Source organism: Pseudorca crassidens, chromosome 14, assembly GCF_039906515.1.
Source record: "Pseudorca crassidens isolate mPseCra1 chromosome 14, mPseCra1.hap1, whole genome shotgun sequence".
Lineage (NCBI taxonomy): Eukaryota > Metazoa > Chordata > Mammalia > Artiodactyla > Delphinidae > Pseudorca > Pseudorca crassidens.
Genome location: NC_090309.1, coordinates 91,770,693 through 91,842,781, shown reverse-complemented (window position 1 = coordinate 91,842,781; position 72,089 = coordinate 91,770,693). Strand labels below are relative to the sequence as shown.

Sequence of the window (72,089 nt, the reverse complement as noted above, 5' to 3'; positions counted from 1 at the left end):
CATCCCCGTCCCCTAACCCTAACCCTAGCCCGAACCCTAACACTTCCCCGAAGCCTGACCCTCACCCGTCCCCTAATCCTAACCCGTACGCTGACACTAACCCGCGCCCTCACACATACGCTCCCCCTAAAGCGTTGTCGTACCCTCACCTGGACCCTAAACCGTCCTCGTCCCCTAACCCTAACTCTGCCTGAACCCTAACCCTAACCCTTCCCCGAAGCCTGACCCTCACCCGTCCCCTAATCCTAACCTGTACGCTGACACTAACCGATGCCCTGACACGTACGCTCCCCCAAAGAGTTGTCGCAACCTCACCTGGACCCTAAACCGTCCCCGTCCCCTAACCCTAACCCTAGCCCGAACCCTAACGCTAACCCTTCCCCGAAGCCTGACCCTCACCCGTCCCCTAATCCTAAGCCGTACGCTGACACTAACCCGCGCCCTCACACGTACGCTACCCCTAAAGCATTGTCGTACCCTCACCTGGACCCTAAACCGTCCCCGTCCCCTAACCCTAACCCTAGCGCGAACCCTAACCCTAACCCTTCCCCGAAGCCTACCTCACCCGTCCCCTAATCCTAACCCGTACGCTGACACTAACCCGCGCCCTCACACGTACGCTCCCCCTAAAGCGTTGTCGTACCCTCACCTGGACTCTAAACCGTCCCCGTCCCCTAACCCTAACCCTAGCCCGAACCCTAACCCTAACCCTTCCCCGAAGCCTGACCCTCACCCGTCCCCTAATCCTAACCCGTACGCTGACACTAACCCGCGCCCTCACACGTACGCTCCCACTAAAGCGTTGTCGTACCCTCACCTGGACCCTAAACCGTCCCCGTCCCCTAACGCTAACCCTAGCCCGAACCCTAACCCTAACCCTTCCCCGAAGCCTGACCCTCACCCGTCCCCTAATCCTAACCCGTCCGCTAACACTAACCCGCGCCCTCACACGTACGCTCCCCCTAAAGCGTTGTCGTACCCTCACCTGGACCCTAAACCGTCCCCGTCCCCTAACCCTAACCCTAGCCCGAACCCTAACGCTAACCCTTCCCCGAAGCCTGACCCTCACCCGTCCCCTAATCCTAACCCGTACGCTGACACTAACCCGCGCCCTCACACGTACGCTCCCCCTAAAGCGTTGTCGTACCCTCACCTGGACCCTAAACCGTCCCCGTCCCCTAACCCTAACCCTAGCCCGAACCCTAACCCTAAGCCTTCCCCGAAGCCTTACCCTCACCCGTCCCCTAAGCCTAAGCCGTACGCTAACACTAACCCGCGCCTTCACACGTACGCTCACCCTAAACTGTTGTCGTACCCTCACCCGGACCCTAAACCGTCCGCGTCCCCTAACCCTAACGTTAACCCGAACCCTAACCTTAACCCTTCCCCGAAGCCTTTCCTTCACCTGTCCCCTTATCCTAAACCATACGGTAACACTAACCCGTGCCCTCACACGTACGCTCACCCTAAACCGTTGTCGTCCCCTCACCCGGACCCTAAACCGTCCCCGTCCCCTAACCCTAACCCTAGCCCCAACCCTAACCCTAACCCTTCCCCGAAGCCTGACCCTCACCCGTCCCCTAATCCTAAGCCATACGCTAACACTAACCCACGCCTTCACACGTACGCTCACCCTAAACCGTTGTCGTACCCTCACCCGGACCCTCAACCGTCCCTGTCCCCTAACCCTAACCCTAGCCCGAACCCTAACTCTAACCCTTCCCCGAAGCCTTACCCTAACCTTCCCCTAATCCTAACCCATATGCTAACACTAACCTGTACCCTATCACGTACACTCACCCTAAACCATTGCCGTACCCTAACCAGTACCCTAAACCATCCCCTATCCCTAACTCTAACCCTAAGCCTTACCCGAAGCCTTACCCTAGCCCATCCTCTAATCCTAACACATACGCTAACACTAACCCGTACCCTAAGACGTACGCTCAGCCTAAATCTTTGTTGTACCCTAACCTGTACCCTAAACTGTACCCAACCCCGTCCCCTAACCCTAACCCTAACCCTTACCCGAAGCCTTACCCTAACCTGTCCCCTAATTCTACCCGTACACCAATACTAACCCGTACCCTAACACGTATGCTCACCCTAAATCATTGTCGTACACTAAACTGTATCGTAAACCATCCCCATCCCCTAATCCTAACCCTCACCCTAACCCTAACACTTACCCGAAGCCTTACCCTAACCCGTCCCCTAATCCTAACCCGTACGCTAACACTAACCCATACCCTAACACCTACGCTCACTGTTAACCGTTGTCGTACCCTCACCTGTACTCTAAAACGTCCCCGTCCCGTAACCCTAACCCTAAACGTAACTCTAACCCTAAGCCTTATCTGAAACCTTACCCTAACACGTCCCGTAATCCTAACCCGTACGCTAACGCTAACCCATACCCTAACACGTACACTCACCTTAAAACTTTGTTGTTCCCTAACTTGTACCCTAAACTATCCCATCCCCTAACCCTGACCCTAACCCTAATACTTACCCGAAGCCTTTCCCTCACCCGTCCCCTAATCCTAAGCCGTACACTAACACTAATCCATACCCTAGCACGTACGCTAACCATAAACCCTTGTTGTAGCCTAAACTGTACCTTAATCCGTCCCTATTCCCTAACCCTAAAAATAACCTGAAACCTAACCCTAGCCTTTACATGAAGCCTTAACCTCATCCATCCCCTAATCCTAATCTGTACACTAATACTAACCCATACCCTAACACGTACGCTAACCCTAAACTGTTGTCGTACCCTAACCTGTACCCTAAACAGGCTCCGTTCCCTAACCCTAACCCGAATCCTAACTCTAACCCTTACCTGAAGCCTTACCCTCACACGTCCCCTAATCTTATTCCGTAAACGAACACTAACTCGCACCCTAACACGTACGCTAACTCAAAGCCGTTGTTGTACAATAACTTGAACCCTAAACCATCCCCGTCCCCTCACACTAACCCTAGCCCGAACCTTAACCCTAACCCTGCCCCGAAGCCTTACCCTCACCCGTCCCCTAATCCTAAACCGTACGCTAACACTAACCCATGCCCTTGCACGTACGCTCACCCTAAACAGTTGTCGTCCCCTCACCCGGACCCTAAACCATCCCCGTCCCCTAACCCTAACCCTAACCCGAACCCTAACCCTAAACCTTCCCCGAAGCCTTATCCTCACCCGTCCCCTAATCGTAACCCGTACGCTAACACTAACACGTGCTCTCACACTTACACTCACCCTAAACCGTTGTTGTACCCTCACCTGGACCCTAAACCTTCCCTTCCCCTTACCCAAACCCTAACCCTTACCGGAAGCCTTACCCTAACCCGTCCCCTAATCCTAACCTGTACGCTAACACTAACCCGTGCCGTCACACGTACACTCACCCTAAACCGTTGTCGTACCCTCACCTGGACCCTAAACCGTCCCCGTCCCCTAACCCTAACCCTTACCCGAAGCCTTACCCGAACCCGTCCCCTAGTCCTAACCCGTACGCTAACACTAACCCGTGCCGTCACACGTACACTCACCCTAAACCGTTGTCGTACCCTCACCCGGACCCTAAACCGTCCCCGTCCCCCAACACTAACCCTAGCCCAAACCCTAACCCTAATCCTTCCCCGAAACTTACACTCACGCGTCCCCTAATCCTAACCCGTACGCTAACACTAACCCTTACCCTAACACTTTTGCTCAACCTAAACCATTGTTGTACCCTAACCTGTACCCTATACCGTCCCCGTCCCCGTCCACTAAACCTAACCGTAACCCTAACCCTAACCCTTACCCGAAGCCTTACCTTAACCTTCCCCTAATCCTAACCCATATGCTAACACTAACCTGTACCTTATCATGTACACTCACCCTAAACCGTTGCCGTACCCTAACCTGTACCCTAAACCATCCCCTATCCCTAACTCTAACCCTAAGCCTTACCCGAAGCCTTACCCTAGCCCATCCTCTAATCCTAACACATACGCTAACACTAACCCGTACCCTAACACGTACGCTCAGCCTAAACCTTTGTCGTACCCTAACCTGTACCCTAAACTGTACCCATCCCCGTCCCCTAACCCTAACCCTAACGCTTACCCGAAGCCTTACCCTAACCCGTCCCCTAATTCTTCCCGTACACCAATACTAACCCATACCCTAACACGTATGCTCACCCTAAATCATTGTCGTACACTAAACTGTACCGTAAACCATCCCCATCCCCTAATCCTAACCCTCACCTTAACCCTAACACTTACCCGAAGCCTTACCCTAACCCGTCCCCTAATCCTAACCCGTACGCTAACACTAACCCATACCCTAACACCTACGCTCACTGTTAACCGTTGTCGTACCCTCACCTGTACTCTAAACCGTCCCCGTCCCGTAACCCTAACCCTAAACGTAACTCTAACCCTAAGCCTTATCTGAAACCTTACCCTAACACGTCCCGTAATCCTAACCCGTACGCTAATGCTAACCCATACCCTAACACGTACGCTCACCTTAAATCTTTGTTGTTCCCTAACCTGTACCCTAAACTATCCCGTCCCCTAACCCTGACCCTAACCCTAATACTTACCCTAAGCCTTACCCTAAGCCGTCCCCTAATCCTAACCCGTACACTAACACTAATCCATACCCTAGCACGTACGCTAACAATAACCCTTGTTGTACCCTGAACTGTACCTTAATCCGTCCCCATTTCCTAACCCTAAAAATAACCTGAAACCTAACCCTAACCTTTACATGAAGCCTTAACCTCATTCATCCCCTAATCCTAATCTGTACACTAATACTAACCCATACCCTAACACGTACGCTAACCCTAAACTGTTGTCGTACCCTAACCTGTACCCTAAACAGGCTCTGTTCCCTAACCCTAACCCTAACCCGAATCCTAACCCTAACCCTTACCTGAAGCCTTACCCTCACACGTCCCCTAATCCTATTCCGTAAACTAACACTAACTCGCACCCTAACACGTACGCTAACTCAAAGCCGTTGTTGTACAATAACCTGAACCCTAAACCATCCCCGTTCCCTAACCCTAACCCGTACCCAAACGCTAACCCAAACCCTAAACCTAACCCTTACCCGAAGCCCCTACCCGTACCCTAATCGTAACCCGTACACTAACACTAAACCGTACCAAAACACGTACGCTAACCCTAAACCGTTGTCGTACCCTAACCTGTACCCTAAACCATACCCATTCCCTAACACTAACCCTAACCCTAAACCTAAACCTGACTCTTACCCAAAGCCTTACCCTAGCCCGTACCTAATCCTAACCCGTACACTAAAATAACCCGAACACTAACACCTACGCTAACCCTAAACCGTTGTCATACACTAACCTGTACCCTAAACCGTGCCCATTCTATAACCCTAACCCTAACCCTGACTCTTACCTGAAGCCTTACGCTTACCTGTACCCTAATCCTAACCTATACACTGACACTAACCCGTACCCTAACACGTACGCTCACCCGAAACCGTTGTCGTACCCTAACCTTTACCCTAAACCGTATGTGTTCCCCAACCCTAACCCTAACCCTGACCCTTTCCCAAAGCCTACCCTAACCCGTACCTAATCCTAACCCGTACACTGACACTAACCCGTACTCTAACACGTTTGCTAAACCTAAATCTTTTCTGTACCCTAACCTGTACCCTAAACCGTACCCATTCCCTAACCTGAACACTTACCCAAACCCTGACCCTTACCCGAAACCTCACCCTAACCCGTACACTAATTCTAACCCGTACACTAACACTAACTCATACCCTAACACGTACGCTAACCCTAAATCTTTGTCGTACACTAACCTCTACCCTACACCGTACCTGTTCCCTAATCCTAACCCTAAACCTAACCCTGACCCTTACCCAATGACTTACCCTAACCCATACCCTAATCCTAACCCATACACTAACACTAACCCGTACCCTAACACATATGCTAACCCTAAACCGTTATCGTATCCTACCCTGTACCCGAAACCGTACCTGTTACCTAACCGTAACACTATCCCTGACCGTTACCCGAAGCCTTACCCTAAACCGTACCTTAATCCTAACCCATACCGTAACTCGGACGCTAACCCTAGATCGTTCACGTATCCTAACCTGTAGTCTATACCGAACCTCTTCCCTAACCCTAACCCTCACCATAACCATAAAGCTTACCCGAAGCCTTTCTAACCCGTACCTTAATCCTATCCCGTACAATAACACTAACTCGTACCCTAACACCTACGCTACATCTAGAGCATTGTCGTACTGTAACCTGTACCCAAAACCGTACCCATTCCCTAAACCTACCCTAACCATAACCGTAAATGTAACACTTACAATGAGACTTACCCTAACCCGTACCTAGTTCCTAACCTGTACACTAACTCTAAGCCGTAACCTACCATGTTCGCTCACCCTAGAGTTTTGTCGTACAATAAACTGTACACTAAACCATACCCGTTCCCTAACCCTATCCCTAAACCTAACAGTAACCCTTGCCCGAAGGCTTACCCTAACCCGAAACTTAATCCTATCCGGTATACTAACACTATCCCATACCCTAACACTTACGCTAACACTGGAGCATTCCCGTACCCTAACCTGTACCCTAAACCGTACTGATTCACTAACCCTATACCTTACCTTTAACTGAAGACTTACCCTAATCCGTAACTTAATCCTAACCCGTACACTAACACTTACCCATACCCTAACACATATGGTAAACCTAGAACCTTGTCGTACCCTAACCTTTAACCTAAGCCGTACCTTTTCCCTAACCCTAACCCTATCTGTAACTCTTACCCAAAGCCTTATCCTAAGCCATACCTTAAACCTAACCCATACACTAACACTAACCCATACCTTAACACATACACTAACCCTAGAGAGTTTTTGTACCCTAACCTGTACCCTGTACCGTACCTGTTCCCTCACCCTAACCCTAACCATAACTGAAAACCTTTCCTGAAGCCTTACCCTAACCCATAACTTAATCCTAACCCGTACACTAACACTAACCCATACCCTAACACATACGCTAACCCTAGAACATTGTCGTACTCTAACCTGTACCCTACAGTGTACCCATTCCGTAACCCTAACCCTATCCTAACCGTAACAGTAACACTTATCCAAAGCCTTTCCCTAACCTGTACCCTACTCCTAACCCATACACTAACACTAACCCATACCCTAACACGTACGCTACACCTAAGCTGTTGTCGTACCCTAACCTGTACCCTAAGCCGTACCCGTTCCCTAACCCTTACACTAACCCTAACCGTAAATGAAACCCTTACCTAAAGCCGTACCCTAACCTGTACCTTAATCCTACCCCGTACACTAACACTAACCCATACCCTAAAACGTACGCAAACAATAGAGCGCATGAAGAAGCGGTCCATGTACAGAATGGAAAATTATTCCACTAAAAATTAGAAATTAAATTTAAAAAAACAAATACAAGTAAGGAGACGTAATCTTTCGGGGGTATATCAGGGCACATTGCCCTCTAATTTACAAATGAGGAACACCACTGGCAGGACGGTCTGTTTCCCTAGGTACCAGAGTGGAGAACGTAGAAATGCTGCCATACTCTGACTGACACCTGAAACAGCAGCTTTGAAATCTGTGCTAATGGGCACTTCATATACACAAGTACTGCAGGACTGCAAATGAAACCTGCCCTTAAAATGTCTTGATGCATGTAAGGCCAAAAAAATTCAAAATGTGGCACATATTTGAAGAAAACCATTTGAAGAAGTAAGCTGTAATAACAGTTTGAAAAATAAAAAGACATGCCTGAAAGCTAAATTTCAATGGATTATGAGACACATGTAAATCCAGCCACACAGAGGTATCAGCTCACACCATTCGGAATAACCATCAGGAAAGAAACTACAAATGATCAATGCTGAAGGGGTTGTGGAGAAATGCATACCCTTAATTTGAAGTCAGACATAATCTGGTAAGAGCCTTTAATGGGAACAGAATGGAGGTGCCTTTAAAAGGTCAACATTGAGCTACTATATGATCTAGCAGGCCCACTCCTGGGCCTATAACCTAAGAAGAGAGAATTGGAAAGACACAGGCAGGCAAATCTGCACTGTAGCAGTATTACAATAGCCAAGACATGGAAGAAACCAAAACTCCATCAACAGATGGGTGGACAAAGAAGAACTGCTACATGTAGAGATGGAATATTAGCTCGGGAAAAAATGAAACAATGCCATTTGCAACACCATAGATGAGTCTAGAGGTAATCATGCAACTTGTAGTAAGTGAGAAAGCGAAAGACACCTAACGCATATCACTTATAGGTGTTACCTAAAAATTGATAACAATGAAGATATTTCCACAGACAAAGGCAATCACAGATTCATTAAACAAACGTATGGTTCCCCAAATCGAAAGGTGTGAGGATTGGATACATTACGATATTGGGGTTAACAGAGATATACAAACACATGTGAAATATATAATCACCAAAGACCTACGGAATACCGAGAAGACTACTCAAAATTGTGTCATAACCTACCTGCAAAAAGGATCCGAAGAAGAAAAGATATATGTATATGTGTGAAAGAACCACATCTTGCACACCTAGAACAAACAAAACATTGTTGTCAAATTTGCTGCGATAAAAAATAAAAATTAAGTTAAAATATGAACAAGAAATAATGAGACATAAACATAAATGATTTTTTCCTGGCATATTCCATTCTAAATTTCAACCTTAAACAGGACTTCCATTAAGGCTCTGTTGCCCCGGTAACCAGATTTGGTAAAGGAGAAAGGCTGCCGCCTTGTGGCTGTTTCACACAACAGCAGCTTTAAACCAAGCGCTAATGGTCACTTAATATTCAAAATATGTGCAGGACTGTAAAGGACACCGGGCCTCAAAAAATTCCTGGGGTCGTAAATCGACCAGAAAATTCAAAAGACGTCAACATTTCAAAAAGACAGCGTCAAGAGGCATATTTTGCTCACATTTTGTCTTTTCTTTCTATTTCTTTTTGTTTAAAAAACTTGCATGGAATAATGCTCAATACCAGGAACTAATAAAGCCATGCAAATCCAATCTACAAAAACGTTCACCTTATCACCGCCAGAATGATCATCAGCAAAATAGTCTACAAAACATGAATGCTAAAAGGGTTTTAGAGAACTGTGTACCCTCTAGCTGCTGCTGGGACGTAAACTGGTAACAGCCAGTAGTGAGAAGAGAATGGTGGTGCGTTTAAGGTTAAAAATTGAGCTCATCATTCTGTAATAACCTACACGGGAAAGGAACCAAAAATGAATAGATATAATGAACCAGATTCTGTACACCTAGAGCAAGCACATTTTTATCAAATTTGCTCTGATAATAAATAAAAATTAAATTTAAAAAAACAAAAAAGAGGTAAGGAGATATAAGCTCTTGGGGGTGTGCCCTGGCACATTCCACTCTAATTTGCAGCCTACTAACAGGATTTCCAGGAAGGCTCTGTTGCCCAAAAACCCAGAGGTGGAAATGTTGAAATGCTGCCGCCTTGTGGCCGTTTCCCGCAAGAGCGGCCTTAAACCCACAGCTAATGGTCACTTAACATTCACAAGGACTCAGGGCGGTAAAGGACACCTGCCCTCAAAAACTGTCCTGAGGTAGGGAATGGCCAACAAAATTCAAAACAGGCAAATTTTTCAAGAAGATAGTATGAAGATGTAAGTTTTACTCACTGTCTTTAAAAAAAAAGGAAAATGGATAAAAGCTCAACCTCAGGAATTATTACACTCATGCAAATCTAACCTGCAAAAAGGTTTCAACTCACACAGGTCGACTGACCATCAACAAAATGTCTGCAAATAATAAATGCTGAAGAGATTTTTGAGAACTGTGTACCCTCTAGCTGCTGGTGAGATATAAATTGGTAACAGCCAATAATGAGAACAGAAAGGAGCTGCCTTTAAAAGTAAATATTGAGCTACCATTTGATGCAGCAGGCCCACTGCTGGGCCTCTCACCTGGGAAGACCAGAATCCAGAAGACAGAGGCTGCAAAAGCTGCACTGCAGCCTTACTCACAATAGCCAAAGACGTGCAAGCAACCTAAATGTCCATCAACAGATGAAAGGATAAAGAAGCGGTCCATGTACACAATGGAACTTTAGCCATGGAAAACAATGAAACACTGCTCTTTGAGGTACCATAGATGAGCCTAGAGATAATCACAGAACATGAGGTAAGTTGGAAAGAAAAAGACATATATCCTATGATATCACTTATAGGTGTTACCTAACAACTGACAAAAATGGACATATTTCCACAGAGAAAGACACACACAGACTTAAAAAACAAACTGCGTATCTAAAAGGAAAGGTGGTGGCAATGTATAAATTAAGATTAGGTTTACCATACCTATACAAATACAGATTAAGTGCACATATCAAAAAGCCCGAGCACATAGCAAGGGAGGTGTACAGAACACTCTGTAATCCTTTACATGGGAAAAGGATCTGTACATGAATAGATATATATGATGTATGAATGGACCAGATTGTGTACACCTTGGACAAACTGTATTCTACTCATTACCCCGATTAAAACAATTAAAACAACGAACAAGAAGTAATGAGACATAAACTTTCAGGGGCTTTTTCCTGGCACATTCCATTCTAATTTACAACCTAGTAACAGGACTTCCAGAAAGGCTCTGCTGCCCTGGAAACCAGATTTGGGAATGGAGAAATGCTGCCGCCTTGTGGCCGTTTCTCACCACAGCAGCGTTAAACCCAGCGCTAATGGTCACTAAATATTCACACTCGTTGCAGGCCTGTAAATGACACCTGCCCTCAAAAAAATCCTGGAGTCGAAAATCGACCACAAAATTCAAAAGAGGGCAACCTTCCAACAAGACAATTTCAAGAGGTATATTGTACTCACACTTTTTATTTCTAAATAAAAGAGAAAGTTGTGGGAAAATGCTGAATATTAGGAATTATTAAAGACATGCAAATCCAAATTACAAAAACCTATCAGCTCACACCAGTCAGAATGGCCATGAGCAAACATTCTTCAAACAATAAGTGCTGAAGGGGTTGTGGAAAAATGCATACCCTCGGTGTTAATTGGGACGTGGTAAGAGCCACTAATGAAAACACAATGCACACGCTTTGAAAAGATAAACATTGAGCTACGAGTCAATGAATCATACCCACTGTTGGGCCTATCACCTGAGAAAATGAGAATCCAAAGTCACAACAGGCTGGGGCTTCCCTGGTGGTGCAGTGGTTGAGAGTCTACCTGCCGATGCAGGGGACATGGGCTCGTGCCCCGGTCCGGGATGATCCCATGTGGCGCGGAGTGGCTGGGCCGGTGAGCCATGGCCGCTGAGCCTGCGTGTCCGGAGCCTGTGCTCCGCAATTGGAGAGGCCACAACAGTGAGAGGCCCGTGTACTGCTAAAAAAAAAAAAAAAAAAAAAAAAAAAAAAGTCACAGGCTGGCAATACTGCACTCCAGCAATATTTACCATAGACAGCACTTGGAAGCAATGAACATGTCCATCAACAGACGAATGCACAAAGAAGAAGTGGTCCATGTACAGACTGGAATATTACTCCACTAGAAAAACAGAAATTAAATTTAAAAAACAAACATAAGTAAGGAAACGTAAGCTTTTGGGGGTATATCAGCGCACATTCCACTCTAATTTATAACTGAGGAACACCACTGGTAGGAAGGTATGTTTCCCTCGGTACAAGAGTGGGGAACGTAGAAATGCTGCCGTCCTCTGGCCGATACCTGCAATGGCAGCTTTGAAATATGTGCTAATGGGCACTTCATATGCACAAGTACTGCAGGGCTGCAAATGCAACCTGCCCTTAAAATGTCTTGATGCATGTAAAGGCCAAAACATTTCAAAATGTGGCACACACTTCAAGAAAACAATTTCAAGAAGTCATCTGTTGAAGAAGTCATTCTTCAACAATTTGAAGAAGTCATCATGTAAAATATTATTACATTTTATGTAATAATAAAATTATTACAGATTTTATTACAGATTTTTCATGTGTAATATAAATACATCTGTTTTTTATTACAGATGAAAAACAGTTTGAAAAATAAAAGGACATGCCTGAAAGCTCAATTTCAAGGGAGTTTGAGACACATGCAAATCCAACCACAAAGTGTTATCTGCTCACAACACTCAGAATAACCATCAGCAAAACAACTACAAACGATCAATGCTGAAGAGGTTTTGGAGAAATGCATACCCTCAATTTGAAGTGTGACGTAACCTGCTAAAAGCCACTAATGGGAGCAGAATGGAAGTGCCTTTAAAAGGTAAACCTTGAGCTACTATATGATCCAGGAGGCCCACTTCTTGGGCTATATCCTAAGAAGACAGAATTGGAAAGACACAGGCAGGTAAATCTGCACTGTAGAAGTATTACAATAGCCAAGACATGGAAGCAACCAAAACGTCCATCAAGAGATGAGTGGACAAAGAAGAACTGGTACATGTAGAGATGGAATATTAGCCAAGGAAAAAAATGAAACAATGATATTTGCAGGATCATAGAGGAATCTAGAGGTAATCATGCAACTGGTAGTAAGTAAGAAAGTGGAAGACACATATCCTATCGTATCACTTATGGGTGTTACCTAAAAATTGATACCAATGAAGATACTTCCAGAGAGAAAGGCAATCACAGATTCATTAAACCAACTTCAGGTTCACCAAATGGAAAGGTGTGAGGATTGGATACATTACAATATTGGGGTTAACAGTTCAAGCACATGTGAAATATATAATATTGGGGTTAACAATTGGGGTTAAAATATTGGGGTGAATATTGGGGTTATAATATTGGGGTTAACAATTGGGGGTAAAAATTACAATATTGGGGTTAACAATTCAAACACATGTGAAATATATAATCACCAAAAACCTATGGCATACCAAGAGAAGACTACTCAACATTGTGTAATAACCTACATGGGAAAAGGATCTGAAGAAGAATAGATATATGTATATGTGTAAAAGAACCACATCTTGCACACCTAGAACAAACAAAACATTGCAATCTAATTTGCTGTGATAAAGAATAAAAATTAAATTAAAAAAACGAACAAGAAGTAATGAGACATAATCTTAAGGGGCTTTTCCTGGCACATTCCGTTCTAATTTACAACCTGCAACACAACTTCCATTATGGCTCTGTTGCCCTAGTAAGCAGATTCGGTAAGGAGAAGTGCTGCCGCCTTCTGGTCGTTTCACACAACAGCGGTATTTGTCACTTAATATTCAAAATAATTGCAGGCCTGTAAACGACACCTGCCATCAAAAAAAATCCTGGGGTCATAAATCGACAAGAAAATTCAAAAGACGTCAACATTTCAAGAAGACAATTTCAAGAGGCATATTTTATGCACATTTTGTCTTTTCCTTTTTTTCTTTAAAATAAAAGGGAATTGAAAAATGTGCAACATCAGCAACTAATAAAGCCATGCAAATCCAATTACAGAAATGTTCACCTCACAGCCGTCAGAATGTTCTTCAGCAAAAAGTCTACAAAGAATAAATGCTGAAGGGGTTTCAGAGAACTGTGTACCCTCTGGCTGCTGGGGGGATGTAAACTGGTAACAGCCAGTAGTGAGAACATAATGGAGGTGCGTTTAAGTGTTAAAAATTGGGCTACCATGTGATCTGGTAGGTCCTTTGATGTGCCTATCACCTGAGCAGAGCAGAATGGAAAAGACACAGGCTGGCAATCCTGCACTGCAGGAACATTTAACATAGCCAAAATTTGGAAGAAACCAAAATGTCCATCAACAGAAAAATGCACAAAGAGGAAGTGGTCCATGTAAGCAATGGAATATTAGCCATGGAAAACAATGAAACAGTGCCGTTTGCACCACCATATAAAGACCTAGAGATAATCACTCAAATTAAAGAAAGAAAGTGAAAGACAGATATCCTATGACATCATTTATAGGTGTTACCTAAAAATTGATAACCATGAACTTATTTACAAGAGAAGGAAGAGCATGGATTAAGAAAAGAAAAGTTATGTTTAACCAAATGGAAAAGTGTAAGGAATGTATGAATTACGATATGGGGGTTAACAGACATGTACTAATACATATGAAATATATAATCACAAAATACGTATGGAATACCAAAAGAGGTCTACTCAACACTCTGTAATAACCTACACTGTAAAGGATCCAAAGATAAATAGACAGATACATAGATATAATGAACCAGATTCTGTACATCTAGGAGAAACAAAATATTTTTATCAAATTTGCTCTGATAATTAATAAAACTTAAATTTAAAAAACAAACAAGAAGTAAGGAGATATAAGCTCTTGGGGATGTGCCCTGGCACATTCCAATCTAATTTGCAGCCTACTAACACGATTTCCAGGAAGGCTCTGCTGCCCAAAATCCCAGAGTTGGAAATGTAGAAATTCTGCCGCCTTATGGCCGTTTACTGCAAGAGCGGCTTTAAGCCCACATCTAATGGTCTCTTAACATTCACAAGGACTCAGAGCTGTAAAGGACACCTGCCCTAAACAATTGTGCTGAGGCAGGAGATGGACAATAAAATTCAAAACTGGCAAATTTTTCAAGAAGATAGTATGAAGAGGTAAGTTTGACTCACTCTCTTTAAAAAAAAAAAAAGGAAAATGGGTAAAAGCTCAACTTCAGGAATTATTAGACTCATGCAAATCTAATCTACAGAAAGGTTTCAACTCACACCAGTCGACTGACCATCAGCAAAAAGTCTACAAACAATAATTTCTGAAGGGATTTTAGAGAACTGTGTACCCTCTAGCTGCTGGTGACATGTAAAGTGGTAACAGCCAATAATGCGAACAGAAAGGAGCTGCAACTAAAAGCGAAAATTGAGGTACCATTCAATCCAGCAGTCACACCGCTGGACCTCTCCCCTGGGAAGACCAGCATCCAGAAGACAGAGGCTGCAAAAGCTGCACTGCAGCCTTATTCACAATAGCCAAGACAGTGAAGCAACCAAAATGTCCATCAACAGATGAATGGATGAAGAAGAAGTGGTCCACGCTCACAATAGCATACTAGCCATAGAAAACAATGAAACACTGCTATTTGAGGCGCCATAGATGAGCTTGGAGATAATCACAGAATATGAGGTAAGTCAGAAAGCAAAAGACCTATATCCTATGATATCACTTATAGGCGTTATCTAATAATTAACACAAATGAACATATTTCCACAGAGAAAGACACTCACAGACTCAGAAAACAAACTATTATCTAAAAGGAAATGTGGGGGGAATGGAAAATTAAGATTAGGGTTACCATACGTGTACAAATACCTATTAAATACATATATCATAAAGACCGACCATATAGCAAGGGAGGTCTACGGAACACTCTGTAATATTTTACATGGGAAGAGGATCTGAACATGAATAGACATATATATTGTACAAATGAACCAGACTGTGTACACGTGGCCAAACAATATCTAATCATTACCCCGATTAAATAAATTTTAAAAACCAAGAAGTAATGAGACATAAACTTATGGGTGTTCCTCCTGGCACATTCCATTCTATCTTACAAACTAGGAACACAACTTCCAGAAAGGCTCTCCTGCCCCAGTACCCAGATTTGGGAATGGAGAAATGCTGCCTCATTGTCGCCGTTTCCCACAACAGCAGCTTTAAACCCAGTGCTAAAGGTCACTAAATATTCACCAAACTTGCAGTTCTGTAATGACACTTGCCCTCCAAAAAATCCTGGGGTCGAATATCGACCAAAAATTCAAAAGAGGGAAACATTCCAAGAAGACAATTTCAAGTGATATATTGCACTCACACTTTTTTTTTAACAGAAAAGAAAAAGGCGTGGAACAATGATGAATTTTAGGAATTTTTAAAGACATGCAAACGCAAATTACAAAACCCTATCAGGTCACAGCAGTCAGAATGGCCATTAGCAAAAATGCTGCAAACTATAAATGGTGAAGGGATTGTGGAGAAATCCGTACCCTCGGTTCTAAGGGGGACGTGGTAAGAGCCACTAATAAAACACAATGGAGGTGCTTTGAAAAGGTAAACATTGAGCTACTAGTCAATCAGTCACACCCACTTCTGGGCCTATCACCTGAGAAAATGAGAATCAAAAAGTCACAGGCTGGCAATCTTGCACTCCAGCAATATTTAATATAGCCAATACTTGGAAGCAACGAAAATGTCCATCAACAGAGGAATGCACCAAGAAGTGGTCCATATACACAATGGAATATTACTCCAATAAAAATATAAATTAAATTAAAAAAACAAACAAAAGTAAGGAGACATCAGCTTTGGGGGGTTTATCCGGGCACATTCCACTCTAATTTATAATCGAGGAAGACCACTGGCTGGAAGGTCTGTTTTCCTAGTACCAGCATGGGGAACGAAGAAAGGCTGCTTCACTCTGGCCGTTACCTGCAAAAGCAGCTTTAAAGCCTGTGCTAATGGTCACTTCATGTGAACAAGTACTGCAGGGCTGTAAATGAAACCTGCCCTCAAAATGTCTTGAGGGAGGTAATGGCCAATAAATTTCAAAATGTGACACATACTTTAAGAAAACACTTTGAAGAACTAAGCTGTAATCACAGTTTGAAAAATAAAAAGGACATGCATTAAAGCTCAATTTCAATGGATTATGAGTCACATGCAAATTCAACCACAAAGAGGTATCAGCTCACACCAGTCAGAATATCCATCAGCAAGAAAATTACAAGCAATAAATGCTGAAGCTGTTGTGGGGAAATGCATACCCTCAAGTTTAAGTGAGATGCAACCTGGAAACAGCCACTAATGAGAACAGAATCGTGGTGCATTTAAAAGGTAAACCCTAAGATACCATATGATACAGGAGGCCCACTCCTGGGCCTATAACATAAGAAGACAGAATTGGAAAGACACAGGCAGGCAAATGTGCATTGCAGCAGTATTACAATAGCCAAGACATGGAGGCAACCAAAAAGTCCATGAAGAGGTGAGTGGACAAAGAAGAACTGGTACATGTACAGATGGAATATTAGCTAAGGAAAAAATGAAACAATACCACTTGCAGCACCATAGATGATTCCAGAGGTAATCAGGCAAATTGTACTAAGTCAGACAGCAAAAGACACATATCCTATAATATCACTTGTAGGTGTTAGCTAAAAATTGATACCAATGAAGATGTTTCCACAGAGAAAGGCAATCACAAATTCATTAAACAAAGTTATGGTTCACCAAATGGAAAGGTGTGAGGATTGGATACATTAGGATATTGGGGTTAACATAGATATAGAAACACATGTGAAATATATAATCACCAAAGACCTACGGAATACCAAGAGAAGACTACTCAACATTGTGTCATAACCTACATGAGAAAACGATCTGAAGAAGTATAGATACATGTATATGTGTAAAAGAACCACATCTTGCACACCTAGAACAAACAAAACATTGTAATCAAATTTGCTGCGATAAAAAATAAAAATTAAATTAAAAAAAGAACAAGAAGTAATGAGATATAAACTTAAGGGGCTTTTTGCTGGCACATTGCATTCTAATTTACAACCAGAACACGACTTCCATTAAAGCTCTGTCATCACTAATAAAGCAGCTTTATAAGCAATGTTGAAAGTAGCTTAAAAGAAGTCTCACTAATTATTGATAGTAACAAGCAAACAAACAAAAGTAAAAATCTCACTGCAAAAAGTATACATAGAGTAAGGGTAGTAGATCAAACACTTATTAAACTTCTGTAAAGAATAAAAGACAACAGTAGTACTTTTTTTAAAAAAAGAGAGGGCCCAAATAAATCAGAAATGAAAGAGATGATGTTACAACAGCCACCACAGAAATACAAAGTATCCTAAGATACACACAGGGTAACTCAGGGCTCAGACTGGACAGAGCTCACTCTCCATTCCCCTGCAGATGACCTACAGGAGCCTCAGGAACTGAGGAGGGGGTCCCTGAGGAGAGGCACAAGATAGAAGATGTTAGGCATTAACATGACTGCATTCATCTTAAACGTGCCTGAACTACATTCACACGAGATAATTTTGTCCTGTATATACATCGGCACCTCTAGTCAGAACTGCAGATCTTTGGCTTCACCACCTCTACCGACAGCATTAGCTTCACCTGCTGTGGACCGTCTCCTATAGGATTTCTAGAACCACAAAGCATCGAAGCTTCACAGGACCCAGAGTCTGTGCGACTCCACTCCGAGTCTCAGAGTCTCAACTGCACTCAGAGACTCAGAGTCTCAACAGAGACTCCACTCTGGGGGTGGGGGGGCACACACAAAGTAGTTTGCACATCAGGACCCAGAGGAAGGAGCAGTCACCCCATAGGTGAATGACCATACATACCTGCTAGTTTTAGAGGGTCTCCTGCAAAGGCCGGGAGTGGCTGTGGCTCACCATGGGGACAACGACACTGGCAGCAAAAGTTCTGGGAAATACTCCTTGGCGTGAGCCCTCCCAGAGTCCACCATTAGCCCCACCAAGAGCAAGGTAGGTTCCAGTGCTGGGTCGCCTCAGGCCAAACAACCAACAGGGAGGGAACCCAGCCCCATGCATCAGCAGACAAGCGGATTAAACTTTTTATTAAATTTTATTTAATCCACAGACAAGCAGATTAAAGCTCTGCCCACCAGACCAACACATGGCTCAACCTACCACCAGTCCCTCCCATGAGGAAGCTTGCACAAGCCTCTAAGATAGACTCAATCACTGGAGAGCAGACAGCAGAAGCAAGAAGAACTACAGCAGCCTGTGGAAGGAAAACCACATTCACAGAAAGATAGAGAAAATGAAAAGGCAGAGGACTTTATACCAGATCAAGGAACAAGATAAATCCCTAGAAAAACAATGAAATGAGGTGGGGATAGGCAACCTTCCAGTAAAAGAATTCAGAATAATGATAGTGAAGATGATCCAAGACCTTGGAAAAAGAATGGAGGCAAAGATCGAGAAGAGGCAAGAAATGCTTAACAAAGACCTAGAAGAATTAAGGAACAAACACCTAGAAGAATTAAAGAACAAACAAATAGAGATGAACAATACAATAACTGAAATGAAAAATACACTAGAAGGAATCAGTAACAGAATAACTGTGGCAGAAGAACGGATAAGTGACCTGGAAGACAGAAAGGTGGAAATCACTGCCGTGGAACAGAATAAAGAAAAGGAATGAAAATAAATGAAGACACCCTAAGAGACCTCTGGGACAACATTAAATGCAACAACATTCGCATTATAGGGGTCCCAGATGGAGAAAAGAGAGAGAAAGGACCCGAGAAAATATTTGAAGAGATTATAGTCGAAAACTTCTCTAGCATGGGAAAAGAAATAGCCACCGAAGTCCACAAAGCACAGAGAGTCCCAGGCAGGATAATCCAAAGGAGAAAAAATGCCAAGACACGCAGTAATCAAATTGACAAAAATTAAAGACAAAGAAAAATTATTGAAAGCAACAAGGGAAAAATGACAAATAACATACAACGGAACTCTCATAAGGTTAACAACTGATTTCTCAGCAGAAAATCTACAAGCCAGAAGGGAGTGACATGATAAATTTAAAGTGATGAAAGGGAAGAACCTACCACCAAGAGTACTCCAACCAGCAAGGATCTCATTCAGATTTGATGGAGAAATCAAAAGCTTTACAGACAAGCAAAAGCTAAGAGAATTCAACACCACGAAACCAGCTCTAAAACAAATGCTAAAGGAACTTCTCTAAGTGGGAAACACAAGAGAAGAAAAGGACCCACCAAGACAAACCCATAACAATTAAGAAAATAGTAATCGGAACACACATATCGATAATTACCTTAAACGTGAATGGATTAAATGCTCCAACCAAAAGACACAGGCTCCTTGAATGGATACAAAAACAAGACCCATATATATGCTGTCTACAAGAGACCCATTTCAGACCTAGGGACACATACAGACTGAAAGTGAGGGGATGGAAAAATATATTCCATGCACATGAAAATCAAAAGAAAGCTGGAGTAGCAATACTCATATCAGATAAAATAGACTTTAAGATAAAGGATGTTACAAGAGACAAAGAAGGACACTACATAATGATCAAGGGATCAATCCAAGAAGATATAACAATTATAAATATATTTGTACCTAACATAGGAGCACCTCAATATATAAGGCAATTGCTAACAGCTATAAAAGAGGAACTCGACAGCAACACAATAATAGCAGGGGACTTTAACACCTCACTTACACCAATGGAGATCATCCAGATAGAAAATTAATAAGGAAACACAAGCTTTAAATGACACAATAGACCAGATAGATTTAATGGATATTTATAGGACATTCCATCCAAAAACAGCAGATTACACGTTCTTCTCAATGGCACATGGAACACTCTCTGGGATAGATCACATCTTGGGTCACAAATAAAGCCTCAGTAAATTTAAGAAAACTGAAATCATATCAAGCAGCTGTTCCGACCACAATGCTATGAGATTAGAAATCAATTACAGGGAAAAAACCGTAAAAAACACAAACACGTGGAGGCTAAACAATACGTTACTAAATAACCAAGAGCTCACTGAAGAAATAAAAGAGGAAATCATAAAACTACCTAGAGACAAATGACAACAAAAACACGATGATTCAAAACATATGGGATGCAGTAAAAGCAGTTCTAACAGGGAAGTTTATAGCAATACAAGCCTACCTCAAGAAACCAGAAAAATCTCAAATAAACAATCTAACCTTACAACTAAAGGAACTAGAGAAAGAAGAACAAAACCCAAAGTTAGTAGAAGGAAAGAAATCATAAAGATCAGAGCATAAATAAATGAAATAAAAACAATAGCAAAGATCAATAAAACTAAATGCTGGTTCTTTAAGAAGATAAATAAAAATGATAAACCTTTAGCCAGACTCAAGAAAAAGAGGGAGAGGACTCAAATCAATAAAATTAGAAATGAAAAAGGTGAAGTTGTAACAGACACCACAGAAATACAAAGCATCCTAAGAGACTACTACAAGCAACTCTATGCCAAAAAAAATGAACAACCTGGAAGAAATGGGCAAATTCTTAGAAAGGTATAACCTTCCAAGAATGAACCAGGAAGAAACAGAAAATACGAACAGACCAATCACAAGTAATGAAATTGAAACTGTGATTAAAAATCTTCCAACAAACAAAAGTTCAGAACCAAATGGCATCAGATGTGAATTCTATCAGACATTTAGACAAGAGCTAACATCCAACCTTCTCAAACTCTTCAGAAATTTTCAGGGGAAGGAACACTCCCAAACTCATTCTATGAGGCCACCATCACCCTGATACCAAAAGCAGAAAAAGATACTACAGAAAAAGAAAATTAGAGACCAATATCACTGATTAATATAGATGTAAAAATCCTCAACAAAATACTAGGAAACAGAATTGAACAACACATTAAAAGGATCATACACCATGACAGGTGGGGTTTATCCCAGGGATGCAAGGATTCTTCAATATATGCAAATCAATCAATGTGATACACCATATTAACAAATTGTAGAATAAAAATATGATCATCCCAATAGATGCAGGAAAAGATTTTGACAAAATTCAACACCGATTTATGATAAAAAGTCTCCAAAAAGTGGGCATAGAGGGAATCTACCTCAACATAGTAAAGGTTGTATATGACAAACCCACAGCAAACATCATTCTCAATGGTGAAAAACTAAAAGGATTTCCTCTAAGATCAGGAAAAAGACAAGGATTTCCACTCTCACCACTATTATTCAACATAGTTTTGGAAGTCCTAGACACAGCAATAAGAGAAGAAAAAGAAATAATAGGAATACAAATTGGAAAAGAAGAAGTAAAATTGTCACTGTTTGCAAATGACACGATATTACACATGGTGAATCCTAAAGATGCCACCAGAAAACTTCTAGAGCTAATCAATGAATTTGGTAAAGTTGCAGGATACAAAATTAATGCACAGAAATCTCTTGCATTCCTATACACTAACAATGAAAGATGAGAAAGAGAAATTAAAGAAACAATCCCATTCACCATTGCAAAAAGAAGAATAAAATATGTAGGAATGAACCTACCTAAGGAGGTAAAAGACCTGTACTCAGAAAACTATAAGACACTGCTGAAAGAAATCAAAGATGATATAAACAGATAGAGGTATAAACCATGTTCTTGGATTAGAAGAATCAATATTGTGAAAATGACTATACTACCCAAAGCAATCTACAGATTCAGTGCAATCCCTATCAAATTACCAGTGGCATTTTCTACAGAACTAGAACAAAAAAATCTTAAAATTTATATGGTGACACAAAAGACCCCGAATAGCCAAAGCAGTCTTGAGGGAAATTAAAAGAGCTGGAGGAATCAGACGTCCTGACTTCAGACTATACTACAAAGCTACAGTAATCAAGACTATATGGTACCGGCACAAAAACAGAAATATAGATCAATGGAACAGGATAGAAAGCCCAGAGATAAACCTACGTACCTATGGCTAACTCATCTATGACAAAGGAGGCAAGAATATACAATGGAGAAAAGACAGTCTCTTTAGTAAGTGGTGCTGGGAAAACTGGACAGCTACATGTAAAAGAATGAAATTAGAACACTCCGTAACACCATACACAAAAATAAACTCAAGATGGATTAGAGAGGTAAATGTAAGACCAGACACTATAAAACTCTTAGAGGAAAACATAGGCAGAACACTCTATGACATAAATCACAGCAAGATCCTTTTTGACCCACCTCCTACAGAAATGGAAATAAAAACAAAAATAAACAAATGGGACCTAATGAAACTTAAAAGCTTTTGCACAGAAAAGGAAAACATAAACAAGATGAAAAGACAACCCTCAGAATGGGAGAAAATATTTGCAAATGAAGCAAATGACAAAGGATTAATCTCCAAAATTTACAAGCAGCTCATGTAGCTCAATATCACAAAAACAAACAACCCAATCCAAAAATGGGCAGAAGACCTAAACAGACATTTCTCCAAAGAAGATATACAGATTGCCAACAAACACATGAAAGGATGCTGAACATCACTGATCATTAGAGAAATGCAAATCAAAACTATAGTGAGGTATGACCTCCCAGCAGTCAGAATGGCAATCATCAAAAAATCTACAAACAATAAATGCTGGAGAGAGATTTATTGGAGAAAAGAGAACGCTCTTGCACTGTTGGTGGGAATGTAAATTGATAAAGCCACTAGGGAGAACAGTATGGAGGTTCCTTAAAAAACTAAAAATAGAAGTACCATACGACTCAGCAATCCAACTACTGGGCATTTACCCTGAGAAAACCATAATTCAAAAAGAGTTATGTACAACAATGTTCATTGCAGCTCTATTTACAATAACCAGGACATGGAAGCAACCTAAGTGTCCATCGACAGATGAATGGATAAAGAAGATCTGGCACGTATACACAATGGAATATTACTCAGCCATAAAAACAAACAAAACTGAGTTATTTGTAGTGAGGTGGATGGACTTAGAGTCTGTCCTACACAGTGAAGTAAGTCAGAAAGAGAAAAACAAATACCGTAGGCTAACAGATATATGTGGAATCTAAAGAAAAAAAAAGTTTATGAAGAACCTAGGGGCAAGACAGGATTAAGGACACAGACGTAGAGAAAGGACTTGAGGACACAGGGAGGGAGAAGGGTAAGCTGGGACGCAGTGAGAGAGTGGCATGGACATATATACATTACTAAATGTAACATTGATAGCTACTGGGAAGAAGGCACATAGCACAGGGAGATCAGCTCGGTGCTTTGTGACCACCTAAAGGGGTGGGATACGGAGGGTGGGAGGGAGATGCAAGAGGGAGGGGATATGGTGATATATGTATATGTATAGCTGATTCACTTTGTTATACAGCAGAAACTAACACTCCGTTGTAAAGCAATTATACTCCAATAAAGGTGTAAAAGGAAAAAAAGAAAAAAAAAGAAAGCCCAGAGATAAACCTACACACCTATGGTCAACTAATCTACGACAAAGGAGGCAAGACTATACAATGGAGAAAAAACAGTCTCTTCTATCAGTGGTGCTGGGAAAAATGAGCAGCTACATGTAAAAGAATGAAATTAGAACACTCCCTAACACCATACACAAAAATAAATTCAAAATGGATTAGAGACCTTAATGTAAGACCAGACAGTATAAAACTCTTAGAGGAAAACATAGGAAGAATACTCTGACATAAATCAAAGCAAGATCTTTTTTGATCCACCTCCTAGAGTAATGCAATAAAAAAGAAAACTAAACAAATGGGACCTAATGAAATGTAAAAGCTTTTGCAAAGCAAAGGAAACTACAAACAAGACGAAAAGACAACCCTCAGAATGGGAGAAAATATTTGCAAGTGAATCAATGGACAAAGGATTAATCTCCAATATATATAAACAGCTCATGCAGCTCAATATTAGAAAAACAGACAACCAAATACAAAAATGGGCAGAAGATCTAAATAGACATTTCTTCCAAGAAGACATAGAGATGGGCAAGACGCACATGAAAAGCTGCTCAACATCATTAATTATTAGAGAAATGCATATCAAACTACAATGAGGTATCACCTCACACCTGTTAGAATGGGCATCATCAGAAAATCTACAAAGAACAAATGCTGGAGAGGGTGTGGAGAAAAGGAACCGTCTTCCACTATTGGTGGGAATGTAAGTTGATACAGTCACTATGGAGAACAGTATGGAGGTCCCTTTAAAAACTAAAATTAGAATTACCATATAATCCAGAAATCCCACTACTGGGCATATACCCAGAGAAAACCATAAATCAAAAAGACACATTCACCACAATGTTCATTGCAGCACTATTTACAATAGCCAGGTAATGAAAGCAACCTAAATGCCCACAGACAGACGAATGGATAAAGATGTGGTACATATATAAAATGGAATATTACTCAGCCATAAAAAGGAATGAAATTGGGTCATTTGTAGAGATGTCGATGGATCTAGAGACTGTCATACAGAGTGAAGTAAGTTAGAAAAACAAATATTGTATATTAATGCATATATGTGGAACCTACAAAAATGGTACAGATGAACCAGTTTGCAGGGAAGAAATAGAGACACAGATGTAGAGAACAAATGTATGGACACCAAGGGGGGAAAGCCATGGGGGGTGTGGGATGAGTTGGGAGATTGGGATTGACATGTATACATTTATATGTATTAAATAGATAACCAATAAGAACCTGCTGTATAAAATAATAAATAAAATTCAAAAATTAAAATAAATAAATAAAATTAAAAAAATAAAACAGAAAAAAAGTTCTTCCCTTCACATAGATATATTTATATGAATGAATTATTTCCATGCTTATATCTATAAATACAAAAAAGAGGAATAAAATCTACCTTGAACCAAAAAAGAAAGAAAGGAAAAAAAAGAACCTACCAGTTATACAGAGGAAAAGCCTATCAGGGCACTTGCTCCAGTGGTAAACAATTCTGAAGTTGGTCAGAGGTGGGGAATCGTCTCCCATGCAGCCAGCAGCCCCCCCGCAAGGAGCGTCCTCATTGCAAAGCTGGGGGACAATGCCGAGGCGTCTGTGAGTAAACGTGAGCTGAGCCCCAGGCCAGCTGCTGCTGAACTGTTCCCACCCTTCCCAGGTAAAGCACCTGAATATGTACACGGACTTGAAAGCCTACAGGAAGGGCCGTGGAGCCACACCAGCGACAGCACGCTGTCTGACTTGGTGCCTGCAGGCCAGCCAGGATGGCCCAGGTCCCAGGCGCTCTTCTGGAAGCTTTCCATTTCCCTGACTGAGATACCCCTCCTGTCCCGGCCCCCACCGCTTTTCTCCTTCCTCACCTCTGCCCGGGGAGAAAGTCCAGCGGCAGGTATGGGTGACACATCCTCTTCTTTAGCAGGTGGCAGACTGGCAACTCCTGCAGAAAGTCCAGCAGAGCCCCACTCACACCGGGCCACCCACAAAGCCATGGCCCCTCACTCCCACCCACCAGCCCAGCCCCGACACTGCTGACGGGGCAGAGGATATGGCGTCAGGCCCAGCTGCAGGGGCTCTTGCTGCCTGGAGCGGTGTTTATATTGACCTCAACGCAGGCACACCTGGGGAGAGCTGGCCGGCAGGGTCAGGCTGCCCAGGTCAGCCAATCCTCACCCCTCATGGGCCCACAGTTGCAGAAAATAGACCTTGATGAACCGGCCAGGTCCAAGGAACAGGTGTGGGCTCCTGAGAGTCAGGATACACAAGGGACTGAAGCTCTGGCTTGTTTTCTAATAATTTTATCTGGCCCATGAGTGGGAGACAACTTCAAGAAGACCCTATCCTAATGAGAGGAACCCAGGAGTCAGGGAGAGGAGGCATGGTGGGTGGAGACAGAGGCCTGGTGTCCTGGCTGCAGTGGAAGTCTCTGGAAGACCAGGAGGAGGGAGGCCACTCAGAGTTATGCCCAGGGTCACAGACCTGTCAGAGCTGCTGTTTGTTAGTTCAAGTCTTGCTCTGAGGTGCTCTGTGTCAGCTCTGAGTGACAGGTGAGCTGGGGGTTCTCTGCAATGAGGGCTATGTGCACAGTTCCTGTGTGCCCAGCCCTGCCGGGGTACCTGCCCAGGGGAGCTCTGTATCCTGGGAGGGGCCTGACCATGACAGCCCCATGGGCCACTGGGTAGCTGCACAGGTGAGCTCCATACCCTGGGAGGGACTTGACCACGAGAGCCCCATGGGCTGCTGTGGACCTGCCCAGGTGAGCCCCATATCCTTGGAGGGACCTGACCATGAGAGCCCCATGAGCTGCTGGGGACCTGCCCAGGTGAGCACCATATCCTGGGATTGGCCTGACCACGAGAGCCCCGTGGGCTGCTGGGGACCTGGTAAAGGATGTCAGGACCGTCAGTGAAGCCACCGAGGTTATACATCCAGTAGTTTCTAATTCCTACACCCTGCTGGTCATTCTACCATCCACCAGGACATGGTATTCTGTATTAGACTTCAATGATGCCTTCTTCTGTATTACATTAGTCCAAGAGTTACAAGAAATTTTGGCTTGTGAGTGGCAGAACTCAACATACAACAAAAACAATACTGCTGGGCTTCCCTGGTGGCGCAGTGGTTGACAGTCTGCCTGCCAATGCAGGGGACACGGGTTCGTGCCCCGGTCCGGGAAGATCCCACATGCCGCAGAGCGGCTGGGCCCGTGAGCCATGGCCACTGAGCCTGTGCATCTGGAGCCTGTGCTCCGCAACGGGAAAGGCCACAACAGTGAGAAGCCCGCGTACCACAAAAACAAAACAAAACAAAACCCAATACTGCTGGGCCGTCCTGCCCCAACGGTTCAAAAATTCCCACACCATCTTTGGGGAAACGTTAGCTAAAGACCTAAGAGTTCTACCTCTGGAAAAGGGAACCCTCCTTCAATATTCAGACGACATTCTGATCGCCAGTCCTACTAAGGAGGCCTCTGAACTACCTAGACAATAAAGGATAGAAGGTGTCCAATAAAAAGGCTCAAATATCAAAGACTAAGGCGACCTGCCTGGTCGGAGGAGAAGCCCATTGCAGGAAAGGGAAGAAGCCATTGCAGCCATACCACTTCGAAAACTAGAAGACAGCTTAGAGGTTCCTGGGGAGGCCGGGGTTTGCTGCATCTGGATCTCTAACTACAGTCTAATAGCTGGGCCTCTATATGAAACATTGAAAGGAAAAAGGGTACACTTACCCGTTGCCGTACCCTAACCGGTACCCTAAACCGTACCCGTTCCCTAACCCTAACCGTAACCGTAACCGTAACTCTTACCCGAAGCCTTACTCTAACCCGTACCTTAATCCTAACCCATACACTAACACTAACCCGTACCCCAACAGGTACCCTAACCCTAACCAATTGTTGTACTGTAACCTGTACCCTAAACCATACCCGTTCCCTAAACTTAACCCTAACCCTAACCCTAACACTAACCTGTACCCCAACAGGTACCCTAACCCTAACCAGTTGTTGTACTGTAACCTGTACCCTAAACCATACCCGTTCCCTAAACTTAACCCTAACCCTAAACCTAAACCTAACCCTTACCCTAACCCTTACACTAAACCATACCCTAATCCTAACCCATACACTAACACTAACCCATGCCCTAACACGTACCCAAATCCTAACCCGCTGTCGTACCCTAAACTGTACCCTTAACCGTACCAGTTCCCTAAAGCTAACCCAAAACCTAAACCTTACCCTAACCCTTACCCGTACCCCAATGCTAACCCATACACTAACACTAACCTGTACCCTAACACGTACCCTAACCCTTACCCATTGTCGTACACTAACCTGTACCCTAAACCGTACCCATTGCCTAACCCTAACCCTAACCTTCACCCTAACCCTTATGCTTACACTAACCTGTACCCTAATCCTAACCCATACCCTAAACTTAACCCGTTGTAGTACACTAATCTGTACCCCAAACTGTACCCGTTCCCTAAATCTAACCCTAACCCTTACCCTAAGCCATACCCTAATCCTAAACTATACACTAACACTAACCCATAGCCTAATAGGTACCCTAACCCTAAGTCATACCCTAACATGTACCCTAAACCGTACCCGTTCCCTAAGCCTAACCCTAACCCTTACGCTAACCCAAATCCTAATCCTAACACATACCCTAACCCTAACCCGTTGTCGTACACTAAGCTGTACCCTAAACTGTACTCGTTCCCTAACCCTAAACCTAACCGTAACCCTAGCCCTAACCCTTACCCTAACCCGTACCCTAATCCTAACCCATTGTAGTACCCTAAACTGTACCCTAAACAGTACCCGATCCCTAACCCTAACCCTAGCCCTTACACTAAACTGTACCCTAATCCTAAGCTGTGCACTAACACTAACCCATACACTAACACGTACACTAACCCTAACCCGTTGTCATACCCTAAACTGTACCCGAAACCGTACACATTCCCTAACTCTAACCCTAACCCTCACCCTAACACTAACCCTAAACCTTAACCTAACCCATACCCTAATCCTAACCCGTACAGTAACACTAACCCTTATCCTAACACGTAGCCTATCCCTAACCCGTTGTCGTACCCTAAGCTGTACCCTAAACAGTACCCATTCCCTAAACCTAAACCTAACCCTAACCCTAGCCTTAACCCTTACACTAAACCGTACCCTAATTCTAACCCGTACACTACCACTAACCCATACCCTAATATGTAGCTTAACCCTTGCCTGTTGTCGTACCCTAACATGTATCCTAAAACGTACCCATTCCCTAACCCTAAACCTAAACATAACGCTTTCGCTTACACTAACCTCTACCCTAATCCTAACCCGTACCCTAACCCTAAACCATTGTAGTACCCTAACCTGTACCCTAAACCATATCTGTTCCCTAACCCTAATCCTAAACCTAACCCTAACCCATACCGTAATCCTAACCCATACACTAACACTAACCCATACCCTAACACGTACCCTAAACCTAACCCCTGGTCGTACCCTAAACTGTACCCTAAACCATACCCGTTCCCTAACCCTAACACTAACTCTAACCCTTACCCTAAACCATACCCTAATCCTAACCCATACACTAACACTAACTCGTACCCGAAAATGTACCCTAAGCCTAAACCGTTGTCCTACCCTAACCTGTACCCTAAACAGTACCCGTTCCCTATCACTACCCATAACCCTTACCCTAACCTGTACCCTAATCCTAACCTGTACACTAACACTAACTCGTACCCTAACACGTACCCTAACCCTAACCTGTTGTCATACCCTAACCTGTACCCTAAACCGTACCCGTTCACTAACCCTAACCCTTACCCTAAGCCTTACCCTAACCATTACCCTAATGCTAACCGGTACGCTAACACTAACCCATACCCTAACACATACCCTAACCCTAACCTGTTGTCATACCCTAACCTGTACCCTAAACCGTACCCTTTCAATAACCCTAACTGTAACCTTAAACCTAACCCTAACCCTTACCCTAACCCATACCTTAATCCTAACCAGTACACTACCACTAAACCTTCCCCTATCAAGAACCCTAACCCTAACCTGTTGTACCCTAACCAGTACCATAAAGCATACCCGTTCCCTAACTCTACGCCTAAACCTAAACCTAAACCTTACCCTAACCCATACCCTGAACCTAACCCGTACACCAACACTAACCTGTACCCTAACCCTAACCTGTTGTCATACCGTAACCTGTACCTTATACCGTACCCGTTCCCTAATCCTAATTCTAACCCTAGCCCTAACCCTTACACTAACTGGTACCCTAATCCTAACCCGTACACTAACACTAACCCATACCCTAACAAGTACCCTAAGCCTAACCTGTTGTCATACCCTAACCCTAAACCTAACCCTAACCCTAACCCTTACACTATCCCATACCCTAATCCTAACCCGTACACTAACCCTAACCCGTGCCCTAGCACATACCCAAATTCTAACCTGTTGTCGTACCCTAAATTGTACCCTAAACTCTACACGCTCCCTAACACTAACCCTAACCCTAACACTTACCCTAACCCGTACCCTAATCCTAACCTGTACACTAACACTAACCCATACCCTAACACGTACCCTAACCGTAACCCCTATCCGTACCCTTACCTGTACCCTAAACTGTACCCTAACCCTAACCCTGACCTGTACCCTAAACCGTACCCTGCCCTGTACCCTAATCCTAACCCATACCCTAACACTGACCCGTACCCTAACACGCACCCTAACCCTAACCCATAGCCGTACCCTAACCTGTACCCTAACCCTAACCCAAACCCTAACACCATACCCTAACCCTAACCCATACCCTAACCCGTACCCTAAGAAGTAACCTAACCCAAACCGTAGCCATACCCTAACCTGTCCCCTAAACCATACCCTAACCCTAACCCTAAACCTAACCCTAATCTGTACCTTAATCCTAACCCGTACGCTAACACTAACCCATACCCTAACATGTACCGTAACCTTAACCCGTAGCCGTATCTTAACCTGTACCCTAAACCGTAGCCTAACCCTAACCATAACCATAACCCTAACCCTAATCCATACCCTATCCTGTACCCTAAACCGTACCCTAACTTGTACCCTAATAATAACCTGTACCCTAACCCTAACCCGTACCCTAACCTGTACCCTAAACCATACCCTAAACCCTAATCCTTACCCCTAACTTAACTTCTTTAATTTTTGTATTTTAAGTATTATTTTTCTGGGGTTAAAACATATTAGCAGGGAAACAAAATAAAACAAAGTAACCTGAGTGTTCTTCAAAAAGCTAAGTTTGAAATAGTTGGTACTTCTGTTCTATGGATTGTTATGTAGCCTATAAAAAGTGTGAGAGCTAATTTTTTTTTCTACAGTGAGAAACATGATGTTCCAGATGTAAGGAACACCTGGATAAAATGAGAAAGCTACACAATTTTCTGGTCATTTCAGGGAGTGGGAAAGGTTGGCAAGTGGTAAAATATTATCTTTTCCTTTAATCTTTTAAAATTTCACTTGTTATGAAGAACTTGAATTATAATTGTACTTTAAAAAATAAAAATGGAAATTTAAAAGAAAAAGAATATATTGTGTGTTTAATTACATTTCATAGAATTATTATCCCTGAATCATAATTCTGTTAGTACACCAGTGCAGAGATTATTTCTTAATATTTTTGTGAGAACCATTTCCTTCTGTTTTGGAGAATAATTCTTTAAATTCATTTCCAGTAATGGCACTCTTCCCCAAATCAAAGGTTTAACAAGGGAGATACAAGCAGAATAATCATGAAAACGCAAAGCAATACAACAGCAACAAAAAATTTCTAACTTCCAATAACAGCTCAATTTAGAAGAGGGTTTATATCTTCAGAAGAAAAGCATTCCTCCTTGACTTTCTAACCACTCAAAATCTGTGTATTCTACAGAAAATCTGTGATGTTATTCCCGTAAAACATCCCTTTACTGCTTCTTCCTCCAATAGATTTCCTAAGCACTACTGTTTTAATGTACAGGTTCAAAAAAGAATCCTAATGTGATGTATTTATAATGTGTGTGTTGTTTATCTCATCCTAGTGTCTAAAATCTTCTCCATGGCTGGACTCCAAAATATATTCCTTTAAGTGCCAAGTGGTGTCTAGAGATTGGGAGAGGTTTAATAAATACCCTAACTCTAGCACGTACCATAACCCTAACGCGTACCCTAACCCTAACCCTAACCTGTACCCTAACACTAACCTGTACCTTAATCCTAACCTGTACCCTAAACCGCACCCAAACCCTAACCCATACCCTAACCCTAACCCTAACCCTAATCCTAACCCATACCCTAACACTAACCCGTCCCCTAACCCATATCCAAACCCTAACCCGTAGCCATACCCTAAACTGTACCCTAACACTAACCCGTACCCTAACCATAACCATAACCCATAGCCCTACCCTAACCTGTACCCTAAACCATACCCTAACCTTAACCCTAACCCATACCCTGACCCATACTCTAATCCTAACCCCTATCCTAACACTAACCCGTAACCTAACCTTAACCTGTAGCCATACCCTAAACTGTACCCTAACCCTAACCCATAACCTAACCCTAACCCGTACCCTAAACCTAACCATAACCGGCACCCTAACCCTAACCTGTACCCTACTCCTAACCAATAACCTAACCCTAACATGTCCCCTAACCCTAACCCATACCCTAACCCATACCCTAACCCATAATCCTTACCCCTAACTTAATTTTTTTTGTATTTTAAAATATATTTTTTCTGGCATTAAAACAGATTAACAGAACAACAAAATAAAACAGAAATTAACCTGAGTGGCCCTCAAAAACCTAAGTCTGAAATAGTTGGTACTTCTGTTCTACGGACTGTTATGTAGCCTATAAAAAGTGTGAGAGCTAAATCTGTTTTTCTACAGTGAGGAACATGATGTTCCACACGTAAGGAACACCTGGATAAAATGAGAAAGTTACACATTATGCTGATCGTTTCAGGGAGTAGGAAAGGATGGCAAATGGTAAAATATTATCTTTTCCTTTAGTCTTTTTAAATTTCACTTGTTACAAAGTACTTGAATTATAATTGTACTTTAAAAAAGTAACAATGGAAATTTAAAAGAAAAAAATATATATTGTGTGTTTAATTACATTTCATAGAATTATTATCCCTGAATCATAATTCTGTTAGTACACCAGTATAGAGTTTATTTAATATTTAAGTGAGAACAATTTCCTTCTGTTTTTGAGAATAATTCTGTAAACTCATTTCCAGTAATGGCACTCTTCCCCAAATCAAAGGTTTAACAAGGGAGATGCAAGCAGAATAATCATGAAAACACAAAGCAACACAACCGCAAAAAAAAATTTCTAACTTCCAGTAACAGCTCAATTTAGAAGAGGGTTTATATCTTCAGAACGAAAGCATTCCTCCTTGACTTTCTAACCACTCAAAATCTGTGTGCTCTACAGAAAATCTGTGATGTTATTCCCATAAAACTTCCCTTTACTGCTTTTGCCTCCATTAGATTTCCTAAGCACTACTGTTTTAATGTACAGGTTCAAAAAAGAATCCTAATGTGATTTATTTATAATGTGTGTGTTCTTTATCTTATCCTAGTGTCTAAAATCTTCTCCATGGCTGGACCCGAAATAATATTCCTTTACGTGCTAAGTGGTATCTAGAGAGTGGGAGAGGTTTAATAAATACCCTAAACCTAACCCGTACACTAACCCTAACCCTAACCCGTACCCTAACCCTAACCCTAACCTGTACCCTAACCCTAACCCTAATGGCAACCCTAAACCTAAACCCTAACCCTAGACCCTAACCCGAGCCCTAACCGGAACCCTAACCCGAACCCGTACCCCTCTCAGCTGCACTCAGAATTGATTGCGCTGGGAATGCACAGGTGCTGTGGTTCGGAAGGGGGCGAGCTCAGCGCCACTTTTTGGTCAGTCTCGGAAGTGCAGGCCGCGCCTCCCTCCCATGGCACTTGAGACACCGCCTCCTGCTGGTGGAACTGCTAAATCCATTAAACTGTGCAAATTCAAACTGAACTGGAGACTATACCCCATAAGTTCTCCAAAGTAGTTAAGGAACAATTAATTGGAAACCATATGGAATGAAATGAATGTAGGTGCAAACTTTAAAACTTACCCCAATTCACTGAAAAATTTTCATAGACAAATTTTAAATGCAAAACTATTCAAAATTATAGAACAAAACAGAGAAGAAAATCTATATGTCCTTGGGTTTGGTCATGTAGATCATGAGTTTTGAGTTTTAACACACAGCACAAAAAGCCTATCCACAAAAAAAAAGTGCAAGGAATACTGTGGACTTTATAAAAATTAAAGATTTCTACTCTGTGAAAGACCTTATTCAGAAAATCAAAGTGCAAGCCACAAACTGGGAGAAAAAGTATTTGCAAACACATACCTAATAAAGGCTCTGTCTCAAATATACAAAAAACTCTAACACAACCCAACTAAAGTGTAAAACTGCCAGGGTGGAGGTACAGTTGCTCCCATACATTTGATTCTCAGGAGTATGAATGTCCAAGGTTATTATAACCAGAAGCCTACAGGATAGCACACCACAATCTGCTATGTGGTGGTTGGGACCAGGGCCATATTCAATGCTTGCTGGGTTATGACCTCTCTTGGCAGGCTAAGAGGCTCTGAGGGAGCGGACACTTGTCTCAACCATGTGAACGTTGGGAACTGAAAAATTCCAGGGACTGTCTAGGCTGCCCAGGTAGCTGTTCATTTGCCCAGCAGCAAGGTCAGCTCAGTAATTGGCCACAGGAGCTTGACAGGGCCCAGACTGGCCTGAGCTGGAGGACCACAGATGGCTGCCTGGATGTTTGGAAGTCAGGGGCTTTCCTGTCTGAGCCTGACCATCTACTGCTGCCCACTTGGCTGGGCGGAAGGATCCATCCAGTCCCAGGAGGGCTTCACCAGCCCTCAGGAAGGCAGCACCTGGGGGCTGGTAGTTTGCTGCACCGCGTCTACATACACCCACTCCTGTCTACTGAGAGCTGTGCATGTCAAGGCTACGCAGGAACCAGGCAGAGTGGGGCCAGCACCACCCTCCCCAAGTGCGAGGGAAGAAGAAAATCAAACCTTATGTGACCTCTGGGGCACTAACACCCTTGACTGAGGTTGAGTTGGATTTAAAACCATCTGTGGCCTGAGCAGACATTTCATTCTTTTATATGAGCCCAGGCCTGGGGCCAGGCAAGCAATGGTCCACATCGGCCAGTTTCCACCAGAGGGCTCTCTTGTATGAGGTGTCATCTAGTCATCGCTGCATACCTGTGGTCCTTCCAAGCACACTTAGAGGAATATAGGGGATTGTAAATACTGCTGCAATGAACACTGGGGTGCATGTATCTTTGTGAATTACAGTTTTCTCCAGATATATGCCCTGCATCATATGATAACTCCATTTTTAGTTTTCTAAGGAACCTCCATACTGTTCTCCACAGTTGGTGCACCGATGTACATTCCCACCAACAGTGCAAGAGGGTTCCCTTTTCTCCACACCCTTTGCAGCAGTGGTCCCCAACCTTTTTTGGCACCAGAGACCGCTTTCATGGAAGACAGTTTTTCCATGGACGAGGGTTGAAGTTGGTCAGGCGGTGATGCGACCGCTGGGGAGCGATTGGGAGCAGCAGACGAAGCTTCACTTGCTTGCCTGCCGCTCACCTCATGCTGTGCAGCCTGGGGGCTGGAGACCCCTGCTCTACAGCTTTTATTATTTGTAGACTTTGGCCATTCCAACCGATATGAAGCGATAACTCACTGTAGTTTTGAGTTGCATTTCTCTAATAATTAGCAATGTTGAGCATTGATTTCATGTGCCTGTTGGCCGTCTGTATGTCTTCTTTGGAGTAATATCTATTCAGATCCTTTGCCCATTTTTGGATTGGGTTCTGTGTGTTTTTGATATTAAGCTGTATGAGCTGTTTGTATATTTTGGAAACTAATCTCTTGTCGGTCACAACATTTGCAAATATTTTCACTCATTCTGTAGGTTGTCTTTTCATTTTGCTTATGGTTTTCTTTGCCGTGCAAAAGCTTTTAAGTTTAATTAGGTGCCATTTGTTTATCTTTGTTTTTATTTCCCTTACCCTAGGAGACAGATCCAAAAAGATTTTGCTGAGATTTATGTCAAAGACTGTTCTGCCTATATTTTTCTCTAGGAGTTTTACAGTACCCAATCTTACATTTAGGTCTTTAATCCCTTTCAAGAAGATACATGCACTCTAAAGTTCATTGCAACGCTATTTACAATAGCCAAGACATGGAAGCCATCTAAATGTCCATCGATAGATGAATTGATAAAGATGTGGCACACACACACACTCACACACACACACACACACACACACTAGAATGTTATTAGCCATAAAAAAGGATGAAATAATGTCATTTGCAGCAATATGAATGGACCTAGAGATAATCATACTAAGTGAAGTAAGCCAGATAGAGAAAGACAAATATCATATGATATCACTTATATGTGGAACCTAACAAAATGATACAAATGAACTTATTTACAACAGAAATAGACCCACAGACATAGAAAACAAACTTATGGTTACCAAAGGGGAATGGGTGGGGGAGGGATAAATTGAGAGTTTGGGATTAACATATACACACTACTATATATAAAATAGATAACTAGCAAGAACCTACTCTATAGTACAGGGAACTAACTCAATATTTTGTAATAACCTATAAGGGAAAAATTCTGAAAAAGAATATATATATATATGTATATATATGTATACACACACACACACACACATAGAACTGAATCACTTTGCTGTACACCTGAAACTAACACAAAATCAACTGTACTTCAATAAAAATATTATTTAAAAAATTAAAAACAACAAAAAAAGAATATAGGGAAGGCTTTACTAAGGATCAAATGCTAGTTTTGCAGAGTAACCCAGACACTTGAATTAGATCTTAGTACACTAATATGAACGCTACAGAATATTAGGCAAATTAATCATATATACATTTGAGAAAGAACCAATCGTACAATATAAAAGCCTTGAGTTTCCACAGGAATACCAACGACACACTCCATAGCAGTGATGTACAATAAAAAAGCAAATTCACATTTACCATAGAATCATTGGTGGTCACTGTGACCATCACAGAGGCACAATGATTGAATGTGCTAGAGATCTTCTGCTCACTTTCCAGAGCTACCCTCAGCCACATTTACCTGCTTAGTTTCCCGGAGAGCTGACCTGTATGTACAGTCCACAGGCTCTCCCGCCTTCTGGCTTCCCACCAGCTCAGTCAGTGAGTGTTTACTGCTCTGCATGCCAACGAGGGGCACGGTGATCCTTGACCCAAGGTCGCAGCTCCTGTCAGATCACATACTTCACAAAGTTTTCTCTCTGAGTTCGAGTCCTATTAGGAGCCAGCTCAGGCCTGAGGAGATGATGCTTCTGTCCCCCTCATTACTCACCTGCGGTGTAGCATTATTCCTTTGGATTCCTTACACTCTGCTCTTACACCTTTGCCAGCAGTGCCTTTATCAATAATTTTCTGTCAAACTCAGAACCACACAGTTAGCACCATTCTTCTGATTTTACAGATGAGGAAGCTGAGACAGGATGCAGTTAGAAGCTTCTCAGAGATCACTCAGCTGGCATGTACCCAGGCCCAAATGCATGTTTGCCTTGCTTTAAATCAGTGCTTGTGACTACTCTCATGCCTCCTCAAAGACACGTTCCATGTAGGAGAATGCCATGAGCCATATGGATTCAGATCAGAAATCCTAAGACTTTGCAAGAAGGACTGATATCTGGAGGCCAACTGCATGGAGTGGTGGGAATACGCATTGTGTTTGTGACAGTCATTAGGGCCATTCACCAAATATCTCCAGGTCTTCTTCCAGGGACTCATCTGATTGAGCTTTTCCATCTCCTTACACTCAGGCATGACCATGCAACTTTCTTTGGCCAGTGGAGGTGAAGGGGAAATGTCATGTGAGTATTCCAGGAGAAATCTCCAAAAACCAGTGTGTGAGTCATCTCTCTTCTTTTCCATTTCACAGTAATTGGGGGGAATATTGACAATATCTCCCTCACCCTGGGGTTCTGAGTTTGGAGGACATAAAATAGAGGCCCCTCCCCTCTGGCCTTTGAGGAGCATGTATATTATGGAGAAGCTTCTTTGAGCCACTGAGATTTGGGGGTTGCTTGTTACCACAGTATAACTGAGCCTACCTGACTGCTGCAGGCTGAAGGATGGGTAGAAGCTGGACCTGGAGAAGAGATGCAAAGAGCAGAGTAAAATGCAAGTCTTATCTCAGAAATGACAGTGAGCCTTGTGTGCTATTGAGGTGGATGAGGAACACATAAGGAATACCACATGCAGAAATGAGGAGCTAGACTTCAAGAGAAAGTTTCACTTTGGGTTCATGGAGACTCCAGTGCCTGCCGGAGCATTTCGGGCTGTGATGGCCAAACAAAGCCATTAAAAGCCCTGGTTTACCCAAGGACAGACCACAGGCTCTGCTCTAGGAGACTTCCAGAGGAGAAAATCAGCCACGTCCTCCAACGACATGCAATGGGAGACTCTCCTGCAGCTGTGCCCTCGGGCAAAGCTGTCGGCTTTCATTCTTTCCTCCAAGGTTTAGGAAAGCACCTTTCACTTTTTATAGACCTAAAATTACTAAGTGGTCCTTGCAATTCCCTTCTGTGGGTGGAAGAGTCTAATGATCAGGAGATCTGAAGCCAAGACCACTGCGTAGGCATGCACATTCAGCGCAAAATGATTCACACTTGCCAGAGCTTGTTAAATACAGATATTCTGCCGTATCGGTTAACACACAGGGTTGACCGCCTCATCTGCTCCCTTCCTTCCCCTCTTGGAACTCTTGGGGGTGATGAAGTGAATCACAGGGGTGCAAGTCAAACCACAGCAAAATGGAGATTCATAAAAAAATCCATTGCCTTGAGAGGACATTTGGCTGGGAGGTTCTGGCACATGTGTGTTTAGGGGGAGATGTGTGCCTTCACAGTGGCTGCGAAAGAAACATGTGGACAAACAGGTCACATTGGAGCTTCCTCACACAGACCTAGAAAGAGAGAGAATTGGAGGTTGCACCAGTGCTGGGAGTGAAAGCTGATGTTTCGAGAGCCATTGTACTGAAGACAGAAACTAAAGTTGAGCTACAATTAATCCGACAATAGGTCAGGGGAGCAGAAGGGAAGACAGATCTGAACATTTCTCCACTAAAAATATGCTAAAATTCAGAATAAATTGATTTCAAGTTTTAAAAAGTGTTAAATGATTAATAATAAAAAGCAGAAGACTACAGTAGGAGCTGAAGCAAATGTCACAGAAAGGTTTCAGTTTTGAAGGAATGTCTCTGGCTTTATCTCATCCTCACGTGCTCCAATTGTATATATTATGACAAAAGAAAAAAGAACAGAAGGATTTCACAGATTAGGTTGTGAGAATTCAGTGGATTCTCTAGGAAGTCTGGGATTCCACTGCTGGAAAAAGAAGTTTGTTGAGAAAAACTGAGGCTGCTATTGGAATGAAGCAGAACTTTCTTCAATATCTGCTCATTACCCATTCTACAGTGTGCAGATGAAAGTTTAACAAAAGGTGAGAGCTAGATTATTCATGAATGGGGCCCTTGCTTTCCCCAGAATGCAATGGAAAGAGAACAGATCAGTTTTTCTCCCTCAAAACACAATTGACATTTACAAACACTCAACGTTAGATGAGATACTGCTTACTCATTTTCAAGGACCTATTTTTTTTAAGCTGTTATATTGTTTTGTCTTCAGTAAATCTGAACTTGAGTCAGTTGCTTAAGGAATCTAAGAATGATTACAGTGTGATTTTGGAAACAAAACTAAATTTCAAATAACACCAGAGAGGTAATACTAAGATGAAAGAGAAACTTATTATGTTGTAAAACAAAATTTTAAATAAAGTTATAGATACCTGTTTTTCAAAGAAAATAAAAAAACAAAAAATTAGATGTAATGTTTACAATAAAATAAAGTGTGCTGGAAATAGAGGCATCTAGGCCATAACTGTATTAGAGCTACATTGGTTCCCCCTCACTGAGATTAAAACAATACAATCTTCCACAGTGCAGAAGAGACTAGAAGAGGAAAGGGGTGGCCAGGCCTACAATGGTTCTGGGGTTTAGCCCCCAGAGAAGTGGCTGTGTACAAGGTGAAGGCTGCTGCAAGGAAAAGTGAACATAAGGGCACCTTTGTCCATCTTGCTTCTGCAGAATACAAAGTTTCAGATTTGTTGCATTTTTAGTTGAAAATTTATTATAAATTTTTACTTAAAAAAGAGAAAACTCACAGTGTTTGAACTGACAAAGTCTGCTGTGTTCAAAAATCAGGGAAGAGGAGAAAAAATAAAGTTGAAACATTTGGTGGACTTGAAGCACCCGCCCACCCCCGTACTCCCATCACCACCAAAAACAGAAGAAAAAGCTGTGATTACAAAAGCACCTTTCTGTATGATTTGTGCTTGGGGAGAGATCATGGTAGAACTATGAGCTGCTGAAACTCTTCTTAGACCTTTGACTTAGATAACTTAAGTTATCTACTTAATAGATAGGTTTTCTAAGTTTCTATTTTCATTTTGTCTTACTTAGTAAAGGTGGTCTTCAGTGCTTCCAGAATTGCTCAGTTGCACCATTTCCAAGACATTATTTTCCTTTGTATTGAATACGGCTGGTTACAAAGTAGCTGTGCTGTTGCAGAGCCTATGGGTCACACATCTTTTAGCAGGGAAATGCATGTAGTAGGTGGGCACAGGCCTTACTTCAGGACTTGTCTTTGCTCCAACACCTGTTCTGTGCAGGTTTTCCATCACTTTAGCCCTACCTTCACATCCAGCCTCAGTTGTTTTCACTCCTTCTTGTCACTTTCCTTGTAGCCATACCTATGGAATAGCAGCCCCCAAATGTGATATAATCTCTCACTGATTCTGGGCATTGTACTCTAACTCCAAACACCTTTCTGTTCTGGGACAAATTCCTTCTTTCCTCTTGAAAAGGCAGCCCATGTGTCCCCACCTCAGACATGTCTGTCTGCCACCCCAGCGTCTCCTAGACAGTCTGGGCACTCACTGCACCTCTTTATGTCTGTTTCTTTCTTCTGTGCAGGAGCACGTCAGAGATTGCAGTGGCAGCTGTAACCAGCTGGTGTGCGCACGCATGGCTCAGCTCTAGATTCCTGCCTGCCACTCTAAAAGTGTTTGCAGTTTAAAATTCACATGAAGATTTTCCTTAGGAAGAGAACAGTTGGCTTGAGGAGCCTCTTGAGCCTAGTTCATTTCTGTGTTCTGCAGCCATTGAGACCCAGGTCTAAGCCATGATTCTGCCCCTAGCAGCGGTGTGGCCCTGGGAGGTCACTTGGTGTTTCTCAGCTTAAGTCCCAGCATGAGTGACACTTTCTCATGGCCTTGTCAGTTGTATCTGGTGAATAATAACAAGCACACAAAACATTTAGTTTTCTGGAACCTGGAACGCAACAGTTCCTTGCTAAGTATCAGCTGTGTTGACAAGATTGGACTGAAAGGAGCTTCCAGAAGTAATGGGAATATCATTGAGGTAAAGGGTATAGAAGAAAAACATCTGCTGTAGTGTGTCTTTTGTTGAAAGGCACATTTTATCAGCTATTCAGCAAGAAAAGAAGCACCGCCCATAGACACTGAGGTCAGTCTTTGAAGAGAAACATGTTCTAATAGCCTTTAAAATTATCTACATCATGCTTTTTATGGGCCTGTACACCTGGAAATTCTGGAGAAAGAAGACTTTGAGTGGGATCAAGAGTAATGACTCACGTGTTTTGATCTAGGGTCCAAAAGTCAGGAGCACTCCTGCGATTTGTGGATTCCAAACACACCAGGATGCCGCAGGAGCGCACTTTCCTGCCCTCCAGGAGTCCAGCAAGTTCCTGTGGCCACAGTGTATCCAGAGAGCCATTCTATTAATTCACTGAGAGACAAGAATGTTGCCCACTTAAGCAATGGTTTTACTTTTATATAGAAAGACATTATTTATCTAAATGTCACTTTCGAAGCTATTGGTTCACATAGCTCATTTTCAAAATTTTCTCAAATTATCAGGGCCATAGTTAATGTCACTGGCACCTAAAAGACGAGAGCTTTTTTTAGAGAAACATTTTGTGAGAGGACAAAATCACCATATTTCAAACTTTAATGTCTCATATTATGCATTGGTAAATTAGAAATGAACACGCTCCCCTGCCAGCCCTCGTCATAGCTAATGATCGAGATCTCCTGCCTGAGCTTTTTAAAACCCAGCATTTGCTGGCTGACTGTGGGCAGTAGGTAGCACAGCTAACACCTCATTTCTCTTTGCCCTCTTGCCACACAGGTGAGGACAAACCTGAAGCAGCGTGGATGGCGAGTGGCTGAACACAATGGCAGCAGCAGACCTGGTTCTGGTCTCTCCTAATTTCTGCATATTGTCATCTCGATTTAACACAGGTGCCCCAACTGTGGGAATTAGGAGGACATCTCTTTCTGGATGAGCACACAGCACTGTAAAGGACTTTTGTTTCTGCGATTTGCAGACTTTGGAATATAGTGTGTCTACACACTGAGGCAGGTGGTTCTGTAGTAGCACCACATGTGTGGGTCTCAGGCCCACAGTGGCTGAGTCTCCTCACTGCCTGGCCCACTGCCAATCTGGACCACGCAAAGCTTCGCCCAACACATCTTTAACTTCTGAGCACATCTCTTCCCCAGCCGCAGGCGACAAATTGACAGTGGAGCCAAAGGGAACAGGCTCCAGGAAATGGGATGTAATTCTTAGAAATGAAGGGTTGAGTCTTCGACAAGCCTGGTGGATGGAGGCAAACTTGTGTAATGAGTAAACACAATATGTGTCTTTTAATTAAATATTAAACCATAATGGAATGAGTGTAGAGAAGTGCCTAACATGGCTCAATCCCAGATTGCAGATGTGGAAGTGCTGCGGTTTCAATCTGAAGGAGCAGAGCCAGGGTGAGGGGCTAGGGACTAAGGGATGGGCTGCACTCCCGGCCCCCTTCAGTCAGCCCTGCACCAGTTTTATTTATTTTCTAAATAAGGATTCTCTTTGAAAAATGATTTAAACAACTCATTCCAATTTCCTATTTTACAAATGAAATGTAATGAAGCCCAGAGTGGTGAGCTGGTTTGGTCACAGTCATCTGCTGCTCAGTCTTCTTTCATCTACGAAAGTAGAAAAGCAGCGAAACCTCTTGTGGTGACGGAATTTACATGTAACACTGTTGTCTCCCATCCTCCATCCAGCTGTTCTGCTCATGTGGGGATGGCTAAAGTCCTCATCTTTTGGGGAAGGGGTGGCTAGAAAGGGACTAGCTCTTGATTACTTCAGATGTAACGCAGTTGTAAACAGCATAAGTTTTAGTGTTGTTATTTTTGTGCTTTTTGTCACGGTAATGACCAACAGCAAATTACTTTTCATTTACCTTGCAAAGACAAGACTCCATATTTCACACAGTTGAATTTTTTGGATCCTATTCATTGAATAATGGTAGAGTTCTACTATACTAACAGTGACATTTGAACCGGTAACTCTTCCAGCTTTAGATCAGAGTCAAAAGCGGAAATGAAAGAAACAATGACCCACAAAGGAAACAGTGGACTGTTTACTTAATTCCTGCCTGTCCTAGGTAACATTCAACGCTGGCAGTGATGGCCCAGCCCCACATCTTGCTCATAGGTGAGACAGGTCCTATGACCTAAGGCCTCCATAAGTTGGTTTCTTTCTGTTCACTCAATTTTAGTTCTAATTTCCAAGGAACACTATTTTCTAGGTTAGGAGCATTTTCTGTAATTAAATAAGTGTTCTAATTTACATTTAATTTAAATTAAATTCATTCTTTTAAGTTAACTATGTTTTTCCCCCAGTTTTATTGAGCTATGATTGACATATAACATTGTACAAGTTTGTGTACAAATAATGATTTTATATTTGTATACATTGCAGAATGATTGCCACAATAAATTTAGTTGATGTCCATCACCTCACATATTATAGTTTTCTTGTGATAAGAAGTTTTAAGATCTACAATCTTATCAACTTTCAAACATAGAATCCAGTATTGTTAACTATAGTCATTATACTATATGTTATCAATACATTCTTGACTGTGTCCTTCTGGGTGGCCAATCATCCCAAATACCTAGGACAGTCCTGGCAAACTGGAGCAGCTGGTCACCTACTGTGACATAACTTCCACTACCAACTGGAACTTAGCCGAAGCAGAGTGTTTTCAAGCTAGGCTAGTTTCCAAGTCTTTATACCTGGTACTCCTAAGCTCCACACTTGTGTTCTGGTTCACCAGACTGCTTCCAGCCCCACACAGTGGAGTCACACTGAAACTCCATTGCATGTGTCCAACTTAGTAAGGTAGCAAACATACACAAAGAAAGTTGCCACGGGTCCTTGGAGCTCCACCTCAGTGCAGAGCCTCTTTGTACACACTGCCTTATCTCCATGGAACTGGGAGGTACTAACCCCACAGTTTTACCTGGAGATTAGCAGATTAAGGAGCAATGGGGCCACTTGAACTCCTTGAGGAAATTAGTAACTCCTTTATTTCCCGCCTGGCCCCTGAGGCGCCACCGCCGATTGTGATTTATCCCTTAATCATTTTACCGCCTCCCGTTAATTACTTGGGTCTAGTCTGGGCTTGCACAGCCCTGTTCAGAGTAGCTGATTTGCAGAAACCTGATCAGGGCTCTCCTAGTTAAAGAGAAGTTCTTTGCTAATGGTAATAGAGCACGGAAAAAAGCTGGAGCTATAGGAAGACCTTGGCATTCAAGAACCAAGGGTGCTACGGGGCTGGCTGAGAACCCTGGGTGGAGGGGAGAGAGAGCTTACTCTCACTGATTCAGCAATTTTACTTACTTAAGGGTGTGGTGACACTTGGGGCTTCTCAGGGCCTCTCTCAGAGAGTCAATAAAGAGCCATATTTATTTTAACTCTCCTTCTGCACCTTTTGCCAGATGAACATGGGGGAAAGGCGGGGACAGGGATGTTGACGGAGGAAAGTTAAGATAAAGTCTGAATCCATTATTTATTGAGCATCTACCAGAAACGATTCACCACAGAACAGTTATTTCCTGAGATGGTGGGTGATCCTGTAACTGGCCCAGTGGAACAAATAAAGCGACTAGCAGCTGGGATTCTGTTTCTGGAAGATTCTTCCTCAGTCAGTCTTATTCTGCAGTCGTGCCTCATTCCACCTCTTTATTCAGTGCACTCTCCCCTCAGTGCACACACATGCATGTACACATGCCTGTTCAAACACACACACACACTACCCACAGCAGGTTTCAGTCTTATCCTGAGAGTCAGAGCAGTGTCAGTATCAGTTTGGATAATTGTTTGATCTTGGGTCACTTCACCCATTGGCTTCTAATTATACTAAGTTATTTGTCACTCTCTGCACGTGCTAGAGGATCCCATGCCTATCAGCCTTTGGAAACGTTATGCTCTCTGCCTCAAATGCAACCCTCCCCTTCCATGAAAACTAATTCCCATTGATCCTTTTGGACTCAGAAGCAGCTCATGACTGTGGCTGGGCGTCACGAATCTTGAGTGAGAGGGTCTAGATCTAAACATGGTTCTGTGGGTCAGTAGCTGTGTGACCATAGGCCACCTGCTTCATCTCAGCAAGCCTCCACTTTCACCTACTGATGGAATGATGTGATGGTAATAACTGTAGCCAAACAGAGTTGTGTAAAGGATGGTGATGGGCCGAAGAGCACCAGGGGCCTCTAGCTGGGGCACCTTACCATGGCAGCTCCTGGGGCCTTGACAGCCCGCAAGCCTCCTTTTGCCGTTACTCATACTGACTGTTCACCATTATTGCCTTTGCAATCTCGGCCTCAGAGTGTCCCTCCATCAAATACCTTCACGGTAGTGCTTGCAAGTTCCAGCTCAGAAGAGGAGACATCCAAGTGCAATGTGTGTTGACTAGTTAGGGGGAACAAGAAGACACCAGGGACGCAAGCCAAAAATCAGCTAAAGAGACCGGATGCCACGAGAGAGGGCCTGTTTCTTGGCAATTTTAATGAGGATACAGTATATCCAGGCAGTTTATCAAGTAGGACTTGGGTTTAACCTAGGCTCATTCTAACTGTGTCTGGTGTTCCATGAACATCTCTCATCAGGGAACCCAAACTTATTCCTTGAGGCTGAGAAGGCCTTTGTATAAATATACATATGTGCCTCTGATTTCAGGAAACCATTAACTTTTTAGGCTTTCCTATTCTGCAAATTCAGATGTTAACTTTAATTGCCAACTGAGGAGCACCGGCGGTAAAAGGCCTGTCTCTGAGGGTCTGCCTCTTCTGGCTGACAATCAATTCAGGGAGATGGACTGGAGAGCCCACAGGTCTGAGAAAAGTAAAAGACACTGTTCTCATCTGCATAGAAACACACTTCAGAAAGAAAAGGAGGAGAATAAACTATAATGACAAAGCAATACTACTGATGCATATTGGCCCAGTTACAAAGGGGGTAGATGGCTCACAAAAGTAGTTAATCCCTTTTGCTTTTAATAAAAGGAATAGACAGAGACCTGGGTGTGTACAATGCTGATTAATCATTTCCCAAATACTTTATGGGGCAGGTCTTGTTTTGAGTTGTCCTCGCATTGAATAAAGATCTCAGCCTTGGGAAATATTGTTTTTGAGCTCTTAAATTGTAATAACCCATCCTTCTAAGTGAGGTTCAGGTCCTAGCGATGAAGCCCTAGGCTGGTACAATTTTCCTAGATGCTTTCACTGGGGAATCTTAAGGAGTACACAGTGTGGGTACTCTGGATACACACAACACACTTGAAAAGTGCCAAAATATGTCAAATAGACGTCAGCGAGTGAGAAGAGATGAAACTGAACGAGAATTAGAAATTGGAAGCTCATGGGAGGACACACTAGGAATTTTTTGAGTAACTTCTAGAAGATCACACTGAAGTCTAACTGTTGGGCGTTTTCCTTTCTGCATTTCCAAGGAGTGAAGAGGACCCCCCATAACTTTTTCTAAGAGATATAAAATAACACAAAGAATTGGCATTCCTGGGTGGAACAAATCCAGTAATATTTCTAAGTGACGATTTTTTTAAAAAACAGAACTAGCAACGACTGTAAAGGGAATGATTTCGTTTCTTTCCTCACAACTTAGACTTAGACTTGCATTTTATAAACTTTTGTCTTTAAATCCTGCTGTGAACACAAAAGTGAAGACAGAGCTATAGAGCTTCAGATAAGCATATAATGGATGTGATAGAAGGATGTCTTGAAGGACAATGAAGAGGAGAGGACTTGAAACCCTGTGAACAGAAACCAAGAAGGGCAACAGTGTAATGGAGCTTTACGATACCAGGCAACTGCAAACGCGGGGCCGCACCTAATGAAGCTACTGTTGGATTCATTAACCAGCTCCTTCTGATTGGTATGTTCACCAACCAACTATGCTAATATTTACTATTAGGTATAAAACAAAGTAGGCAAATTTGCACCACGCTACTCCAGGTATGACAAGGAGAATTTACAGAGTCATACATGAACTCTCCAAATCAAAGAAACAGTCACCTGTAAACGGTTGTGTTGTATAATTGTGAGTAATGTAAATATCTAAAATGTGGTGCTCTGAGAAGGCTGGCAGGAATGTCTTTTGGTGCAAGAAAGATTCTCCAACCATCCTCCATGTCCTTTGACTTAGGTGGTTCTCTTTTCTTTGTATGATGAAATCAAGGATCTAAAATTGTCTGAAAAACTAGAGATGCACAGTTTGTCTCATGCAGAATGGCTGGCTTTACAGCAATTGTGGTTTACAGATTATAAAACTGTTGAACAGAGAAAACAGTCAGCCTCTGCCTACAGGTTTTGTCCACGTGGGATGCATACCTTACCAAGTATGGGGTCTTCTGAGCAAGCCAGTGAAGTCCCATAATGGAAGCGGATTTTGAAATCTTGTGACTAATTGGTAACAATATCTTTGAACAGTTTTTAAGATCAAGTGTTCTACTTTGCTGTAAATAGAAAAATGTTCTCTGATCAGAAATGAAGAGACGTCAGAGTAGGAAGTAGAGTATGAAGTGTTGGATTTTAGATTGTAAACTCTTATGCATTATGCATTTTAAGACATTTATTTCTAGAAACTCTGAATATAAAAAAGGAACTATTATCAGAACTGGAATAACAAAACCAACAAAAGAACCAGATCAGCACCCTAAAATTTTGGTTGCAGAGTATTTATGGAGTGTGAGGGCTGGATGGCAACATCCACAAAATCAGTCCATTTCTTCCAAGTCTATCTGAAAACAGGTCAATTACTTCCACTCCAGCTATGCCACAGGGGAGCAGCATTTTAAATGAGATGGCAGTGTATGTGAAGACCCTTGTAAACATTCTCTGCAGATGTGAAGAATAATCTAGGCTTAAAATAATGTGGCGTAGGTTTTCCTTCCACTAAGGGTAAAAAACTATTTTTGTGTATGACGCACAAGCTGCTATGTGCATGTGTGACCAGTCAGAGCAGACAAGAGAACAATCATGTCAAAATGGAACAAACATATGCACACACACACTGCACTCAACATATAAAAGGTTTTATGCAAAAGAATGAATTTGAAAATTTAATCGGGTCTCTCACTGAACTGGATAAGGTAATTAGTGGAGAATCTCATGAGAAAGCTATAGGGGTTTTTGACAGAAAGCTCTAGGAAAACCCAGCAGCCAAGACACAAAGCAGAGATGCCTCGGATAAGTTCTTGAATGAATCACTTAACCATTTAGTGAGGCTAATAGATTCTCTATCACTCCTCTGCAACCGCAGGTCAATTATATCACTAAATGGAGGTGTCTTTCCTCCTCTGCAAAACAGAAGCGGTAGCAATACTTGCCCCGACTACCTCAGAGATGTTTGCGAAGATCAAATGAGAAAATAGATATCAAGAGAGCCTAGTAAACTTTAAACTTCTAGATAAGTTCAAGGTAGCAGTGCTTTGCCATTAATATTCCTTCATAGCTTCCAGATATTTCACTAAATGATCAGAAAAATCCCACAATACTTTTTCAGAATTTCCTAGTGCAGTTTTGGTGCTTTCTCTAGACCAGAAAAATGTGTTTGCTTTCTTTCTTGTTCTCTGTTTTGAAATTCTAACCCACTCTTACTTTACTAAACCATGGTGGTGAGAGAACTTTATACACCAACTGGACCTATCACCATTGATTCCCCTTCTGCTGGAAGTAGGTTCTACAAAGGGAAATGGCTAGCTAAACACAGAGCCGATTAGCAAATCCCATGTTCCAGAGCTGTGAAACCCGGAGAACTCCAGAAAAGAAAAAAACATTGATACCAAGTGATGGCAGCTTGAATATATAAACTGGTTCATAAATATTTAGACAAATTATTGAGTGATAAATATATATTGAATCATTAGGGGACTAATATGATGAGAATAATAATAACTATTCAGTGTCTCCTCTGCGTAAGTGCCTTTGAAAACATTCTTCACCCTCTAAACTGCCCGTTTACCTTTTAATAAAAAGGAAACAGAGACGGTTTACTGCTCTCCAAGTTGCTCTAGAGGCACTTACCTCCTACAAGCCTGTTTCAATGAGCTCCCACTCTACTGTATGGACAGCGCTCACGTTCGCTCTTTCAGAGCTCAGAGTTTAATCTCTCCTGCAGATGCATTTTTATTAGAAAACGTTCCTTGGAAAAGGCTTTGTAGCTCTCTGACAGGGTTCCTGACATCATGGACCACTGCAGGTTTACTACGCTGACCACATAAGTACATCCCGTGACCAGGGTTAGTACTGGGTGAGCAATCCTGAGGATGCTGGCAGAGTGGGTGCAACGACTTCCTGTGGCCTTCAGGTCTGAGTTTACTCAGCCCGGAGGCAACAGGAAAAGGGGACTCAGGCTTCCTTCTGCCTCTACCTGCCTGGGGAAAGTGCTGCCTGTCGGCTTTGTGCCGTAGCTTTAAAGCACACTCGAGACTTAGTGCATATCTTGCTCTTCTCTTTTACTGTTGCTGAAAAAACTTCACAAACCAAAAGACGTGCAAAGTTCCCAGGACTTCAAAGTGACTTGAAAGGAGTTTGTGCTCCTCCTTTTACAACTGTGGCCATTTCTCATTTACCTAAAAGTCGCTGGGTAGCCCCTGCAACAATCATGGTTCGGCCAGGCTTCGCTGAGGCGATCCAGAAGGCCCTGAGCTTCTTATCGGGCATTGGAATTCTGTGATGTACATGAGGCGGATGCACTCTGGATTCGCAACGCTCGTTCGTGGAGCTTGTGGTGCAGCAGGCGGGCCGTCGCCCAGTCTGGCACGTTCCGCCTCACTGTCCCAAGCTCTTCTGGCACAGCTTGCTTTGCTCCCCCTCCGAATTTCTCTTTATTTAAGACTCTGTTTCTAAGGCACATGCCATCTCATGTAAAATGACCAACATACCTTACACCGTGAGAGCCTGTCCCGCAGCGTGGACATGTGCACGCTGCCCTGAGCCTCTCAGCGTGTGAGACGTTGGGGCAGCGTCGCCACCCTCACCGGAGCCACTCAGCGGACGGAAAATGGGGCAGGGCGGTCAGGTAGTGCGGGAGTGGGGCTTGGATCAGAATCCTGCCTAGGTTTGGAGCTGTTGAATCAGTCTGCGCCCTTGAGAAGTTACGAAATTCTCCAAGCATTCTGGCGCTCGTTCACTTCTTAAAAGAGAGAGTATGGCTGCTTTTGGAACCAGGCAGGTTGGGTTCATACTCTTTCTTCTCCAGCATATTAGTTCTCTGACCCGAGCAGGTACTAAATCTCTCCACACCTCAGCTACCTCACAGGTTAAAATGGTGATGCTAAAAAAAGTAAAAAAAAAAAAAAAAAAATGGTGATGCTGATAGACTGGCGCGAGGCTGAGGCGGAATAACCAAGGTGGGCGCTTCGTGCTCCTCCTGCTGCGGGCGCCCAGGACATGTGGCCTCCCTCCTGGGCTGTGCTGACCAGCTTCTTCCGGGGAGCTAGGCTCTCCCAGGAGCAGGGCTAACACCAGAGAAGCATCTAACCCTTCTTCATCCTCACCACATGACCTTCCCCACCAGACAGGAAACACTCTACCTAAGCCGCCCTAATTTAAGGCAAGAGTGAAAATGCCAAACCCTTAACGCCGCGAACTTCGAGTTCTCATGTGCTCGCGGTAGTTTTGGCATTAATTTCCTCAGGATGGGAATTAAAGTGAAATCGAGAACTTGGCATGGAGACGTGTGTTAATCAAGGTGCCCTCTTAGGGTGTCCCATCTTCCCACCTGGCTGGGGACTGAAGATTCTCCGAGGACACCAGGAAGTTCCCGGCAAACAGGGACAGCTGGTTTGCCCTGCTCACGTTCAGGCAGGGCTGGGAAGGAGCCTGGACAGACGCAGGGGCGTCCACCTGCTGGAGGCTGGGGCGGCGGTACACGAGTTCTAACATCCGTTCCAGCTTTGAGGGTCTGTGGTCCCGGGTCCCTGCCCACCCCAGCAGATGCTGCACGGACATCCTCTCTGGTGCCTGACTCACACCCGCAAGGAAGCGGCCTGAGAGCTCTCTACTTGGCACTGCGCATGCACCCCTTTCCGGACTGTGGGCGCTGCAGTCCTGACTGCCAAGCAGAGGAGGCCCAGCCTGCACCCAGCTGTTTACCTCCAAGGGCATGTCCTCGACACGGGCTCAGAGGTCACCAGAGGAAACACCGCCCCTTCGTGAGAGCGGGCCTGCTCTGCCCTCTGGCAGTCACCACTTCTTTGCTGTCTTGACTTTTTATTCTATTTGAAAGGAGGACTTCCTCTAAGAGCCAGGAAAGCCACACAGTCCTCCATCAACAACGTTCTGACTGGATACAGCCCAAGCCCCGAGGCCCCATTTGGAACGCGTTCTGCTTTTCATTCAGTTTAGACCTCACCTGAATTTGAAGGGTGAAGGGCCTCCAGGGATTAAAATAAACCATTCGTAACTTGCATGTTTTATTTCCCAGTAGCTTGACTCTTTTTATATGACTTGGACTTTGGGTTCCATTTATGGTTCAGACACATTGGCCAATAAATAAAAACTACAAAGCGAAGGGTCGTATTGAAATCCGCGAGTCTGGCTCAGGGCGCCGCTCACTTCTGCCTGCTCCACTTTACTCCGCTTTATCCCCTCTCCCACCTTCCATCTGCGTGTTTCCCACGTCTGTCATCTAACTGCTGGCCTATCTACCCTTTACTGAGAATCCGACCTTCCTCCTAGAACACACGCCGCTCATGGCAGGGCGCCTGGGGAGCCCCAGTGCCTACTGCGGTGCCTGGCTCCTCAATACATGAACGTGGGTGAATCTGCTTCCTGTCATCAGTGGGTTGTCCTTGATTATAGCCGCTACTGCTCAGGACCATGCGTGTCTCAACAGCAGGGTATGCGTTTAGTGGATACCGTAATTTCCATTCTGGCACTTGTAGTAAGAGTCCTACTTAAGCTCAAAATTGAGTATCCCACAGGCTATATACTAAAGCCAAGGTTCCGGTCTTTCCATATCTGTTTCTGTGGCTCGGGTTCTCACTTTGTAAAGACATCAATATTCTGTTTTGACTTAGAGATGAATAGTTATCAATGGCTTAATACATTCTCCCCTTCAGAAAGCATTTCAATTTTAATGACAATTTTCAAGGAGACGACACAAAGATGACAATTGTAGGATTGGGGACATTGTAGCAGAGAAAATATTACTGGATAGGAGCGCACTGCCTGGTGTTTCTGTATTTCCTCCCCATGAACTGCTCCTACTTCCACAACCAGAGTTATAAGCTCCTGGTTGAGAATTTGCTTTCCTTCTTGTTCGGTATTTCCAACCTGGAACATTTAACTATTATATAGATTAATTTATCTCATCACAGAAAACGCAAGCAAAGTTGAAACATCTAACCGCTGTGCATCACTTCATTGCTTCCGTCTTATCGAATTTTCAAAAAGGGAAACAGAAAGGTGAGAACTCACGTTTACCTGAAGGAAGACAATGACAGCTGCTGTTGGATTCTGTGATGGAAGCCACCTAGCACGATGTCGGGACAGTTCTGAACAGTTACAATCAGAGGTTTCTACAGTCCCTGGGGGCTTGTCCATGGTCTTCGTGGAAATACAGGGTAAACTATTCTCCAGAATCCTGTCTTCGGATGCTTGTGCGGATTTGTGCATAAGCCACTGCAGGACTGAAAAAGAAGCTGGCCTGGCTTAGCCGGATCAGCTAGAGACTGGACTTCCCCACTGGCTCAGGCCTACATCTCCAGTACCAGCAGATACAGAGAGCACACCTGCTGTACGTAGAGTTTGCCTTCACCAAGGAGTTAACTAATGGGAAAGGTTACAAACTATACTCTCATTTTTATCTTTGGACCCAGTTTACAATGATAATATTAATAAACCATGAAGGAAAGAAATTTAAACAAAAGACTGATGAAACAAAGAAAACCAACGTGCTAAACATTCAAACTGTTTTTATTGCATTCCATCTCCAGGGAGAACTGGAGACTTCGGACACCACATGGCTCTCCTGGGTCAAATTTTTGAATGCGCTCCTCATTTCTACTGATAATCTGCTGAGATGATATTAGGAAAAAAGGGAGAAAGCCAAAGATTTGAGTAATTATAATAAGCAGACTCTTGCTTCAGTTTTTTCACATTGTACAAATTCATAAAGTAATACTAAAAATGATAAAAAATACTTTATTTCTTTGACACAGAATATACAATATTGCACTCACGTCGCAAGTAGCGTGCAGAAAACATGAACTCTGTTCAGAAACAGCCAGAACAATTGTCTGGGCTGGTATCTCACGGAATCACCAACTACAGCACGGCACCGTAGCCCACTGAAAAGGGCAACGTCTGATAAATCCTTCTTTGTATTCCAGTGTCAGTGACCAGCAGTTTAGAAACTATATGCATCAGTATATAGTGAGGAAGCTTTCCAGTTACATAAATACCTTTCACTCTGAGGCATTGCTGATCTGTACCCATGTATTAATGAAATAGATACTACCAAGATATTTTCCATGCTGTATCAATAATTTTTTCTCTCCATCGTGCTTAATCATATTATCTGAGAAGCTATTCTTTTGTGAACAAAAGAAACTATTTTGCCGCAATAGTGAAAAGCAATTACAAGCTTTTTCATTCAGATTGAGCTACACAGTTTGATTTTCTCAAAGTCACTCAGCAAATTGGGGTAATTCAGTGAGGAAAGGACCTCTGGCCTCCAACCACACACTCAGGCCCGGAGCTTAGGCATGAATCTGAACGGACAAGAGGGAGCGTTAACCCATCCTGCTGGGGTCTGGGGATACCCGGTTCCTGACAGCTCCTTCCAGGAGTCGCCTCCACTGAAGTGCAAATGCTTCTCAAAGATCTTGGTGCTTTTAAATGGTAACCAATTTGTTTTTCTCTTTTTCATCTATTACACGGATGGTAGAGTCCGCACCATTTTGATCTCAAATAAATCTGAGCTAGGTTTCGGTTCATCCTATTCTGACAATAGAAAGGCACATAACAATTTTACTTAAAGCATTCACATATAAAATTAATGGAACCTGTAAACAAGGGAACTGCATATATGAAAAGGTCCTTTAAAGAAAACTCCTCTCATCTTTGACATTATCTTTAAACTAAGTGTAATCCAGTGAACAGCAGAACAGCAGCATTTTTAAAAAAACAACAGGGAAACATTTCTTAGAGCAGGGAATCTTTGTCTTTCTAGAGACTACATTGACAGAGGTACATCCATCAGCCAACAGAGCCTCCCCAAATGCGCATCTGTGTTTTACTTGAAAACAAATCCCTAGAGTACAGAGCACTTTATAGAGCAGTGAGCACTCTGCTTACAGTCAAATCTGGAAATTCAATTAAACAACACACAAAAAGATAATCAAGGACAGAATGATTTAAAATTATCCTGATAAAAACTAAAACCATACGAAGTGTAGGAAAACTATTTGAAGACCAATAACTATGTAAAAATAAATATTTAAGTAATTCAAGGACATATTCTCACAGTAAAACAGTTACAAAAATAGAATACAATATTAAACAAATACATGAATATATCAAAATTGGTTTATAAAATATTTTACCACTGAGAAAGCTATTTCTCTTCCCTCCCGATTCTTCTAATAATTTTATTCTTGAAGGGACATATTTTGACAAAACATTGTAAGCTTTGACCAGGTGACAAGTTTTCTTTGGGTTGTCATCATCGATACAAAATTCCTCCCAGAAGTTTCTGAATCTGAAATCTATTTACTCTGAGTGCCATGAGCTGGTTCAGATTTAGGGTCACAGTAACTCCTTATGGACACCCAGAGGCTAACCCTTGTCTCAAACACACCCTTTTCAGAGAAGGGTGAAGTGTTGCCAAGTTTGGAATGATTGCCTGATAGGTGGGTGTGTGAATTAGACCAGAGAGCAGGGCACATCACTTGTCATGAGTCCATGTTCTGTCTAAACAGAACATGGACTTTTTATCCTTTTGGAAGCTGGGAACAAGAGAACCATGGAGGCCCATATTCTAAACGGTGCTGCAGAAGAGGACCACTGCTGTTGATCTGAAGGAAGGAAGCTCCAATATTCTTCTGCCAACTCTCAAGGAACTGTCCAGGTACAAGAAAAGGTTTCCGAGCAGTATTTCAGCTCTTTATCTTTTACTGGTACCTCTGCATGTCTACAGCCCAACAGGAGTGATGTTCACAGAACGACCTTGCAGCTCTCAAGTGGTTTTAAAAGTGCTTTCTGATTCATTTCATAAGATGATCAGTTGCACAGTTTGGGAATTCACTGTAGTTTACGGTGCAGTGGTGCTTAGAAATTGAGGTCTACGTGTGAGTATGCAAGTGTGAGCATGTGTTTGCTCTTTGTTAGCCATAGTATTTGTGTAGAATATAACTTCTTATGATCACCGAACTTTGATTTAAATGGTGCCAATCCATCCAATATGATTGAAGAAGTAAATACCGTGGCATTCGTGTTTGCTTTTCATGCGCTTTGCCTTTTTTCTTTTTAAAATTAATTTAGATATCATCAAAATGTATAATTGTACCTCTTTGTCAGCAAGCCACTCAAAAAGATGCCCTTGAAAATATCTCCAAGCAGTTTTTCCCTCTTCTGCTGCTCTCTGGAAGCAAGGATAGGTCCACCTAACACAAGAAAATATCTTCCAGAGCTACCGCTGTGTCATAACAGTTATAACTCAGCTAATTTCCAAGTTCTATGTTCCCATCTTCTCCATAGCACTTCCAACCTTCTGAAATTGCTTAGGCTTCTTCAATGGTGTGCTTTATTCCTGGGAAAACAGCAATCATATGGACACCTGGGTACACTGGACAAAACCTGGCAGTGAGGATGGCCCTGGGGTCCCAATCAACCAGACGTACTTCAAGGAGTCCCCACTGGCGGGAAGGCTTGCTTCCTGAGGATGAGGAAAACGCTGTCAGTCAGCACCATTCCAGGCAGAAGTTATAAAGCCAAGCGCTGAACTACGAAGCCAGGTCCCTGCAGTTTTTGGTTTTGTGATATTTTCTGCATTTTAAGCATCTCCTTTGCACATTTTAAATTTTGAAAAGAAATCAGTGGCAAAAGCAGCTATCATCTGGTTTCTCTGCATCCATCTCCCCGCAGGCCTTTTTCTGGGGAAGTAAAGAAAAATTTCTTTGAATGTTGATGGGTAAGGCCAGCGCCCACTAGCACAGAGCTGGACAACAAAACAGAACACAAAGGAAGCAGTACAAATAAATTTTTAGAGGCAAACAGATTCTTTGCTTTCAAACACAAATCTCTCTAAAAGGCCCAGGGGCTGGCCTGAAGACAGAGTAGGTAGCCTTGTTACAGCTCAAGCCACTAGCTTACCTAAAATGCACTCTTCGTTGGTGACTACAGAGCTTCCCAGCTAGTCAAAAAAGAAAGAAGCAGAAATTCAGGGGTGTCCCAGTTTGTTTGCGCTATCTCCCCACGGCATCTTTGCAGATGGTGAGACAGTTCTACCCCCTAGCTTTCAGTTGCCCCACATCTATCAAAGAGAAATGTGAAGAGAGCTGGCGATGTCTGAGATTTTTGCCTTAAAACCGAACAATGTTTAGCCCTAATTAATTCAAAGGGCAAGTTACCATTCTAACAATTTTAAGATCGGTAACATTTATTTGTGCAAAAGATAGAAAACCAAAAACCGAAATTTTGGCAGGCCTATCATTTTAATGAATTGAATGACAGGAAGATGACTGAACACCAGTAGACAGAAGAGCAGTTTTCAGGAATTATACACTGGGAAACAGAATACCAAAATTATCCACATGTAACTATCTATCACTAATGGATCCCAGCGGGACTGCATGCAGATTCTACAAGTCATTCTCCAGCTCTGATATCCTCAGTTTTGGAAAGCAAATATTTTTACTCCATGGGGTAATAAATTTGTGAACCTTTTATTTAATTCTGGATGGGATATTTTTATTTTACTTTATAATATCTCTATCTAGCAAGGGGACAAAACCCTCCATATAAAAGGTTTTCTTTTTTCACTTAGAAAGCATATATTTGTTCATCTCAAATTTTCTGAATTTTCATGAAATCTTAAAATGAATCCGTATGGACTCCAACACAAATGTCCTGATAAACTACAGAAAAATTACACCTTGTAGTCTTGCTTCCACAGCTTCCAGAAGTTATGGAATTAATCTCGGCCAAGTAATCCTGTGGGAGAAGGTCAGCTGCATTTTGTTCAAGCTGCCAGAAGACCCTCACCAATGAAGGCGAAGGGTCTAAGCGCTCTCCTGGCTCTTCTTCAGAGGGGGCTTCGTGTCTGCGAATGGCAAGTTGAGGGGCCGTGATCATGGGCAGACATCGTCCCAGTCCCAGTGGAGCTGGAGGAAGGACATGCATTTCTTCCTCACAGTTCTCCGAACAGCCAGCCCTTAGGTGTCCTGGGTGGAAGTTCAAATAACCTGAGCTGTTTTGGGTCTAGGAGAGTGAATTTGTAGAGAAAATCTTTACAGTGCTGGTGATTGCCAATGACATACAGAAAACTGGGCAGGTTCCGTGTCAATTCCATCTCCCTTCCCTGAGCAGTAATATGAAACAGCTCAGGATACAGGTGACATCCGACCCCCACTTGAACAAACAGGGTTATGTAGAGGGAGGGAGAGGGTGAGTGAGTGAACCTCTGTTCTTCTGCAGAGGCTCACCTGGCCAGTTTCCTAAACCTGTGTCACTTTCCCTCTTGCCTCGACTACTTCTCTGTCATAAAAGTGAAAGTTCTTACAGGCTAACCAACCTTCTTAAATCTTACACAGACTCAGACCTAAAAGGAAAGGTTATTTGGAAAGTTACTTCATGGACTGAATCCTAAACTCCCTCTCAGCTTTCACACTGGAGCACCGGGTGAGCGCTGTGGGTGAGCACTGGGTGAGCACTGGGTGAGCACTGTGGGTGAGCACTGTCGGTGAGCACTGTGGGTGAGCACTGGGTGAGGTGGGGCTGGGTCTCGATGGATCAGAGGACAGTGCTTTTATTTTTTTGGTGTCAGGTTTTATTTTGGTGTGTTTGTGCACCACTGTGTTACTTCAGCACTATTTGCACCACCAATTTCACCTACACTCTTTGCATAAAGTACAGTGCACTCTGGCCACTTGGAAGGAGGTTATTTGTAAGTTTACTTTTTACATACTACAATAGACGACAGTTTTTTTGTTTTCCTTTTCTGGGTTTCAATCGTGCAACACAGACATACAGATTACTGACTATGTGGAATCATAAAGCGTAGAGGCTGGAAAGCATCTGCTATCTACCTTCGTTTTATGGACAACGAAGCTAGAAGTGCGGGAGTGGTTGCTACCAGAAGCACTCCCCACTCCCCACTGAGGGCTCCATCCTACACAACATCCCTCTGGGACATGCTGGCCTCTGCAGCTTCCTTCCTCCACATCAGGGTGTTCATGGCCAACCCTAACCCTGGCCAGCATTCACTCGTCTCAGTTCCCAACACAACCGGTGAAAAGTACAAGTTAATGTGTGCTTTTAGTTTAAATTCTGACTGCCTATATACATTCCTTGGGGATTCAGGCTAGTGGAAATGCAATAATCCTCAATGAACTACAAGGGAGCACTTAAGTCATGACCCCTCTGAGTTCAAGAGAAACAATGAACTCCTCTGTTTTTGCGAATTGTCACAACCGTACCAAGACCATGGCCACTAGGGGAAGTCAGGCTTTTTCCAGGCCTCAGACACAGGTGAGCTGTGTGCATCATGTCTGTGGCAGACTCCCCACCACGCTGAAGACTGATACTGTGTGTTCAATCAGTCATCTCAACGGCAGAAAAAATACTTCCACCACGTGAATTTCACAAACACCTGTAGCAGGTTGTCAGTGCAGGGTAAGAGAAAACAAGATGTTGCAATGTTTAAAATCTTGGCTCCCAAAGAGAGCCCTGAAAAGGTACCTTCCCTTCTCTCTTCACCAGCCCCGGAAGTGCTCTCTCCACAGAGCTGACAGTGAGGATAAGCACTCCTTAGCTCCTCAGGGAAAAAGAACTTCTTGCGATCAACCCTGAGCTACTGACGCCCAAGGCGAAGAAATTTACCTCCCAAATTACCGTCAGAGGCAAATAAAATACAGAATCACTGCCAAGCAGGACTCTAAGATGCTAGTTCCGATCTCGTCCAGCTCCAGTCCAACAAACCGAAGCTCCTTCCTGTGAACTACGCTGCAGTGGCTCTCCGCAGGAAGGCCTCAGAGCAGTCTGAGCAAACTTTAGCCAAATGAAGATCTCTGCAGCTAAATGAATGGCAAACTGCTGCCAAGATCCTGCAGAGAAGTCCTCCTCCCTCCCACTTGGGCCCCCAGGAAGTGCAGAGCCTTCCTTTCTGCTGGAGGGGAGATGGCAGCCCACCCAGGGCCACAGGCTGACCGGCCAACTCACACCAAAGCTCTGGATGCCCACAGGAACTGGGGCTCTCAGGCTATGTTCGAGTCAGGATAACTGCTGAGGTGTAAAACCACTTCCTAACTGAGCATTTATAATCCCAGTTTCTCCACTTTTCACAATAATAGACCAACTGGGATGGTGTTACCTTTCCAGGCAGCCAGAAATCGCACACTCAAAAGAACTGGTGCAGGCCCTGCGGGGACCTGGCCTGGCGGCCCTTCTGCTCTTCAGCAGCGGCCACTCTGACGCAGGAGCCTCTGCGTCGCTATCGCTAGGGTCCCTCGCTACTTGAGAAGGCTGGATCTGCCCGGCTCGGTCACTCCCCAAGCCCTCACAGGCACGCCGCACACACACCCCTCCCGGCCTCTCTGGACGCAAACCTCGGTCCGGGTCTCCCGGGGCGCAGCGGTCACGCCGGGCCCTGCAGCCCCTGGCCGGGGGTCTCCTTGGCCTTCTTACAGGTGTACAGCCACTTGATGATGCGGGCGTTCCTCTCGACCACCGAGGTGGTGCTGGGCACCTGCTCCGTGAGCTCTTCTTCCTGCAGCCCCTCGTCGCCGCCGCTGTGCCGGGAGAAGCCGCTGTCGGAGGTGGCGACGCTCACGCTGCGGACCTTGAGGGCGACGACGTCCGACCCGGCGGAGAAGTTCTCCCGCCCGATCGCCTCCACCACCTCGGGCTCCAGGCCGCAGTACTGGAAGAAGGTGTCAAATTCGGCCAAGGACGCGGAGTAGCGCGAGCTGAGGTCGGACTGCGAACGCTGCAGCCCCCGGTGCCTCGCCCCGAGCAGCTCCGGACCCCGGGGCGCAGCCGGAACTCTGGAGGGCGCCCTGACCGGCGGGGCGGGAGCCGGGGGCGCGGAGGGCCCTGGCACCGCGGGAGCCACGACGGGGCCGGGTTCGGTCGGGGCGGCCTCCTGGGCCCCGGCCCCGCCCTCCTCTCCCACCCGGGACGTGCCGGGGGACCCCGGCGTCTTGTCCTTGCCCGGCCCCGGGAAGAGCTTCTTCACCAGGCCTCCCCTGGGGCTGTCGGCTCCCGACCCTCGGACGAACTCGCATTTCTGTCGGTAGATAACCAGCGAGTCCGGCCTCAGCGGCTTCCGCGCTATGGCCCTGCGCGCCACCGCACCGGGGACGCGCGCCGGGGGCCGAGGGTCGCCCGCCTGCCCTTCGCTCGCCCCGGGGCCGCTGCCCTCGCAAGCCGGGCCTGGGCCGGCTCCCGGCGGGCCCCGCACGTACTTGGAGCGGTCGGCTGCCAGCCTTTCCACCGCGCTCCTGCGCGTCGGCCCCGCCGGGTCCTGGGCCCGGGGGGCCCCGGAGTCCCGGGACAGGAGGCGCTCGCTCGGGGGCGCGTCCAGGGCTGGCAGGGCGCGCATCCTCGGGGCTCGACAAACTGCGGAAACGCGCTGCGGCCGCGGCGCCCGTCAGGCCGGCAGCCAATTCCGAAGTCCGCGAGTGGTGGGGAGCGGCTCCCCAGTTCCCGCCGGCCAGTCGGGAGCCTGGGCGAACCCGAGTCCGCGCGGATTGGCTAGTTGCCTGGGTCCCCGCCCCGCCGGCTCCTCCCCGCCTGTTCCCGCCCCCGCCCCTCACCGCGCGCCCGGTTCCCGGTTCCCGCCCCCGCCCACACTGGCTCCGGGCAGCCAGCAGCCTGGAGGACTGCGGGCGGACCTGCCCCCAGGGGGCTGTGCGCGGAGCCCGGCGCTCCGGAGCTGGAAGGGCCAGTCTGCGCCACAGGGCAGAGGAACGGGGAGGGATCGAGTTGGTTCAGATCCAGGTATGCACCGCCTCCTCCCAGCCTGGGAGTGCCTCGGGTCCCCGTTGGACGCTGGCATTTCCGGACTGGGGGAGGGCAGAGCGGCTCACGGCCCCCCCACCACCCCGGCAGGTGTCTCGTGTCCTTTGAATTCTTAAAGTGACCTCAGCGTGTTTGGAAACTTCTGACTCTTTAATTTCCTAAATCTCTACCTGAGCACTACTCTTAACTGTCAGAAAGAAAAGTCTATAAACAAGGAAAGGAAACGCGTCGCAGGTCAGGTCCGTCTATGTGTTAGGTAGTAAGAACCCAGGAACCGGGTAGGGACCTGGACTGCGTCCATACTCCGCCAGGCGCCTACGGGGGGCCTAACCAGACCGGAGCACCTGGTGCCGGGACTCGCCGGAGAGCAGTGGTGTCGGAGACGAGGCTCAGTGGATTTGGAAAAAAAACCTGAACAAATTCCCAGAATGACTGCTATTTTTACCGTAATCAGGGCAGCGGGGAAACCACGGGCTCACCGGGGTAGTGAATCAGCCTAGGAATGCTAAACGTCTAAGGCGAAACATTTCCAAAATTCCATTCTTTCAAAAGTTGGACAAAGGACTAAAAATATCTGCCAGACGAGTGAAATGTCCACGTTATCTCACGTTAAGGCCGCGACTCCGAGATAGGCTGACCTTTCAAAGTTGGGGCTGAGTGCGCCTGGTGCGGGGCAACACAGCAGCCCGTGGGCCGCAGGCAGGAAGGTGCCTTAGGTCTGGGTCTGATTATGTTTCCAGAAATGCCAGTGGGCACCGAGAGGGGGCTTGTGGTGAGTCAGCAGGAGCAGCAGCTGAATGATTTCCAACAGGTTTGGCAAACTGGCGCCTCGTGACCACCAACCGCCCAGCATCGCAGCAGGTGCCAAATGCGTCTTTGCACCTTGAGTTTCCGTGAGGTCAAATCCTGTCGTCAGTGACAGGAGCACAAGAAACCAGGTCTCCTGAGAATCGGACTACCCAGTTAGTGTGACCAGAAAATGCCACACTGATGCGAAAAGATGACTGTGGTCCTGAGGGTGAGAGAGAGAGATGGAGCCGGTGCCAGCTCCTGGGTTGGACACACTGTTTCCCACAATAGGGTACTACTGGTGGAGAGGGACCAGGTGGGAGCCCAAAGTCCAGCCTTTTCTCTGCTCAGGCGGCCTGGTCTATTGTCAGTCAGAGAAAAAAAAGTCTTCTTAATTGCTTAGCCCAACGTGGCTCCTTTTCCTCCTTTGCACTTCATGTGCAATTGCGGCAGATCAGAGAGGGAGAACTCCTAAGCGTACGATATCCAGAATTCGTCTGAGCCCGGGTCCACCATTTATTAGCTATGTTCCATTGGACAGATAACAAACCTCTCAGGGTCTTTGTTTTGTCATTTGTAAAAATCCTCATTTCTATAGCTTAGAACATTCATTGCTTTGTAGTGAGCACTAAATGAATGTTAAAGAAAGACCTAGGCTTAGGTCTCGGTTCTAGCTTCTGGAGAGGCTGTCAGGTTGGACTTCTCAGTGACTCTGGTTGCTCCTCTGTAAACTAGAGCTCCTTACATCCACCTGTTAGGGCATTTGTTAATGAGATTATGCATATAAAGGGCTTAGCACTATGTCTGGTACAGATCAAAGTTTCAATAAATAAATGTTTTGATTATGATGTTTATGGCTAGTTGTTATCACATTTTAAATAATGTTCGTGAATTCACATATGAGTACTGAACATAAGAATAAAAACTACTATAAAGTTGTATTTAAGATTTATTGCTATTAAAGCTAATTATATTTATATCCATAATTTTCTATCTATTAAGCAGATAACTAACTGGATAAATAGAACTGGAGTAATAAGATACTGACAAGAAAATTTTCTAAATAAATTGTTCTCATTGCTCAACTGGTAGCTTAGATTTGAGCCTAATTTCCTCTTCGGCATCATCTCAAAAGATTTGGTCAGAGCAGGAAATAATGCTTACAGACCCAATGATCCAGGAGCTCTACTCCAAGGAATATATACTAAGGAACTAAGAAGAGATGTGTGCACAGAATGAGGATATTCGTTGCAGACAAACAGTTGAAATCAACCTACATTCAACAACAGGAAGAAGGTTAGATAATGTATGACATACTTGTGGGATGGAGTATTATGCAACCATTTACAGTCATGCTTCCACAGGGTATGTTATGGAATGGGAAATTATCATGATGTATGTGAAATTTTAAAAATAGGACAAATACGGTGGCAGTCTTGAATAACTTTCTAGAAACATAAAACCTCCCAAGACTAAATCATGAAGAAACAGAAAATCCAAATAGACCTATAACTAGTAGGAGATTGAATCAGTAAATAAATGTCTCCCATCAAAGAAAAGCCCTGAACCTGATTATTCACTGACCAAATTTTAAAGAAGAACTAATACCAATCTGTCTTAACCTTTTCCCAAAAAGTGAAGAGGAGGGAACACTTCCTAACTCATTCTATAAGGCCTGCATTACCCTGATAGCAAAGCCAGACAGAGACAACACAAGAGATCTACAGATCCTTATCTCTTATCAACAACGTTGCAAAAATGCTTAACAAAATACTAGCAAGCGTAATTCACCAGCATATTGAAAGGATTATCCACCATAACCAAGTGGGATTTATTCCTGGAATGCAAGGGTGGTTCAACATATGAAAATCAATCAAGGTAATATGCCATATCAACAGAACGAAGAGAAAAAAAAAAACACATGGTCATCTCAATTGATGCAGAAAAGGCACTTGAGAAAATGCGGCATCCTTTCATGATAAAAGCACTCAGCAAACTAGGAATAGAAGGAAATGACTTCAACATAATAAAAGTCATATGTGAAAAAACTAGAATGAACATTATGCTCAGTGGTGAGAGACTGAAAGCTTTTTCTCTAAGATTAGAAACAAGGCAAGGATGTGTGCTTTCACCACTTCTATTCAATGTAGCACTGAAAGTTCAAGCCAGAGTAATTTGGCAAGAAAAAGACACAAAAGCCATACAAATTGGAAAGAAAGAGGTAAATTTTCCTCTGTTTGCAGATGATATGATCTTATATGTAGTAAACTCTGAAGATTGTGGGGAAAAAAAAACTGTTACAATGAAAAAAATTCAGCAAAGTAAGAGGATACAGGTCAACACAGAAAAATCAATGGCATTTCTATACACTAACAATGATCAATCTAAAAAGAAACTTACAAAACAATTGCATTCACTACAGTATCCAAAAAAAGAGTAAAATACTTAGGAATTAACTTAAACAAGGAGGTAAAACACTTGTATGAAAAGTACAAAACGCTACTGAAAGAAATAAAAGAAGACAAAAATAAATTGAAATACATCCCGTGTTAATGGTTTGCAAGACTGAATCTTGTTCAAAAGCCAACACGACCCAAAACGACCTACAGATTGAATGCGATCCCTATGAAAAACCCCACGACACTTCTGCAGAAATAGAAAAAACTGCCCCAAAATTCATATAAAATCTCAAGGGACCCCAAATAGCAAAAGCAAACTTGAAAAAGAGGAGCAAAACTGGAGGACTTACACTCCTGATTGAATAACTTGCTACCAAGCTAAATCAAAAGAGTGTGGCCTTGGCATAAAGACAGGTATAAAGACCAGTGGAATAGAATAGAGAGTCTGAAAATAAGCCCCCACATATATGGTCAAATGAATTTTTACAAGGGTGCCAAGACCAGTCAATAGGGAAGGGACAGTCTTTGCAACAAATGATGCTGGGAAAACTGGATATCCACATGCAAAAGGATGAAGTTGGACTTTTACCGAACTCCATATACAAAAATTAACTCAAATTGGATCAAGAACCTAAACATAAGCCTTAACACAATACAAATCTTAGAAGAAGACATAGGACAAAACTTTATGACATTGGATTTGGCAATGCTTTCTTGGATATGACACCAAAGGCACAGGTAACAACAACAACAAAAATAGATTTCACTTCATGAAAATGTTTTAAAATGTGTGCATCAAAGACACTTATCCACAGAGTAAAATGGCAACCCATAGAATGGGAGAAAATATTTGCTAATCATGTATCTGATACAGGATTAATAGTCAGAATATATAGACAACTCCCAAAGCTCAACAACACAAAAACAAAAACCCAATTCAAAAGTGGACAAAGGATTCAGACATTTCTCCAAAAAATGATTATACAAATGGCCAATAAGCACATGAAGAAATGTTCAACATCAGTCATCATTAGGAAAATGTAAATCAAAAGTGCAAAGAAATACCACCTCACACCCATTAGGATGGCTACAAGGAAGGAAGGAAAGAAGGAAGGAAGGAAGTCCAGAAAACAAGTGCAGTTAAAGATCTGGAGAAATTGGGACTCTTACGCTCTCTTGGTGGGAATGTAGAATGATGAAACTGCTGTGGGAAAGAGCATGGCCTTCATCAAAAACTTAAAAATAGAATTACTGTATGTTCCAACAATTCCACTTCTGGTTATATATCCAAAAGAATTGAAAGCAAGATCTGGAAGAGTATTTGTACACCATGTCCATAGTAGCATTATTCACAATAGCTAAAATGTTGAAGCAACCCAAGTGTCCATCAACAGATGAATGGATATGCAAAAAGGTATATACATGCAAGAGAATATCATTCAGCCTTAAAAATGAAGAAAATTTTGCAGTAGACTGCAACGTGTATGAAGCTTGAGGACATTATGCCAAGTGAAATAAGCCGGTCACAAAAAGACAACTATAGTGTGACTCCACTTATGTGAGGTACCTAGAGTAGTCAAAATTATAGAGACAGAAAGTGTAATGGTGGTTGCCATGGGCTAGGGGAGAGGACTCTGGGGAGTTACTGTTTAATGGTAGGGTTTCAGTTTTACGAGATGGAAAGAGTTATGGAGATGGATGGTGGTGATGGTTGCACAACAAAGTGAATGCATTTAAAACCACTGAACTGAACACTTAAAATGGTTAAGATGGTAATTGTCATGTTATACACATAACAATAAATATTTTACCACAATAAAAAAGTGGAAACAAGCAAGAACTGTGGTACAATCATACTATGGAACATCACTCAGCAATAGAAAGGAATGAACTGATACACCCAATTTGGATGAATCTACAGTGAATTATGTTGAAGAAAAGCCCATCCCCAAAGTTTACATACTGTATGGTTTTATTTGTATAGCTTCATCACAATGACAAAGTTATAGAAATGAAGAACAAATTAGTGGTCCCAGGGCTTAGGGAAGAAGTAGGAGAGAAGTGGGTCTAACTATAAGAGGACAACAACGTGAGACATGATAGAAATGTATCTTCACTGTATGAATGTCAATATACTGGTTGTGATATTTTATTACAGTTTTGCAAATATCACCGTTGGGGGAAAAATGGGTGAACGGCACGCTGGATATCGCTGTATTTTTTCTCATAGCAGCATGTGAATCTATCTTTTTTGTCTCAAAATATGTTTAATAATTCAAAAATTAAAATAGTAATATAAATAAGTGAATAAATAAATAGGTGTGTCTGTTACTCCAGTACTTCAGCTTCTGAGTACATTCTAGAACATAATAAATATTTACTGGCACTTACTGTATGCAGAACACTGTTCCAGCTACCAAAGATACAGCAACAAACAATGATAATAATAATAAAGAAAGCATAAGCCATACTTCAATGTAAGTATCTCTTTTCAAGTTGATTTAATGTTAGCTTTTCTGCCTTAATGATCAAAGTGTTTCCTGAGCTTGTTTTCTGAGAGGAATAACTGTTGATTTTAAAATAATACATGAGTTATAAACACATTTATGTACAAATAACCACAATTACTCAGAAGCATGTCATTTAGTTATCTTTGGATCGGATTTGTAAGCAGCAATACACTTCACCAATGTGCTCATTCACCTTTCCGGCGACAGACCCTGGCTACAACATTTATTCACGTGATGGTCATAAACATGTGTTTGATTAAAATAGTGCTGGACTATTTTAATAAATGTTGTAATAGAAGGTTTGTATATTTTTAAAATTTATTTATTATTGGAATAAATTTGGCCATATGTCTTTCTCTCTCAATTTATGAGCCAATAAACATGGAGAATCTACCTTTGAATTTATCAGTCACTTAAAACCCTGCAAAATGATTATGATACAAAGTATTTTGATTCCTAGCTGTTTTTTGCGATATTTATCACCTATTGATGGTAAATTATTAAAATTCCTCTGGGGGATAGTCTTTAATTTGAAGTTAACTAAAATGAAAATATATAAATAAAGTGTTTTATAAATGCACGTGGAAAGTACTGATAAGGTTAATGCCTTGTAATGCAAGATGGTTCAGATAAAAATTAAGGGATCCTTCTGCCTTCCTAATATATGTCACACTCATCAATGTGTGAATGTGTGTATAATATGGGTTATGTATTTAATAGATATGGTTCAAAAGAGAGAACATTATAGTTAAAATTATAACACTGAAGTCCTAATTCTAGGTATTTCCATAAATAACTGAATGAATGTGTTCACATCATTTAATTTTTTTTGAGTCTCAGTTTCCTCATCAGTAAAATGGAATAATAATACCTGCCTTTTATCTCTTACAGGGTCATTATAAAAATAAAATTAAGTAGTATACATAGAAAGGGCTTTGGAAAATAGAGAGGGTTCTTCAAACAGAAGCTTTTATTGTAGAACACAGCAGAATTTTGTGATAGGTTGACTCAAATTACTTAATAATTTTTGAATGACTAAATAAATCTTTTAAACATGTGATTAGTAGAAAAGTAAGGGAAAGTTAAAGATGCCCATAAGTGACTTTCCAAATGTTTACCAGTGTTCCTATGCCAACTCACCATCTTCTAATTAAGCTTGTTTCAATATATGCACAATCGGGAAAAAGGAAAATTTATTTATTATGCGTTTTGTTCAGTGTTGTGTTTAGTTATAGGGGCTCCCTGACTTATCAACACCTAATTTAAAATTTATTAGCTAATTCTATCCTGAGAATAAATTAAGAGAATAGGAAAAGCATAACCACCCTGCTGTAGTGAGACATTCCCCCCATAGACACATTACTCGAAATCATACTATTTAATAATAGTTCCAGGGTTTCCCTGACGGCGCAGTGGTTAAGAATCCGCCTGCCAATGCAGGGGACACGGGTTCGCGCCCTGTTCTGGGAAGATCCCACATGCCATGGAGCAACTAAGCCCGTGCACCACAATTACTGAGCCTGCACTCTAGAGCCCACGAGCCACAGCTACTGAGCCCATGTACCACAACTACTGAAGCCTGCACGCCTAGAGCCCGTGCTCCGCAGCAAGAGAAGCCACCACAACGAGAAGACTGTGCACCACAACGAAGAGTAGTGCCCGGTCGCCTCAACTAGAGAAAGCCTGTGTGCTGCAAGGAAGACACAATGTAGCCAATAAATAAATAAAGTTTATAAAAAAATAATTAATCGTTCCAGAGCTATTACTAGTACAGCAGCTTACACCATTCAACCAGCACCACACTATTAATATGATAGTTCTATTTGTTTCTGACACAGCTGAAATTGGCACAGTTTCATCTACTTATGGGCTAAATAGTGGCTGTGGTGGATTATCCCTGATACCAACTGCTTATACTGTTTTCCCTGTAAGAAGGTATACTCGAAGTTCCCTTGAGTTTATTTATAGAGGGACTTAGAAGCATACTCTTTTATAGCGCGCCTATCCGCTCATTGTGACAATATTGCTCTGGTTTTATTGGGAATGCATTGCATTCAACTACATATGACATGATAATACTTGAAAATATTGAAGGCTTTTCCAGTATTTCCTTTTCCTATTTAGGAGCACCTAGCTCATTCTCTGCTCTGTGCTTCAGAAGAAGGTGGACGACAAACGAAAGAAAGATTCAAGAAGATATTTCCTGGCATTTGGGGATCAGCCCTGGATAAAGGGGTGAATGGGGAGGAAGTGAAATAAACTCAGTTCAAAGACAATGAAGCTGATTCAGGGCAGCACACGATATTGTAAGGGTAAACCTTCCTGGCTCCTTTCTACCTCCAGACTAGATCAAAATCTCCTGGACGCAGATTGTAAGAATATCAGAAAGGAAATTAGAAGTGAGTAGATATTGATAACGGTGGGTGTTATGATGCTGCCTTTCTCCCCACAGCTGAGCTCTGGAAATTGGCAAGGATGAGACAAATGTCATGATAGGCTTGGGCTCTGAAAGCAGAGGTCATCCCTGGAGACCATCTCTTGTCAGGGGACATGCATCCTAGTGCAGCGTCTCAGAGCTGGACCTGGACCCCTACCGGTGGTGAACAGGACTCAGCAAAGAGCGACATGGATGGACGACCAGAGGTCAGAGGGAGCAAAGCACAGTTCAGTAGATGAGTACAGACAGATGACAACCAGAAATCCACCTGCCACACATCCGCCCTGTGCTGAGGTAGCCTCCAGGAACCTAGGCGGGATCCTGGGTAAACAAGGGGGCCGAAAATCCAAGCTGAGTGAGCAAAAAGAGAGCTGGAATTGTTTTCCTGCCGACATTAGGAGCTAAGTGGACACGTGTGTGAGCAAGGCTTTTATCACAAACATTCTAACCCTCGTCTTAAGAAAGAGTATTTTGGTTATAAACCATAGACTTACAAATAATTTATTTTGCATTAAAATAAATATTTAAAGGTAAGGATTGTATTCATTTTTTTTGTATGAGTCTCTTATTTGAGTAGAAAGTAAATTACAGAATGTTATGTACATTTTGATATCTAAATAAAAAGAACAGAATATGCTATTCTGCATATATAACTATAAAGATAATATAAAAATGTGGAATGAATGTACACCAAATTTACCACGGAAGTTTCCTCTGGGGAAGGGAAGAATGGGACAGGGGCTCCAACTATGGCTGCAGTGTTTGTTTTAGAAAAACGTGCGTCAAACAAGCATAAAGTATGTAAATCTCACTCTCTCTCACTGCCTCTTGCTCTCAGAATAAGCCTTTGGCATAAAGTGCTGATGTGTCGTCTACTAGTTTTCTCTTTTCCTCAGTGGCGGCTGATATTGATGATGATGCGACAGTTCGAGTGTCTAAAAACGCGTTGGAGTGTAACTATTATGGTAACTTTGAGGTAGTGGTAGATGAGTTGGATGTTACAAATAGAATTTCAGCATGAGGAGATTGGGGTGAAAGTTCCCTGCTACAGGGAACTGAGACAAAGGCTTCAACCTGAGACAGTTGACCGTCATTTTCAAAGGGGGACATCTGGTGGTGGGGAAAAATAGAATGATAATAACCTGAAAAGATGGCCAAGAGAAAGATGCTGCTTTGGATGGTGAGAGGTGAACATACCGTAAACACGAGGTAAAGAACCACCGAAGGTGCGTGTAAAAAGGAAGGGGCTGGGGGCATGGTGAGGGGAAGGGACAGCTAGGGAGTTTGGGACTGACATGTCCACACGGCTATATTTGAAGTGGGTAACCAACCAGGACCTGCTGTAGAGCACGGGGAGCTCTGCTCAGTGATATGCGGCAGCCTGGATGGGAGGGGAGTTTGAGGGAGAAGGGCTGATTCTCTTTGCTGTGCACCTGAAACTATCACAACATTGTTAATCGACTATACTCCAATATAATATAAAATGTTGAAACAAGAACAAAGCAAAAATAAATAAATAAAAACAACGCAGTTAACAAAAAAGATTGAGTGGAGATTCACTTTCTTTAATTATGACAGTGACTAAGAAAACAAATAAACGTATCTACAAATAAGCATAACATGAGAGGAGGTGGCTGGCTAAAGCACCTGGGGAGGTGAGAGTGACAAAAGCCAAGCCTGGACGGGGACTATTACTCCAGAGAGAAAATAGTGGAATAAAGTAAGAATTCAAGCAAAAGAAGACAAACCATAAAGCAACCTCTCCCCAGCCTCAGCATACACTCTACCCTCCTTCCTGTTGAGGGTAGTGTTAACAGACTCCACAGAAGAAGTTCGAAGTAGAATATTTAAAAATAAAAAAAGATACTGGGTTCTGGTTTCTCTTTAAGATTAGAAATACCTGATATACTCTAGATAAATACAATTAACTAAATTAAGACTAAACCACATTTTGAAGCATAAGATTGAATCTTATTGTTTTCTAAACACAGTAATCAAGTCAGTTAAGCAAAAA

General features: G+C 43.2%; 1 protein-coding gene across 3 annotated transcripts; it reads right to left on the bottom strand.

Annotated features, from left to right (window-relative positions):
* Window positions 1-53,887: 53,887 nt before the first annotated feature.
* On the bottom strand, window positions 53,888-61,627 carry FAM110C (family with sequence similarity 110 member C). 3 transcript variants are annotated; one of them, XM_067703842.1, is made up of 2 exons: window positions 60,527-61,627; window positions 53,888-56,854 (listed from the first exon to the last, which is right to left on the bottom strand). In XM_067703842.1, the coding sequence occupies exon 1, from the start codon at window positions 61,519-61,521 to the stop codon at window positions 60,556-60,558; it is 966 nt and encodes a 321-aa protein (XP_067559943.1). In that variant the 5' UTR covers window positions 61,522-61,627; the 3' UTR covers window positions 53,888-56,854; window positions 60,527-60,555. The 3 variants fall into 3 exon arrangements, with proteins under 3 accessions (XP_067559943.1, XP_067559942.1, XP_067559944.1); XM_067703841.1 differs by having other exon boundaries at window positions 53,888-56,637; XM_067703843.1 differs by lacking the exon at window positions 53,888-56,854 and adding an exon at window positions 56,882-58,144.
* Window positions 61,628-72,089: the final 10,462 nt, after the last annotated feature.

Excerpts from the sequence above, each read along its gene's own strand:
- FAM110C (XM_067703842.1), bottom strand. The coding sequence starts at position 61,521 with ATGCGCGCCCTGCCAGCCCTGGACGCGCCCCCGAGCGAGCGCCTCCTG.